The sequence below is a fragment of the Mya arenaria genome, chromosome 17 (genome assembly GCF_026914265.1).
Source record: "Mya arenaria isolate MELC-2E11 chromosome 17, ASM2691426v1".
NCBI lineage: Eukaryota > Metazoa > Mollusca > Bivalvia > Myida > Myidae > Mya > Mya arenaria.
Genome location: NC_069138.1, coordinates 55,458,994 through 55,531,082, shown reverse-complemented (window position 1 = coordinate 55,531,082; position 72,089 = coordinate 55,458,994). Strand labels below are relative to the sequence as shown.

Below are 72,089 nucleotides of genomic sequence, written 5' to 3'. Positions count from 1 at the left end.
TTGATTAAAAATAGCATATAATGACGTTGCTGATCTGAATTGTATAACTATATTTTAGCTTGTGCCTAAAGGAATCATTGGAAACACGACACTACTTACCAAAAATAACGGGACTTTTTCTCGTCAGCCCGGTATAATACGTTAATAACGGTTATGCTTTCAGAACTGTACGTTGAAAATCAGTGTGTGTATTATTGATAAACTTTGTTACATTTTAATGCTTTTATATTGCGAGGAAATTGGTATTTGCACGAGGGCCTAGCCAAAAAGTAAAGATATCAATGCATCAATTAAACAACATTATAATATTATATCAAAGAACAAAAGAAGACTTAAATCGCTGATTGATAATAGTATTGCTCATGCCTATTTTTATGGTGATGTTTTAAAATTTCTTGGATTTTCTTTAAACCGTGGATATAACGGCAAAGTACTTACCTTCTTGTTTTTGATGATGAATTCCTCATAAAAAAATAAACGGTTGAATATGGCGTCCTTCCATAACTAGACTGCATCGTATCTTTGAAAAGTTTTTGCATTAGGTGCTCTAACCGGCTAAAACATCTACATTTACACTTACCCTACCCAAAAACGCTGAAAAATGTGCAGCATTTGATGACAGTTGATCCCATTTTTAAGGTGATTGATATCATCTCACATACAACAGAAATAAGGTATTTATTTTCTAGCGCGTTCTGAACATAACACATTTGATCCTTTCAAATTACATCCATTGTATGGCGATTTTTTTAACACATTCGTGATCTTGAACCATAACCCGCGACTTGCGGAACAGAAACATGATAAGATGTTTTTGGCGACTGTTCCACGTATATGTACTTTAAAAAGATTTTATGTTTTGAACTAGTATTGAATTTTTGAAATGTATTGAATAAATTCAAACATTTTGAGATATAATTTTGTCAAACTTCGGCTCAACCGATATATTCCTCTGCCTGCCAAATAAACCTTCTCCATTAATGGCACTAACCTAGTATTCTGTATTTACATGGCACTCATAATCATTTTGCATTGCCTTGTGTGTTGTTATATTTATTTCTGGCAATATTTTTTCGAGATTAATTTTCGATTTATACATGTATCGAGCTACTTCTATGAAATGAGTCGGTTGCCAAAAGATAGATATGTATTTGGTTTTCTAAGAAGTCCTGCGCTATAGCAAATCCATGCTGTTTCAATGCAATGGTTAAATATTATATTTATATAATAATATGGTCAAATTATATTGATATTTCATTGTCATGCGTCAATTTAATGTCCAAGTTCATGGTTTATTCATTCGGAAACTCCCATAGTAATGCGACTAACCGTCTGCTAAGCTATACCGTGATCCTCAAGTGTTTCTAATGCACTATAGGGTTTCAAGGTATCTCCCTAAACCGGATCTATCGGAGTTTAAGCTTTGTTGTGACATACTTACTTTTTTTTCTTAAATGTTGTTGTCCGAGCGGTCTATAAAAAGCCGACCCTTTGATTACATTAGGCTCTCTATGATAGTTTTGAAATAGAAGTAGTTTTCTTTGATATCATAAAAGCATTTTGTAAAATGTTTCCTCACAAAATCAAACAAGCGTGCTAGTCATGTCCTCTGCTGTCATGGTTTTCCAGCCACTGGAATAACAGTCGTAAACATGTGTTAGTTCCTCTATTTCTGTGACACCAGGTGCCGTTCCGAAGGGATCCATTCTGGTCAACTTCTTATTGGTTGTGTGCATTGATGAATGTCATTTAAATATAGACGTATTTTATAATGATACAATTAGCTTTATCATAGTCGTTTTTCCCCTGACTGCAGCTTTAAAACTACAAAGTGGTATTAATTGTCCCTCTTGGAAGAAAAATGGCTTATTAAATTTGATTATTGTAAGTCGGCGTTCGTCAGCAGTATGAAAGAAGTAACTAACACAAATCAAGTGTATATATACTTTATGTGATTATAATTATAAATCGTAACGACAGACAACAACCCGAGTTAATGGTATTTAACACGACCACTTCAGTGCAAATGTATAACTTAAATCACAGTGATGCAAACGACGTTACGGATTTGCATCGTGTTCTGAATTTCACCTCGTTATTTAGATATAACACTTACGATCTGTTTATTTCTGAGAAATTATATTTGTCATCAAATTCGAAGTCAAACAATGTCAAAAATATAGAATCTCTGCGCAAAACTAATTTTAAGACAAACGATATACAATGGTGTGATTTGGGGATGATTGGTCAACCATTTTGTTTCTCTGTTTTTTGGAAAGAGTTGTATGTCTAGAAATATAGTACAATAAACATTACATACAAGCATTGTCTTACCTTGAATATTCAATTTCACTTCTAATTTTAGTTGACATGAAGAGTAAAAACAAAAATAAAAATATTGTTATTTAAGTGTTGTTGTTGTTTTCTGTCACTTACTTAATATATCAATAATCAGTCATCCATACCCTTTCAAAGCATACAAAAGTTTATGGGTTTACCTGGTACCATTATTTAACATTACTGCTCATTGCTTAATAAAAGTTCATTTGTACAGACGATACCTTTACTGACTTTATCTGATCTTGCGCATACACTACATTTATGGACATATCGTCGGGTACTATAAAAAGTCCCCGTAGTTTTACAATAACTGGCTGTAAGACAAGTGACACAAAAATCCAATTATTTTCGGTAAATGTAAATGCCTCTACCAATTAAGGAATAAACTAGGTTCCGAGTTGGTTTAGTTTTTCCATAGTTTTTTTTAGTAGAGGTCAATCCCAGAACGAGGCTGTTTGTCCTACGGAAAGACCCTCCATTAGCGTATAACGCCATTTGACCAGAAATCATAAAGTTCATAATGTATTACTTTTTTGTCTTTCTGAAATGAGAAATGAGGAATTTCAGAGGCTCATTTGGTGAAATTCAGTTTCCGCCGTGCGTAGTGGTTACGACAAAGAAGAACTTAAATGTCTCGGCTATTACTTTAGTGAATATTATAATAGTTTACTACAACTTTCAAAAGATGTAGTTTGGTAATCGAATATTCGAATATTCGTTCGAAAGAATTACCGAATATTCGAATATCAATTTTGCCATTCGTTTGCATCTCTAGTAAATACTGACTCATTTGCAGGTAAACTGACATATAAATAACATAAAGTTTGTATGTTTGTACTATTCTGTTTCATTTTATTGTACTTGTAAGCACAAACTAAATGAATAGCTTATTTCATTGTTATTAACTCGAGACAAATATATAATTATGTATTGGAATACGTGAAATGATGAAAATAAATGCTTATTTCACAAGAGGCCGTTTGTAAAAAAATAAATGAACATACATCAAACAAAACAGTGTATGATTTAGGAATAATAACGTTGTTTTTAATAATTTGTTTAATTTTCTATAAATAACATACACACACGTACGCGCACAGGCACGCACGCACGCACACACGCACACACACACACACACACTATATGAGTGTGTCCGTGTCAGTGTGATTCCAAGTCAAATGCATGACTCTTCTAACTCTTGATTAAATTATATGGACGTTGGCTAGACCTCTTATTTATATCGCTATCGTAGCACCATGAAAGAACATAAGTAAGACGTGGGATTTTTGTCGCCGACGTCATGACGAGATTTCAACGTCATTTTAACGTCACATTGACTTGGTCTATTCCGATGAAAGTGGTTTATTAAAAAGAATTGCAATTCTACCTTGGCTTCTTAGTTTTCTCCAAACTGTTTTCAGTAATCCACTTTAACCCCTTTGATCATAGTTATTTGATAGCATTTGCTATCTCACAACATATAACTTATATCGCAAGATGCTTTTATTGTGAGTCTTTTCTCTTTTTATTTATATTGCCTTCACCGCTGACAAGCAAATTACGTTTTATATTCCGCGTTCTAGCGCTTAATGCATGTAACGCCACTTTACGTAAAGCGACTAATAACAACGCTACAATTGATTAGTGAACCACATTCTTCGAACGGGTAATTAAAATTTATGTTATTGCATACGTCACCATTTTGTACCGTCTTTGTATTTATTTTCTATATCAAGAAAAGAATACATGTATGAAATATCGTGTGCCACTCATACCTAGTTATCCATTGCCCTTCTTGACAATTTCCTAATTTGAGGTCTTAAATAGTCTGCACTTACTGGCACAGCGCAAACTATGAGCAATTGCGGTATCCAGATTTTAATCATTCCTGTCACAGTTGTTTTCATTGCATTTCTGATTATAACAGACATCGTTAGCTTGCTTGAGGAATAAGGTTTATATTTTAGAAATGTAGTTCGATTAAATGAAACTTTAGATGTATAAACGAGGTCATTATAAATATAACAAACAGTGACACCACACGGCTCATAACACAGTGTTTATGTTTTGGTTTATACTCCTCAATGAACTTTTCAATGAATCGCACACAAATGAATTCCCGTCGTTGAATACATTCAAAAATGGAGTTTTCCTATATATCACACATTTGATGTATATTTTTTAAAGCACCATATTCCGTATGTCATAGTCCTTTTAAAACCATTATCTGGATTTCAATTGCTTTGGGATTAAATTGAAGGAGTTTTGCTTGTGCAATGTTTTAAAGCAAATGAAATTGATCAATCAAAGAATCACTTAGTCAAGTCAAATCAAACTGTGTTTATTCACTTATAATTTTACGTCAAATGAGGCTATTTGTATAATACATACGTATACTACATTGCGGTAGTTTTCAAAAAAATGCTGTGTGTGTGTGTGCGTGTGTGTGTGTGTGTGTGTGTGCGTGCGTGTGTTTACATGCGTGCGTGCGTGCGTGCGTGCCTATGCGCGTGCGTGTGTGCGTATGCATGTGTGTTTGTGTTCGTGCGTGCGTGCGGTGTGTGTGTGTGTGTGTGTGTGTTTGTTTATGTTACGCTACTCAGTAGAGAACCAGTGAGACATTCATTTGAAAAAGTAGTCTCCTTGTATACATTGCAAACCGACGTTATTATTTTAAATAAAATCAACTTCTTGTACTAAGTACTAACTATTGTTCATACGATACAGCAGATTGAGAGCGAAAGAAAAGCAATATAAATGTAAGTAGTTGAAATGCTTAAAATATGGTTATTTGTGCGTATTTGATCGATTTCATTAATATATGCTTTCACGCGGTTCAATTGAATATGTTTAACTGCTTTTTGCAACTCTCACTTCCAAATAAAATGTCATCGCACATAGGGCTGAGACATAATTTCAACAATGTCATTTTTGAAAATGTACATAATTTGTCGCCCTCTTTGGAACTTTTCCCTGGAATTTGCTGTTTTAATACAATTTTCATGGATATTTTTATTTAAAAAAAAAAAATGTTTGTTTCATTCTTATGAATTTCAGTTTGTAAACACTTTCAGAAACTGTTTCACTAATAGCATAGCTTTAAGAAATCACTCGATAAAAAAACGTTTTTAAATTAATTACAATATTTATCCGAAAAGCTGCTCTTACCAAGACAAAAAAATAAAAAAAGTTGATAATACGGTATAACTGTGAGAGTGCAGTTTTAAAACGTTATTTGCAGCAGGCTGTATTTGTTCTTTATTTTCCTTTCCCGAGTTGGGTTGGAGTGGCTGAGGGTAAAAAATAGCGAACAAAGTTACATGGCTATTTGATGTCATGGCAACAGCACAACAAATCACGATGATATATCGTGTTACCTATTAAGATATAATCATTTTTATATAAGATTAACGCGCCATGCCGCTAATTATCTGGGAAAGTGAAGCTTTAAAAGGAAAGATGGAGTTTACTTCGTTGCACTATCATAAACTATTACTAACTTCACTATATGCTTTGTAACTGTTAACAGGTAAAGAACGATAGTACAAACAGGAAATATGGAATCTATTTCGTTACATTAAGTAAGAATATGGTTCGCACCAGTATACTTTATTGAACTATGTCCAAAGGCAGTATCTATTAATATAAACAGTGTTGTACCTGCTAGCTCTATTTATAAATAGTCTCATTCCAAAACAAAACAACAGTTAAGAACAACCCGCGTGATTGAAGACTGTTCATTATAACTGGTTGTATTGTGTGAAGTATCAATCGACTAAACATCAGCATGTATCTTAACCTATAATATATATCATGTCGTACTAACTAAGGAAAAGACGACGGCAATAATACACATATCAATATTTTTGACAAAAAATAAATTTGGAAAATGTTGTTGTCGATGTAACCAAGTTGGATGTAACTATATATGGACTACATAATAGGCTTGTGTTATATATGAGTGTATTCGCGTTGTCAGAAAAAACAATATATCTCAACGTATGACATATGTTTGTAAGACAACTGTTTTAAATCATTACAATTATACTACAAATCATTTATTATACATTATTTTAATACGTTAACCTTTTGCTGGATATAAAATAGACACGGTGCTTTAAATGGAAATTATGATTTTTATGAAAAATAATTAAATTCAATAAACTGTTGTTACCTTTAACCGCAGCAGAAACTATTTCTTGTTACCAAAGCAACCATATTACAATACTGTGATATGACAGTGAGAAGTTTCCTGATACATTTACAGCACATACGGGAGAAACACCTTCATTTTCAGAATGCTATAAATGCATATTAAAATATCAACACGAAGGTGTGATTGATGGATAATTGCATCGGCAGATATATTGAGTCACTCAGTCGTTGCTTAAGAGTCATCTACGGACACAAAGTGTATATAAACAATTCATAAGAAGTTTATACAATTCAAGATGGATAGATGTTCTTCGGACACCTTCCCTGAATGCCATGCGAGATATTGGCTGTGGAAAACTGTACCAGTTTTACTTCTTATCACTGGGACTTGTGGAAATATCGTCAACATTATGGTCCTTAAAAGGCCCAAAATCCGTAAGTTTTCGACTAGCATCTATTTAATCTGTCTTTCGTTTTCTGACCTAACTTTTTTGTGGTCGTCTGTTTTTACCAACATGATCGACTACACAACTACAATCCGAGTGAAAAACCTGCATACGGTGTTTTGCAAGACAGTGCCATGGATAACCTACGTGACTGCAGGCTATTCTGTCTGGTTACTGGTCTTGTTAACGACGGAAAGACTGTTGATGGTCAGATGCCCAGTGTTCGCTAAAACGAAACTCACACAAAAGAATGCCGTGATTGCATCGATGACTTTGCTGATGTTATGCTTCTTGTTCCCTGCCTGGTACACTGTTGGTTATGAACTAAAGACTACAGTAGTTGATAATATCACTGTCCTGAATTGTTCGTTCGCCTCTGAAGGATTTGAAGAATTTTATTTGGTACAATGGCGAGCACTGATACTGATGGTTCTAACCGTTATACCGATGTTGTTAATTATTTGCGGAAATGTGACTATTATTGTTTCATTATTTGTTCGAAGAAGGAAACTACGTCGGACGTATCCTCAGAATGCCAGCTCAATACCGAATGAGAATGAACAATCATCACGACGTAGGATGAAATCCTTGACTAAGTTACTTCTCTTCGTAAGCGGATTTTTCGTCTTAACTACCCTACCATTCACTGTATACGGTGTGCTAAGAAATCGCTTGGATACTTCATCACCAAGAGCAATTGCAAGTAAGGACCTATAGACTTCAGTGTTAGTGATGCTAGTGAACTGTAACTTCACTTTTAACTTTATATTCTATTGTATCAGCAGTTAAATGTTTAAGCAAGATTGGAACGCTATGGTGAGGGAGATAATCCAATGTGTGCATGACTTTTTGACCACAATAAACGACAGGACCAGAGCTGAGGGGATAGCACGATCGCTGAACGCGTTGCCAACTAACACACAGGGCAGTTCACGTGACCAACATGACACATTGTTTTGAACACGTTTCAACGTATCGGGCCATTATAATTACAACGCATTGAACCTGGCGCCAAAATGACATTCTTTAAAACGAAGGCGCTAGTGAGTGCGCAATGTTCATATTACTATATAGAGTACGTTAAGTTCGGATAGATATTTTTATGTTCAACACTAGTCTTTTAGTCACCATTACCTTAACATTTTCTTTTGATTTGCATAAATGTGTTTCTTGTCATATTATAACGTCTGGTAACATGTTTGATTGGTTCAATATATTTTTGTTATCATTATCAATCTGCATAGTTTAATTTCGGCTTAAACAAACAAAGTGTTATTAAAATCTTATTGATTCTTATGTAACATTTCTAGTGTTGAATGACGATCATAAAACATTCCACGATTTATGGTTAATTTCATTTCTTGTTTTATTAAACAGGTTTCGATTTTACTTATATCCTGCTTAACTACGATTAAGATGCATGTGAAAAAAATATAGTAGCAAAGTTTATGAGAACATTAGAATTAAACTCTTTTGGTCCATCAACAATTCTTAAAATGTAGTTAATGACTTTGAAGGTAGACGATATAAGGTCTCAATGTTAAAAAAATATAGTAGCAAAGTTTATGAGAACATTAGAATTAAACTCTTTTGGTCCATCAACAATTCTTAAAATGTAGTTAATGACTTTGAAGGTAGACGATATAAGGTCTCAATGTTTAATACTATTGACTTTTCATCGCTTTATACATCTATTTCGCAGTATTAAGCTACACACAAATTGACTCCTCTTATTGAAAATCTTTTTCTAGGGAAAAACTACTTATATGGCAGTTATTGATAAAAAAAGCTTGGTTGACCAATGATCGCTCAAATAAATATATCAACTGGACATGCACAAATGTCATTGCAGTATTAACTCTTGTACTGAAGAATTATTTTCTTAAATTCGGTAATTGTTTATATCAGCAAATAATAGGCATTCCAATGGGTGCTAACTATGCACCTTTACTTGCAGACCTATTTTTATACTGCTATGAGTGAATATATGTTGAAAATATCTAAGTCTGGAGATCTTGCCCTTTGATAAATTCAATAACAGATATATTGACGATATTCTAAGTTTTGATAATCCGGTATTTATAGATAATACAAAAGCACTATACCCTTCACAATTCCAACATAATGAATCTAATACATTCATTTTTAAAGCATCCTATTTAGATCTGCAACTCGTAGTCAGGGGAGATAAATTGAATGTCAATTTTTATGATAAACGTGATGATTTTAATTTTATAATAATTAAATACCCTTTTTGAAATGGAGAGGTTACTATGCACATTTGATAAAATTCGCTAGTATATATGCAGATATCAAAACTTTTAGCTCTCGCAGTACACTTATGGCAGTAGAACTTTAAAACAGGGTTTCAGATATCATAAATGAAGAAAACATTTTTATGTTTTAATGGTCGTTATAAGATTATATCAAAGAACAAAAGAAGTCTTAAATCGCTGATTGCTAATAGTATTGCTCATGCCTATTTCTATGGTGATGTTTAAAAAATTATTGGATTTTCTTTAAACCGTGGATATAACGGCAAAGTACTTGCCTTCTTGTTTTTGATGATGAATTCCTCATAAAAAAATAAAAGGTTGAATATGGCGTCCTTCCATAACTAGACTGCATCGTATCTTTGAAAAGTTTTTGCATTAGGTGCTCTAACCGGCTAAAACATCTACATTTACACTTACCCTACCCAAAAACGCTGAAAAGTGTGCAGCATTTGATGACAGTTGATTCCATTTTTAAGGTGATTGATATCATCTCACATACAACAGAAATAAGATATTTATTTTCTAGCGCGTTCTGAATATAACACATTTGATCCTTTCAAATTACATCCATTGTATGGCGATTTTTTTAACACATTCGTGATCTTGAACCATAACCCGCGACTTGCGGAACAGAAACATGATAAGATGTTTTTGGCGACTGTTCCACGTATATGTACTTTAAAACGATTTTATGTTTTGAACTGGTATTGAATTTTTTAAATGTATTGAATAAATTCAAACATTTTGGGATATAATTTTGTCTAACTTCGGCTCAACCGATATATTCCTCTGCCTGCCAAATAAACTTTCTCCATTAATGGCACTAACCTAGTATTCTGTATTAACATGGCACTCATAATCATTTTGCATTGCTTTGTGTGTTGTTATATTTATTTCTGGCAATATTTTTTCGAGATTAATTTTCGATTTATACATGTATCGAGCTACTTCTATGAAATGAGTCGGTTGCCAAAAGATATATATTTATTTGCTTTTCTAAGAAGTCCTGCGCTATAGCAAATCCATGCTGTTTCAATGCAATGGTTAAATATTATATTTATATAATAATATGGTCAAATTATATTGATATTTCATTGTCATGCGTCAATTTAATGTCCCAGTTCATGGTTTATTCATTCGGAAACTCACAGAGTGATGCGACTAACCGTCTGCTAAGTTATACCATGATCCTCAAGTGTTTCTAATGCACTATAGGGTTTCAAGGTATCTCCCTAAACCGGATCTATCGGAGTTTAAGCTTTGTTGTGACATACTTACTTTTTTTTTATCTTAAATGTTGTTGTCCGAGCGGTCTATAAAAAGCCGACCCTTTGATTACATTAGGCTCTCTATGATAGTTTTGAAATAGAAGTAGTTTTCTTTGATATCATAAAAGCATTTTGTAAAATGTTTCCTCACAAAATCAAACAAGCGTGCTAGTCATGTCCTCTGCTGTCATGGTTTTCCAGCTACTGGAATAACAGTCGTAAACATGTGTTAGTTTTGGGGTCAACTTCCTCTATTTCTGTGACACCAGGTGCCGTTCCGAAGGGATCCATTCTGGTCAGTCTTTATTGGTTGTGTGCATTGATGAATGCCATTAAAATATAAACATATTTTATAATGATACAATTAGTTTTATCATAGTCGTTTTTCCCCTGACTGCAGCTTTAAAACTACAAAGTGGTATTAATTGTCCTTCTTGGAAGAAAAATGGCTTATTAAATTTGATTATTGTAAGTCGGCGTTCGTCAGCAGTATGAAAGAAGTAACTAACATAAATCAAGTGTATATATACTTTATGTGATTATAATTAAAAATCGTAACGACAGACAACAACCCGAGTTAATGGTATTTAACACGACCACTTCAGTGCAAATGTATAACTTAAATCACAGTGATGCAAACGACGTTACGGATTTGCATCATGTTCTGAATTTCACCTCCTTATTTAGATATAACACTTACGATCTGTTTATTTCTGAGAAATTATATTTGTCATCAAATTCGAAGTTAAACAATGTCAAAAATATAGAATCTTTGCGCAAAACTAATTTTAAGACAAACGATATACAATGGTGTGATTTTGGGATGATTGGTCAACCATTTTGTTTCTCTGTTTTTTGGAAAGAGTTGTATGTCTAGAAATATAGTACAGTAAACATTACATACAAGCATTGTCTTACCTTGAATATTCAATTTCACTTCTAATTTTAGTTGACATGAAGAGTAAAAACAAAAATAAAGATATTGTTATTTAAGTGTTGTTGTTGTTTTCTGTCACTTACTTTATATATCAATAATCAGTCATCCATACCCTTTCAAAGCATACAAAAGTTTATGGGTTTACCTGGTACCATTATTTAACATTACTGCTCATTGCTTAATAAAAGTTCATTTGTACAGACGATACCTTTACTGACTTTATCTGATCTTGTGCATACATTACATTTATGGACATATCGTCGGGTACTATAAAAAGTCCCCGTAGTTTTACAATAACTGGCTGTAAGACAAGTGACACAAAAATCCAATTATTTTCGGTAAATGTAAATGCCTCTACCAATTAAGGAATAAACTAGTTTCCGAGTTGGTTTTTCCATAGTTTTTTTTAGTAGAGGTCAATCCCAGAACGAGGCTGTTTGTCCTACGGAAAGACCCTCCATTAGCGTATAACGCCATTTGACCAGAAATCAATTTAATTTCATAATGTATTACTTTTTTGTTTTTCTGAAATGAGGAATTTCAGAGGCTCATTTGGTGAAATTCAGGTTCCGCCGTGCGTAGTGGTTACGACAAAGAAAAACTAAAATGTCCCGGCTATTACTTTAGCGAATATTATAATAGTTTACTACAACTTTCAAAAGATGTAGTTTGGTAATCGAATATTCGAATATTCGTTCGAAAGAATTACCGAATATTCGAATATCAATTTTGCCATTCGTTTGCATCCCTAGTAAATACTGACTCAGGTAAACTGACATATAAATAACATAAAGTTTGTATGTTTGTACTATTCTGTTTCATTTTATTGTACTTGTAAGCACAAACTAAATGAATAGCTTATTTCATTGTTATTAACTCGAGACAAATATATAATTATGTATTGGAATACGTGAAATGATGAAAATAAATGCTTATTTCACAAGAGGCCGTTTGTAAAAAAATAAATGAACATACATCAAACAAAACAGTGTATGATTTAGGAATAATAACGTTGTTTTTAATAATTTGTTTAATTTTCTATAAATAACATACACACACACACGCACGCACGCACGCACGCACGCACGCACGCACACACGTGCACACACACAAACACACACACACTATATGAGTGTGTCCGTGTCCGAGTGCTTTTAACTTAGATTCCAAGTCAAATGCATGACTGTTCTAACTCTTAATTAAATGATATGGACGTTGGCTAGACATCTGATTTATATCGCTATCGCACCATGAAAGAACATAAGTAAGACGTGGGATTTTTGTCGCCGACGTCATGACGAGATTTCAACGTCATTTTAACGTCACATTGACTTGGTCTATTCCGATGGCGAATATTTCTGAAAGCGGTTTATTAAAAGGAATTGCAATTCTACCTTGGCTTCTTAGTTTTCTCCAAACTGTTTTCAGTAATCCACTTTAGCCCCTTTGATCATAGTTATTTGATAGCATTTGCTATCTCACAACATATAACTTATATCGCAAGATGCTTCTATAGCGAGTCTTTTCTCTTTTTATTAATATTGCCTTCACCGCTGACAAGTAAATTACGTTTTATATTCCGCGTTCTAGCGCCTAATGCATGTAACGCCACTTTACGTAAAGCGACTAATAACAACGCTACAATTGATTAATGAACCACATTCTTCGAACGGGTAATTAAAATTTATGTTATTGCATACGTCACCATTTTGTACCGTCTTTGTATTTCATTCTCTATATCAAGAAAAGAATACATGTATGAAATATCGTGTGCCACTCATACCTATTTATCAGTTGCCCTTCTTGACAATTTCCTAATTTGAGGTCTTGAATAGCCTGCACTTACTTGCACAGCGCAAACTATGAGCAATTGCGGTATCCAGATTTTAATCATTCCTGTCACAGTAGTTTTCATTGCATTTCTGATAATAACAGACATCGTTAGCTTGCTTGAGGAATAAGGTTTATAGTTTAGAAATGTAGTTCGATTAAATGAAACTTTAGATGTATAAACGAGGTCATTATAAGTATAACAAACAGTAACACCACACGGCTCATAACACAGTGTTTATGTTTTGGTTTATAATCCTCAATGAACTTTTCAATGAATCGCACACAAATGAATTCCCGTCGTTGAATACATTCAAAAATGTAGTTTCCCTATATATCACACAGTTGATGTTTATATTTTTAAACCACCATATTCCGTATGTCATAGTCCTTTTAAAACTTTTATTTGGATTTCAATTGCTTTGGGATTAAATTGAAGGAGTTTTGCTTGGGCAATGTTTTAAAGCAAATGAAATTGATCAATCAAAGAATCACTTAGTCAAGTCAAATCAAACTGTTTATTCACTTATAATTTTACGTCAAATGAGGCTATTTGTATAATACATACGTATACTACATTGCGGTAGTTTTCAAAAAATGCTGTGTGTGTGTGTGTGTGTGCGTGTGTTTACATGCGTGCGTGCGTGCCTGTGCGCGTACGTGTGTGCCTATGCGTGCGTGTTTGTGTTCGTGCGTGCGTGCCGTGTGTGTGCGTGCGGTGTGTGTGCGTGCGTGTGTGCGTGTGTGTGTGTGTGGTCGCTACTCAGTAGAGAACCGGTGAGACATTCATTTGAAAAAGTAGTCTCCTTGTATACATTGCAAACCGACGTTATTATTCTACATAAAATCAACTTCTTGAACTAAGTACTAACTATTGTTCATACGATACAGCAGATTGAGAGCGAAAGAAAAGCAATATAAATGTAAGTAGTTGAAATGCTTAAAATATGGTTATTTGTGCGTATTTGTACGATTTCATTAATATATGCTTTCACGCGGTTCAATTGAATATGTTTAACTGCTTTTTGCAACTCTCACTTCCAAATAAAATGTCATCGCACATAGGGCTGGGACATAATTTCAACAATGTCATTTTTGAAAATATACATAATTTGTCGCCCTCTTTGAAACTATTCCCTGCAATTTGCTGTTTTAATACAATTTTCATGGATATTTTTATATAAAAAAAATGTTTGTTTCATTCTTATGAATTTCAGTTTGTAAACACTTTTAGAAACCGTTTCACTAATAGCATAGCTTTTAGAAATCACTCGATAAAATAACGTTCTTAAATTAATTACAATATTTTTGCGAAAAGCTACAGAAACAAGCTCAGTAGCAAAATATTTAAACATAAACCCGGTTTAATGGCACTGGGTAAACGCCAAAGACATCGAACATAAAATCACAAACAAGAAACATGGAAGAACAGCACAAAACTCCACAAACAACACAGTGCAAACATACTATATATAAAAAAAACTAGGTATGTTTATCAAGAATTGTTAGGTACCGACTTGGAAGGGTCAGTAAAATGTAAATTTACTGGGGGGTTAAACCAGTTTATGTGCACAAACCTCACTCATATCCCAACAATCCTTAATAAAGATAAAACGCAAAAGGTAAATCTTATCAAAGTATGCATTAACTTGAATGAATACTTCTTTCTTGACGAAATTATCTCGGTAATTGTGACTTTGTCACTTTATTGCGCGACAGAATTGCTCGTGCTGTGCGGGGAACCCGAAAATACGGGGCAAAAACACTCGGCTTGGTGACAACTTACCCAGCTCACACGTACACAGAGAATCGAACACGGGTCGCCTTGGTGAGAAGCGACTGCGGGTTCGATTCCCGCCCTTGCCAAACTAGGTATGGCACCTAATGAGTTTAACAAGATTCACACTGGTGCCCCCTTATTCCAAAATTAGAGCACAACAATTGTAGGCTTAGCATAAGCGAGAACGGCATGTTTTTCACTGTTATCCCCTAAAACAAATATATCAGCAAATGTGTCCTGGATTAAGGTGTCTATTCAATGACGAGCCAGCTTCAACGTCCAATTTGACCAACTGTATGTGCAATTCTAACGGGATGTATGACCTCCCGCAAAGCACAACGTCATTTATGCAGAAAAATACATGTTAATTATATCACTATATCGAATTTTAGCTTAATAGATATATCATGGAAATGCAACTGCTATTTCGGTAATACTATTTGAATAACAGTATATTAATTCACAATTTCATTTTAAACTTATGTCTATATATTAAGGATTTGACTGCAATATATACTTTATATTTTATCGAAAAGTATGAAATAAGTATAATAATGTATATTAAGCTATACGCCCTGTTAAACTAACTAAACGTACCGATATTGCATTCCGCCTCTTGGCCATAAAACAGTTATACCTATCAATACTGGCTTCTCCTACCTACTACTTTTAATATTTATATATTCTGCATGTTTTGAACTGTAAATTAAATTAACAGTTTAAACTGTTCCTCTCACGAACATCTCCAGCGGACCCTTATTATAGATATATGATCATTCTTACCCGAGTGTACTATACACTGCTTTATTATACAATGTAATGCCATTCAGGACAACTTCCCCTTTCTGCCCCAAGTTGAACATCACTCCTCTGCTAAACGCCGCCTTTAACGCCCGACATAGCAGTCCGCCTCCAGAGTCGCCATTCAAGCGTCCTGAAAACGTACCGCCTTTTATCGAGTTTCCCGGGGACGGGTGGTTCGCCTGCAAATAAGGAAGACAAACGTTTATTTGATTAAATGGATATAATCACTTAATAGTACAAGTACAAATACACTTTACTATAAATTGGACAAGAAAATTAATTGCAAGATAATATGGCACATCTTTTTTAATTCAAGCATACTTCAGAGTTTTGTTCTAATTGTTTGCTTTTTGGCACTTTATAATCCTTATTCTGGTCAACAAAGGCGGGTGGATAAAGGGATAATATGAATGGTTTAATAAAAATGACCTTACAATCAAAAGCATTTGCAATGAAATAGGTTTCTTGTACATTTGTATTTGGAATAAATTGCGATATTAACGGATTCAATTATTTTAAGAAAAAATGTATTACGTATCTGCATAGAGAATACATAGTTCTTATTAAATTATCGTATACAAAGCTAATGGAAGTATGCATCATACAGCTTTATATTGAAAGCGTATTTTTTTTTAATATGGATTTATTCAACAATATGCATTTTACATAACAAAGTATGACATTACACAATACCAATTTACAAGCATGTTATAAGAATGCAGTTATGTTATTTACGAATAATAATTGAGATACTATGAATGTAAAACCAATCTAAACCAAAAAAAAAGACTGGGGAAACAATGAAGAAAAAGAAAAAAAATCACAAAATATGCATGTTAATGATCTAATTGTTCATTTCGATACATTGTTTTATTCATTTGTACAAACAACTTTTGAAAAAGTGTAGTTACAAAAACAAATTTCTTACAATTGCCCAATTACTTTTAAATTTATCTGAGATATTTGTATTTTTATAAATTTTCCATGCTAACTGAAGGCTATTTCTGAAACCAATTACTGTTGAAACACACCTTTTTCTTTTACATAAAAAACTAAGTTTCTTATATTCTAATAAAAGTATATCAAATTTAAAGTTATTATTCCAAGAACCTAACAATACAAACATACTGTTTATGACAATACTTGAGTCATTTGTATTCAACTTTTGTAGCATATCCTGCAATACCGGTTGTATTGTATTGCAATCCCAAAATAGATGTAAAAAAGTTTCTTTACAGCATTCACAAAAGGAGCAATTATCATTTTCAACTAGCTTCATTTTATATAATAATGAGTTTGTTGGTAATATTCTATGAAGAACTCTTAATTGTAACCATTGAATATAAGAATCCTTTGTGCACTTAAATACACAGCAATAGACATTTTTCCAATAAATACAGACCTTTTCATATTGTAACAGCCATTTGTGTTGAATTTCATTATTATCAATAAAGATTTTGTAAAGAAATCTGTTAACATTTTCTTTTGTCAAAATTGGTTTAATAAAAGTGTTCATACATTGGTTACTACATTCTAAAAAGTTAAAGACATTGAACACAAGATTACAATGCCTTATATAGGCCTCAATTGCAGAAGTCAATCAATTATAGTGTAAAAAGTTGATTTTCTTATCAATTATTGCTTCAATTTCCATAGCATAGGCTATACAGATTTCCATTGGCATCAAAAACATCTTTCACACAACGAAATCCCTTATTATATAGGGTATGAATAAATACAAAGTTTCCATTAACAAAATTGTGTTTATAAAATAATGGCATATGCATAAATTGATTAACAACATGATTTGTCTATGCAAAACCTATTTATTACATCTTTTTAGAATGTGTTTGACATCTTTTGACAAATAATTTCACAAAATTTCTTACCACAATTCCACATTTTATTTACATAAAATAATACAGACATTAATTTGAAACATTTACTACTACCATTCAATATACAATTTCTTATCCATTTTAATTTTAAGCTATAAATATAACTTGTAATATCAATCATATTAATACCACCTTCTGGAAAATCTTCTTTGAAAATGTTACTCTTAATTTTTGCTTCTCCATTCCACACAATCTCAAAAAATAAATCGTTTAGCTCTTTAACAAAATCATTTGTTGGATTAGGTAAACTAATGAAAAGGTGTGTGAATAATGGTAGTAAAAGTGACTTAACTACCGTTAGCCTGCCAATTGGTGTAAGTTTCCTCTTTTTCCAATATGAGATACTGTTTTCAACATTTAACATTTTTTCATCAAAATTTATCTGACCCATTTGATTTAAATCTACATCAAAATGTAACCCAAGCAATTTGAATCTAGTATCGCCCCATGATAATTTAAATTTTGTTTTTACGGACCGTGATGAGTATTTCAGTGGTCCTATCCAAACTAATTTGGTCTTATCATAATTAACTTTGAGCCCTGATAATTGTGAAAATTGATACAACAAATCTACAACCTTTTTCACTGTATCCTCAGTACCATCTAACAGAAGAGATGTATCATCAGCAAATTGTGAGATCCTATACTCCTCACCATAAATTACAATACTCCTTACAGTTTGATTGTTTCTTATCATAATTGCCAGAATTTTTGAACATAAAATAAACAAATATGGAGAAATAGGGTCCCCTTGTCTACATCCTCTTCCTATCTTAAAAAACTCAGAAAGGTGTCCATTTAATTGGATCGCCACTTCAGTATTATACATAAACATTCTTATCCATTTTTTAAACATATCACCAAATTTGAACAGAGACAAAGTTTTTTCAATGAAATTTAAAGATATGGAATCAAACGCCTTTTCAAAATCAATCAGCATCACTAGGCCAGGAATTTTCTTATCATCACATGTTTTCATAATATCATACAACAATGTTTGATCTTTTGAAACTAAGGTATGTAAAAAACATTTTTCAATCTGTTGGCTATACTTCCTGAAGCTATTTTGTAAATAACATTTAAAAGAGTAATAGGTCTCCAATTCTTCAAAAAACTGTTTAGGCTTACCGTCTTTTGGTATACATACAATTGTTCCCAATTTGATATTTCTAGAAAATGAATTAGACAAAAAGGCATGATTAATTGCTCTTAAAATAAATTTTCCAATATCTTGCCAAAACATTTTATAAAAGTTTACTGTAAATCCATCACAGCCTGGACTTTTATCATTTTTCATTTGTTTGACAGTATCTGCAACCTCTTCATATGTTAAAAGACCCTCTAGAGAGTTTGACTGCTGATTGTTAAGTACATTATAGTTGCAATTATTAAGTTCAGTTTGTAAATCAAAGTCACATGACAAGTTTTCCTTACATAGATTATTATAAAAATTATAGAATTCTTTCAAAATTTCCTCTTGTTCCAAAATATGAGAACCATCATCTTTTTCAATAAATGGTATATGCTTATCAGCAATAGTTATTTTTTCTAAATTGCAAAAAAAAGTAGTAGCCTTTTCTCCATTTTCTACCCAATTTGCCCTAGACCTTATTACATATTCCTTCAGTTTATTGTTTCTTAATTCACTAAGCTCTGTCTCTAAAATAAGTAGTTGATCTTTATTAGTTTCTGAAAGATTTTTTTGTAATTCTAAAATATCATGTAGCAACTTTTCCTCTAGCCTATTCCTCTATTCCTCTCCTTTGATTTATAACTATTATATGATATCGTTTTACCTCTAATTTCCATTAACATAGTTTCTAGAAATAATTCATCATTTATTACAAATTGAATTTCTGATCTGTCCATTTCTAATACAGCATTACAATCATATACTGGAACACAATATTGTAAAATAATCTCATCAATTTTTTTTAACACCTTCTAAATAATCAATTTGAGATAAAAGTGAGTTATTAAATTTCCAAAGGCCCTTGCCATGTTTAGCTTTTGAAAAACATAATTCTATAACAACAATTGAATGATCAGATTTGTAGCAAATATCTGTATCACACTTTCTAACATAATTCATCATATTATTTGTAATAAAAAAATCAAGCCTTCACGTGTTTAATCTTCTCCATGTAAACTATATGTTTTTGTCTCCCAGTGTAATTCTCTATAAGGATCTAACAAGCCTCTATCAGCGATAATGTTTAACAAGGTTTTTCGAGCTTTAGTATTGTTGTTTACCGATCTATGATTTTTGTAGTCTAATTCTGGATTAAGCACAAGATTATAATGTCCACAAATCATATACTTATCAATGTTATTAAATGTAGGACAGTCTTTATTTGGTGCATATATATTGGCTAACAGGAAGGGCACGTCATTGTACAATAATTCAAGGAGAAGAAAGTTTCCACAATTATCTTTCAATACATTTATTATTTTTACATAAAAGTAATTCTTGATAAAAATAGCTACTCCTCTAGCGTTAGATTTACCATTACTAAAAAAACAATCTTCGTTCCATTCTGAATATATCATTGTCTCAAGTTCATTTGTAAAATATGTTTCCTGAATACAGGCAATATCAACTTGTTTCTTGTTTGTAAAAAATATCAAGGCGTTTTTAGTATTGTTTAGCCCACGGCAGTTGTAGGAACACAATGATAAATTAGACATAAGTAAAGGTTGTGTCAGCTAATCAGAAATCTATAATAGTTGTAACTACACTTATATAATAATATAATCTTGACAAACATTATTACGTACAAAACACTAACTATACAATGCATGTTTAAATATTCAATCAAAGGAAGCATAAAGCCAAAACAAAAAAAGCAAAAATGAAAAACTAGTTTTCACTTTATACATGGAAAGTACAAATTCATGGTTACTCTAATTTCTACAATATTCAAAACTATCTATTTACATAAAGTAGTAACACTTCAATTTATATGGTTGGAATATATGACAAATATTCTCTCAATAACAGTAAAAGAGGATCAACTATTTGATCTATCTAGTAACCTAGTGTATAATAAGGGTCGATTATTTGACTATAATATGGCTGTCACAGACGGATAACATTGTCTTTACCTGTTGGGGTTGAGTTATATTAAGTTATTATTATTTTTTATCAAGAAAATAAAGAGAAAAAAAGAAGAAAAAAAAAGAAATAAGTATATATATATATAAATAACAACATGCTATGAAAAAATCTGGAATTGATGTTATTTTTACCATTGGTCTAACATATGTGACAAGTTAGTGCAAAATCAAGCGACACAGAGAACTTCTTACATAAGAGCAACCCCAACTGTCCTATAATAACAACTATGACATTTAAAGATCATTGTTTTCATTGTTGATTAACATAACACTTATATAGATCAAGAAGACTACACCAGAATAAAATATAAGTATTATAGGTTTAATAGGTGGGTCCTTTATCGATCCATATAATTTTATATGTTTTTAGAGATGAAAAGATCTGAATGAAATCAAGACAATATGGCTTCGAAATCAAATAACAAATATAAGTTGTGCAACATAGAAATAATATGAAGCAATAATTATATATAGCACACACTACTTCTGGTTTCGTCTCAGTCTGTAGTCTGCAATGTTCTCACTGATGGCATCATAAATTTTAAATTTCACTCGTTCTTTCTCGTGTGTCTGTCCAAAAACTGATCCATTAAAGAACCAATAGCAGTCTCTATCTGGTCGTTAAGATACAGTCTATTAATAAGGGCCGTGTTGAGGCGTGTGACATCGTCTGTAACCCGGTGCCCGGAGGTCATCAGCTCCTTCCGCTTTCTCATAACACGGGTCTTGACACTATTGTTAATGAAAGCGTATTATTTTTATGATAGACTCTTATCATAATTTCACTCAGTCTGTATTTAACTAAAGAGAAATGTGATTTTTTTTAAACCCGGTTATCTAAAATACTTCAACCAAAGCTACAAAATCTAACTACAGTCATTCAATACGATTGCTTCTGTGTAACTTCCTTTTGACTAAAACAGAAAATATAGCGAACACTATCTATAGAAATAGGGATTGTACTGTTCTACATTAACATGAATTGAATAAGAAAGTGATTATATGTGTTTTGTTATAGTCAAGCCTACGTACACGAACATGTATTTTGGTACATAAAACTGCAAACGAATATAGTCAAGACATCCGTTGTCAGTTTAATCTGATTTCAAATGCAACAAAGGAATTTACATTGATTGGTTGAAATAACTCATGTGTTCCTGTTTTAATCTTTATAAAGTTAGCATTTCAAAGATCTTGAAATATCAAATTTGTTATTCTTGCCTTGTGAATTTTTATGAATACACGCAAACATGCAATGTGTACGTATTATGACAAAATGTCTCAACTTATATGCAAGTAAAATAAATAGGTGAACACTTTTTGGAAACAAAAACATAAGCATGCATTGTATAAAGATTCATTTTTCTCCCACCTCAGATAAGTAGATCCAAAAATTTAACAATGCTAGAAATTCTTATCTTGCCAACGGGCAAAGATAAAACAAGGACCCATATGTGTGGCGGTGTTTTTATTTTAGCCACATTAGAGTTTTGGTCTTAACTTTATGAAAGACCACAAACACAATTTTTCACTGTGTCTTTCTTTATTTATACAGTTTTAACAATTTTAATTCCAATAACAATTCACAGTAAATGTCCTAAATAGTGAATAGTAAGTAATGAATTTATTTCCAGATGTTAACACTTTCTAACTATTATAATCCAACAATTTGTCATATATCCAATTTATAATTGATAGTCCGATGTTATAAACCTTTATAAATTCTTTTTATTTAACTCCTTTTAAATCACTTGTAACTCTTTTTAATTATAATTCCTTTTAATTCACTTTTTAACTCTTTTTTATTCTAACTTTTTTCAACTCTCTTCTAAACGCCCAACAAAGGCCTTTTATACTATTATTTACCGCCAAAACAAACATGAAGTGCACGAGTATTGTGAGTAGCACGAATTCCTGTGATATTCGTGCGACTCCGCCGGAGCAATGACACCGTTGAATAACACCGGTAGACTCATAGCGATTAGTTACAAGGTCAACGGTGCAAATGAAAAAATGTTATACTTAAACGATTAAACTGTAATATTGTAAAAAAAGCTTAAGGTAATACAAATTAAAGTTTAAACAAATGATAACCATATAACATCTGTTTAACATAAGAATCAATCTCAAAAGTATTGTATATTTAACTAACTCATATTAGAATAAAAGTATGTTATTTCGCGATGTTCGCGACAATATGGGACTCCTTTTTAATTGTCATCACATTGTAATTACCTCCCTTGTTAAAGACTGTCGTCTGTAGTATCATAGAAACCTTGTCTTGTGGCAATATTTAGAATACTAATTAATTATTTCCCGCTTCAAATGTCACCATTATAAAGTTTTCACGCACCTTTCAAGAAATAATGCTTCACTCTCCTCAGAACTATTTTAAAAACCGATTTGACTATTTACATAATCTGAATCACTGCGCACATATCCATGACAACCACGAATTATCAAATGTCCCTACGCATTTTTTTCACTACGCACAAAAGGGTTCCAGCAAAAATACCTTTTTACTTAATTTTGTTAACTGAGGTGGGAGAAAAAGCATCTACCATAGCCGCTGGTGTAAGATAGGTTCTCGGTAAACCACGTTTCCGCAAAACACCCTACGCTCGGGTCGGGATGTACCTATCTTACACTCTCGGCCATGGAAGATACTTATAATCTACGCCTTTATGTAAATGTTTAACTGCCTGACTTTTCCCCAAAAACATTTCTTGTTAATCAATCAATCAAAACAGTTCACTATCAAAGCTTAACTCCCACAGATTTAACGTTTTGACAATGATTTTATTTTTTGTCTTGGAACGAGTCAATTATGGCGAAAATCCACGGAAACCAGTTATATAAGACTGCTGACAAAAAATGAAATCAATTTTTTATCTATAAGTTTAAAAATTGATGTTTTATGCATTTTTCTTAAACCGTTAGTAACGGTTTAAGCCATAAAACATTAATTTTCGAACGGAAATATGAAAATCTGCGATCTGAATTTTTGTCAGCAATCGTTTATTATTGGTTGGCAAATAATTATGCAAAGAATTGCTCTTTCCTAGACAAAAATTAAAAAAGTTGTAACAATGATATATCTGTGAGAGTGCAGCTTTTTAAAACCCGTTCTTATATCAAGTTTATATAACACTGAAAGAAAGTTCACACATTTCAAAATTGAATTCAAGAGCTCTTACGTATGTTTTGTATATACTTAATTTTGAGAATATTTTAGATTTAGTTTTAGTCTATAGTTTATGTATGATTTTTGTAAAGTTTTTATTAGATATGTATTGCTGAAATGACTGCAGACTGTTGGTGTTACAGTTGCACTATTTACAAATATTCTCAAAAATAAAGCAAAGCATACAAAATTCTTAATGTTACATCTTACACAACACTTTTTTGGAAAAAAATATGTATGATTTAAATTGTTTAAACAATAAAAATTACATGTTTTGGCAAATTGAATAATATGAATTGCATTTTCTTACTGATATATTATTAAATCTAAGTATTTTTTGTATTTTATAAAAAATTGTTTCTATATATAAGAACAGCTAAAGCATTTAATATCGTGCTAGGTTTCAGGTATTCTTTATTACCGCCTTATACGTAGATCTAAAACAACGCGGCACTCAAGCCGCCGCAGTCGCAGCAGGTCAGACGAAACGCGGCCCTTTTTAGACCAGTGCATTTCAGACAGCGCTGTTTCAGGAGGTCATAGCCGACGCGGCATTCCAGCAACCGCTGTCATAGCATGTCTAACGCGACGCGGCACTCCACTTAACGGTGTATAAGTAATACTTATGAAAAACTGCAGAAACAAGCTCAGTAGCTAAAAGTTTTAACATAAACCCCAACATAAATCTCACGCGACTAGCTATACCAATAGCCGCAGTCCCAACAGGTGTAAAACAACACGGCACTCCACCAACAGCTGTCTCTGCAAGTCTAACGTGACGCGGCACTTAAGCCAGCCAACGCTGTCCAAGCAGATATAACGTAAAAAGGTCACTTATGTACAACTGTCAGATAATGTCTAAAGGAATGACCGCTGTATTAGCAGGTCAAACGAGATGCAGCATTCTAGCAAACACTGCTTCAGCAGGTCTAAAACCAGTTTGCACACCAATCATCGCTGTCTAGCAGGTCTAAACCCAGTTGGCACACCAATCATCGTTGTCTAAGCAGGTCTAAAACCAGTTGGCACACCAATCATCGCTGTCTAAGCAGGTCTAAAACCAGTTGGCACACCAATCATCGCTGTCTAAGCAGGTCTAAAACGACACGGCACTCTAACCACTGACCGCTGACTTTTGTCACTTCTAAGTTTATGCAATAATTGCCTTATGTTATGAGGCTACAAGCATATCATACCAAATTCCATACATTCACTGGTAGCTATCAAACGACACATTACTAGCATATTATTCCACATCCCATACATGCACTTTCAGCTATCAACTTACTAGCATATTATACCACATCCCATGCATGCACTGGCAGCTTTCAACAGACGTGTTCCTAGCATACCATACCAAATTCCATACATGCACTGGTAGCTATCAAAAGACGCGTTACTAGCATATTATTCCACATCCCATACATGCACTTTCAGCTATCAACTTACTAGCATATTATACCACATCCCATGCATGCACTGGCAGCTTTCAACATATGTGTTTCTAGCATATCATACCACACCCCATACATGCACTGGTAGCTATTAACAGACGCGTTACTAGCATATTATACAACATCCCATGCATGCACTTGCAGCTATCAACATATGTGTTACTAGCATATTATACAACATCCTCTATATGCACTTGCAGCTATCAACAGACGTGTTACTAGCCTATTATACAACATCCCATTCATGCAATGGTAGCTATCAATAGACGTGTTACTAGCATATTATACAATATTCCCTGTATGCACAGGCAGCTATCAACAGACGTGTTACTAGCATATTATACAACATCCCCTTTATACACTAGTAGCTAGCAACAGACGTGTTACTAGCATATTATACAACATCCCTTGCATGCACTGGTAGCTATCAATAGACATGTTACTAGCCTATTATACCACATCCTTTAAATGCACCGGTAACTATCAACCGACGTGTTACTAGCATTTCATACCACATCCTATAAATGCACCGGTTACTATCAACCGACGTGTTACTAGCATTTCATACCACATCCTATAAATGCACTGGTAGCTATCAACAGACGTGTTACTAGCATACCATACCACATCCTATACATGCACTGGTAGCTATCAACAGACGTGCTACTAGCATACCATACCACATCCTATACATGCACCGGTAACTATCAACATACGTGTTACTAGCATATCATACCACATCCTAAACATGCACTCGTAGCTATCAACAGACGTTTTACTAGCAAATTATACAACATTCCATACACTCACTGGTAGCTATCAACATACGTTTTACTATATAACTTACCACATCCCATACACGTACTGATAGCTATCAAAAAATGTGGTACTAGTATATTAAACCAGAACAAACACTTGCAAATATATGAATAGAAGAACCGAGCTAACATTAATGAGGTTTTTATCCCTAACCCTACCATTTTGTTCTATGTTTAGAGAATCAATCTCTAGCAGCTATATCACAACGTGGGCTGGAAAGAAAACAGTTGAAATTGGTCCATGTAACTGATGTAGTAACGTGCGTGTCGTTTTTGCAAGATATGAAATAAGCTAGGTTCGGAAATTAGGACAACTTAATCAGTAACTTAAACTTCTAGAGTTAAATGTTCTAAAGTTTGTATTGTCCTGCATGAGTGTATACTGTTATCAGTTAACAACCTAATATACTCAGGGAAGCTTTGATAACAAATGCATACACACAGTAATAGCACTGATATTATCACTTTAACAATTTACTGACAATCTTATTCATAGTGTTTAACCTGCATACGACTAAAGGACTATGTTTTACGTTTTATCAACACATTTCAATTGGTGATTTTTTATTACATAAAGTGACTTGCTCTGCGTAAATTATTTGTATTCACGCGCTTGTGTTCAATTGCAACATACGAAAATGCAAAATTATCTGCATTGAAACATACAATTCTTATTAAAGGCAGAGGTTGTTGTGTTTGAGGATAAACCATGTCCAGTGATACTACATTCAACGTACCTGTGGTCAACCTCGGCCGCTTCCAAGTTGACCGGATGAGAAAATATGGAGATCTTGTGGCACTGGTATGCATGTTTTCTTAAAATATCAGTAATCATCTGGGCTTTCATATAAAATCAATGCAAACTCCAAGCTAATTATTCAGCAAATAATGGAAAACAGAATTTGTTCATTATTTGCGTCAGAATATCTGGACCTATAAAATAGGATACAATTATATCAACATATTGTGTGGGTTTTTTTTCCTTTCAAAATGTGCAGGTTAATCCTGAAACAGAGCGTTATATTACATACAGCCAGTGCGCTGACCGTATTGAACAAATAGCGAGCGGTTTGTTCGATCTCGGATTAAGGCAGAGAGACGTTTTATGTGCACTAACATTCAATACGATAGAGTATCCGTTGGTTTGGTATGCTGTCAACTTAATTGGTGGAACGTTTCTTACTGCGTCACCGTTATACCCAGATGGTATTTTTTTAATTTTATTTAGATGATAGTGTTCTTGTTTTCAACAGCTATTAGTACGGCAATTTAATTTTAATCATATATAAAGTACGCATTATGTTGTTGTTAATTTTAGTCGTTAATTAAGTACGATATTGCAGCGGCCTTTTACACAAACTTTCAGCTATTAGATTGCATTACTTTGCTATTGAAATTACATTAAAAACTTGTAAATACAGTGTTTGTTAATAACAAAAATAATCAATCAGCTTTATACAAACGTACGCATGAGAATAACACTCTTAATACGTGACGCGCTATCGCAAGTTGCTTTATTCTAATTATTTTCAACTGTGTTCTAGTGGTAAAAGTGTCCGCCTCTCACCAAAGAGGTATCAGGCTCGAGCCCTACCAGGGGTCATACTTATTTGCCTCTTAAACGAACACTTAAGCACTGGTTTCTACCAATTAAACGGACTTGGTGTAATATTTTATATCAGATGACGTTTGTCTTCACAATTTAGCTCTCATAAAAAGTCAGAAATGACTAAACTCTTAAATTGGAAACACAGATATAATTTGGATCAATTCACATTAAACGATTACTGTAGCTTATTCATTACGTGTTTATGTTTTTCTATTTAAGATGAACTAGAAAGACGATTCAGTAAATGCTATGTTAAGTTTCTTCTGACGATCCCGGAACTTACAACACGCATCAGCTCTATGGTTCATCGGATGGTATGATCTTACCTTTGTTCAATAATGATCCTGAGTTAAAGTGTTAGCATATATGCATAAATATCTAATGTGTTCGTTTAAAATGTGTTGTGTAACATGTATTGAATTGAATGTTTTTAAATATTAACGTTTCAACAGATGAGGAGTACAAGTCTTTCAAAAAGTTTGAGCTAATAGTTTGTTCTTTAGAGCGAATCTCACATTATATTTATCAAACTTTATATTTAATGAATGAATTTAATATATTTATTTGAACTTTTCTTTCATATTTATATTTAATTTTAGAAACTTGCGACCGTGTCTTTGGCAAGACCAAAACTTCTGAACAAACTCATAGTGATTGGTGAGGACTGTGATGGTTTCATACCTTTTCGAAGTCTCCTCACTTCCGGTCAGCTTCGATACAAACCGGAAGAAGTCCACGGCTCTTCTTCTCTCCTCTAGCGGAACTACCGGGTTGCCGAAATTCGTGAAACTGACGCATGTCAACATAATTGCAAATATGATGCAGATACAGTATGTATGTTTGATCGAAAATATTAGCATTTTAACACGAAACTAACCAAAACTGCTAGAGCCGCAAGAGGTATCCGCGAAAATGACTATAAATCATTTATTTGTACACTGGCACTGGATCAAACTGTGGGGTTTTGACGGGCTTAAATATCGTCATTGTAGTGGAAGTTTTGTTGTGTTTTACTATCCGGAGTTGGACAGTTTTTTTTTTCAGCGTGTTTGAGGCTAAAACGGTACCCGGTACATGTAAACGGTATACATGTGTACATTCAAATCGCGACATTATGAGTGAAATTACACGTTCAAAGGATATTTTTGAAGGAGGAAAATTCCCTGAATGCGCTGTTTTCTCCCTTAAAAAGACACGGCAATGTATTTCCCTAACATTTATGAAAAGAAGTATATGCTTGATGCAACCTTAATGATGTTAATGTGTTAGGTGCAGTCAACCTTGAGTGCAGTTTCCTTTAGAAAGCAAGTCATTTCAATGCAAACTATTCCATCTCAGGTACAATAAACAGCACCAGCCCGGAGAAGTGTCGGTATTGGCCCTGCCGGTTTATCACCATTATGGACTTCACTCAGTACTGGGAACCAGCCTTTATAATGGCCTTAAAGTTGTTCTCATGGATAGGTGGAGTACGGAAAAGTTCTTGCGAATATCGAAAAGTACAAGGTGAGTATGGTTGTAAATCTTAAAAGGTAATAGTTTAAGTTAATAAACAAAGAAATCTTTCAACCATTTTAGAAATATTATTCAATTTACCAATGCTCTGACCTAAAATGATTTCTGTTTTCCTTATTTAGTAACTTATAACTAACCAAAATAATGATATAATATAATTTTATGTTATGACCTTTTTGAAACAGGCGAATTTAATCCAAGTGGTTCCAGCTATGGCCGCTTCGTTAATCAAATTCCCGGAACGTCACACTTATGACGTCAGCAGCGTTTGTTTTGTGATGTCAGCAGCGGCGCCAATGGGGGTTGGTGTAGAGGAGCATTTACGGCAGCTTTTTAATGTTCCATTCATATCGCAGTGTAAGTTGACTTTACGCGTTTTTAAGTTTGTAATGCTTGAAAAAAATATATGTTAAAGTGACCAATTTGAGAATATTTTAAAACACTCGATTTAGTTTTACTGAATGCATTATAAATTTAAAAATAATTCTATGTTTAACAATAACATATTCAGCATTGATCTCTGAAAGATATAAAAAATCATGACATTATAAAGTCAGTAAAATCTAGTATAAATTAGGAAACCACAAGGATACGTTTCGAACATGTTTTACAGACATTGAGGCATTTGCGATCATCATAAACAAAGCTTTACATCTCAGTATGGCTTTTCAATATAACGTTCTCATTGCTAAGACAACAGACACTCTTAACATGCTAACAAATTCATGTTCTTGTAGCTGATGGATTAACAGAAACTGGTGTTGTTCTTATAGCTTATGGACTAACAGAAACGGGGTACAACTCTGGAAACACAACTGATCGCCATCGTCTTGGTTCCAACGGTGTTCCTCCGATAGGCACAAATCTCAAGGTTGTTCTTGTCTACACACACACACACACTCAATAAGTCCTCCTTATTTCCCATCTGCTGTCACCAACATATTTACTTTTCGTACACGTTATTCAGCACATACTTTTTAAATCATGTTTGCGTTGCAGACAGCTTTGAAACTAGGATGTGACACATATTAAAATGAATAAATCATGCATATGTCTACATGTATACAATTTAGTAAGGCATAACATTTGGAACAATTCGATTTTTATTCGTTGACACTTTCTGCCTCCGCTTTCCAAAGGAAATACTTCTACATTAACCTTATAGATGAGCTAACACATTACCATTATCTAAATGATAACTGATAAAGATTGATTGCTCGTTTTAACGTTATTATAAAAACTTCTTTTTTGTTTTGAATATGATTGACTATCCAGATTGTTTTTGTTTCGTTTTAGATATTCGATCCCGAAACTGATGAGGAGTTACCAAGGAACAAAACAGGAGAAATCCGAGTGAAAGGTGAAATGGTGACGCCTGGTTACCTTAACGACGACGTAGCTACAAGACTGACATTTGACCAAAACCGCTTTTTTAAAACCGGTAAAATAATGATACACACAATATTAATAACTATCTTCTATGGTTGAGTGTGTTAGATTAGTAGAATGTGTTTTGAAACGAGGTATATCAAAGTTCCGCAGAAGAAAAGCCTTCACGCGGGTTGGGATGAACCTGACATTAATCTCACACAAGCGGCCAAGGTAGAAGAACTTTCTCCCCAAACAAAAACTAAAACGTAGTTCAACACGGGTACTTTTTGATCAGTGGCCTTGGGCAAGATAAGGGGTTCAAGCAAGGCTATTTTGATATATTATTAGGGTGGGAATTTTTTAATTATAGGTCAATATGTTTTCAGAGGTGTTTAATATTCAAAAATTATCCATTTTACTATAACTGTTCAAACACCGTTTTGCGACGATTCTTATCGTAAGGCTTTAAATGTTAACACCATTTATAGCAACCATGAATTACTAATTACATTGTTGTGAAAAGTACCAATGGTCAATAGAGAGGTTTTGAATAATTTTATTCGAAAAAAAATCGATTAAACTATTACTATCGTATCAGTTTGATCGTAGTATTAATGCATGGTAGATATATTTTTGTTGCGTAGGCCTATAGCAAAAATAAGGTTTTAAGTACTTTCCTTAAATTGTTATAATTGGGACATAATTGTATACATGTCTGGTTGCTGAACTTTTCCCTGTAATTTGCATTGCATTGTAATTGACGTTCATCCTCGTTGTTTTAGGATATATAACGAAAGCGTCTCGCTGAATCATCTGTTTTTTGTATTCTTCAGGAGACATCGGGTATTTAGATTCGGATGGGTTTCTCTTCATAGTAGATCGTTTAAAGGAACTGATCAAATATAAAGGTCTTCAGGTAAAAACATTTCTCGTGAATAATCTCAATATATACATTTGCCAAAGATTATACAGTTTTTAAATTTTGAATTAAACTCACAATGATAACGGTTTCTCTCCTTGTACAAAAATTGGATTTCATGACATTATTGAATGATATTTCAACATATTGAACAATAACCGTAGTGGATACTGATAGTTGTAAACATATCATTAATAAATGCAATAAATGTAAAATCGATACATATTGAGGTCTGAGATGAGCTTACGTGTATACTCTTTGAAACATAAAAATAAATTTTCCTTTGAATTGATGTGACTAAAAGACTTAATAAAATGAATATTATATGATTTAAATGTTCTACTGACCAGGTGGCACCTGCGTACCTCGAAGATATCATAGTGAAGCACCCAGGCGTCGCAGACGCCGCCGTGATTGGAATCCCCGACCCCGATGCGGGGGAATTACCCAGAGCGTATGTTGTAAGACAGACTGGGAGTCACATCACAGCCAAGGATATTGTCCAATACGTGCATGGTACGAAATGGTTAAACATGGTAGTGCATAAATAGTGTCCCAAACGGTACGGTGTTGTCCAAAAATGCATGATTGGAGCTTGTTCAATATATGCAGGGTAGAGGTTTTGTTCAATACATGCATGGTAGAGGTTTTGTTCAATACATGCATGGTAGAGGTTTTGTTCAATACATGCATGGTAGAGGTTTTGTTCAATACATGCATGGTAGAGGTTTTGTTGAATATATGCATGGAAGAGGTTTTGTTCAATACATGCATGGTTGGGGTCTGTTCAATACATGCATGGTAGAGGTTTTGTTCAATACATGCATGGTAGAGGTTTTGTTGAATATATGCATGGTAGAGGTTTTGTTCAATACATGCATGGTTGGGGTCTGTTCAATACATGCATGGTAGAGGTTTTGTTCAATACATGCATGGTAGAGGTTTTGTTGAATATATGCATGGTAGAGGTTTTTTTCAATACATGCATGGTAGAGGTTTTGTTGAATATATGCATGGTAGAGGTTTTGTTCAATACATGCATGGTTGGGGTCTGTTCAATACATGCATGGTAGAGGTTTTGTTCAATACATGCATGGTAGAGGTTTTGTTCGATACATGCATGGTAGAATCTGGTTTTATACGGACAAGGGAGGCATTGTTTTTCAATATGTGCATGGAAGGGTTTTGTCAAATACGTGCACGGAATGAATTTATCAATACGTGTTTGGTTGGATTACCAAACCTTACGTGCATTGAAGACATTGTTAAGCATGCGTGGTAAGATATCGTAGAATATGGTACTGCAGGGTTTTTCCCAATTTGTGCATGTTGGCGTTTTGTCCCATATATCACACATGGTATAATCTGGTCGTAAAACGTCAGTAGTTGGATATTGATTAGCACATTGATGGTAGGGTATTGTCACTAAATGTTGTGATGATCTTGTCGTAAATATGATGGCATAAGTAGTTTTATGCTAATTGTTCGCTACTTAAAGCAATACAAAACCTGCACGTGAGACACAAGAGGGATTGCAGAACTAACTATTATTGTAAAACCTGTGATTCCTTAGCATTTACGTAATATTATTGCAATTGTGTGCATGAGTTTACCTACTATAAGTTAATATTTCACTAAAGGTTTGTTTGTAATATGCAATGTGTTTAAAGCAAATACGACTGACACTGGGTCAAACTTTATGTTTAGGTCTTTGAAGTGCGTTCTTAGAATACGCATGGGTCTAATTACCATAAGCAAAAAGGTATAGCATTGTACGAAACATGGTTGGTGACATATTGTAAAATTAAATTTGTTGTCCCTGTAACTTTTATAACTTTGCTTCACATTAAGATAATACATAAGATATACAGTGAAATGTTTATATTTTGCAGATCATGTGGCTCCCCATATGCGCCTGCGCGGTGGGGTTGAATTCATACCGGAAGTACCAAGAACGCCGTCTGGAAAAATCATGCGCAGACATTTGAAGCCAAAGAAACAAACAACCTCAAGACTATAATATTAAAATACGTGTTTATAATGTACTGATTATTTGGTTGCATACACACTAGCAACTGTAATGCTCTGATTTAAGCTGAATTATAAACATAAAGCATTGGATAGCAACCATATGTATTTAATATTTAGTTATTTACTTCAAACTTCATCTTTCGAATATTTGTAAATATTATCTTTAGATTCACACTTAATTTCTAAAACAAACATTAATACAATTTAATTGTTCATTATGCAATTGATTCCAAATTAATACAACTTCTATATGTGTACTATATATACAACTGATACACATGTTTAAAACAAATATCATGAAAATAAATATATCAAAATTGTATAGGCAGTTTCCAGTTTTCTGCTCTAAAATTAAATTCGTTAACAACCGATACATATTGGATTATATATTTACTTTATTTCACTCGATAAGTGATATATACTCTGCTTTTCCAAAACATGATTTCACCATTTTGGCTCTACTGTGTTTAGTACGCATGACTTGGGTACAGAGGAGTAAAATGAACTTCCCCGACCTCTGATCATAAGATGTTTTGCATTTCATAACGAACATGGTTTTATGCGCATGATAATAACCTGATAAGTTACATATGTATATTACGATTACAATGATGAGTAATCATTATTAAGTCCAAATAATAATTACGTTCTTTTGGCCTAACAGCGTTTTATGTTACGTCGCTTAATTTGAATGTGGAATGAAATGAGTAAATAATGAGATGATATCAAGTAAGAAAGACATCATTAACACTTTAATGAAATTGGTTTCTTTGAATTGGTGACGTCAAAAACCCGGTTAAATATTTACAGTTCAAATACAGAAAGGGACGTTGTTTTATGAAATCAAGAGAAAATATCACGTTTAACTGTTACGATTATGAACAACGCTAGCTCTAAAGGTATTTATTACAAAAAACGATATAATATATAAACGTATTTCTCGCTGTAATATTACTAATTACGCATTTTTTATTTCTAATAAGATTGTTTTCAAACATTCGGAGTTATATCATATTTTACAATTGCAACAACTTCATTCATTCCATATCATCGACAGGTCAGACTATTTTATGAAGGTGAAGAATTCAAAGAACACTTTCTTACATGAAAATTACAAAAATACATTAAGACATCCAACTACAATAAAATATTGCGTATGACAGAAGGGAAGTTAAAATTGTACTATATACAATTCAAACAATTAGAGTTTATATTCAGGAGTTGCATCCCTTCCACGTGAGTATGGCCAAAATCGGGGTGATGTATATACGTTGGTTATGTTCGTTTAGTGGATATAGTCATGAAACAATAGGGATAAATCGTACAGAATGCATTGATATTTGTTTGGAACCTGTATACCAACTTAGATGACACTGCCACACGTTTGTACAACATATTTTAACGAAAAGTTAACTATTAAGATAAATTGAAATATTGCCATGCCTTCAAAACATTTTGGTCGCGGATCACGTTTCTATAGGAATATAGAAATATAAAATCTATTCACTTTTAAAGGCTTTGCAATACAACCTACATTTTCAGCCAATGGAATTTTAGATAGGCAATCATTAAGTGGTAGAATTAATCATTAAGAACTTTCGCGCGTGTTTAAATGTCTGCCTACTGCCAATCATCCAATACACTCTCCCGTCGTCAGATTTTGCGTTGCTAATGTGTCAGCCAATGAAGTTGTATTGTAAGCCAAAAAATAACATGAAGTACATTTATAATGCTTAAGAAGGACTGGTTGGCTACGCTCGATCCGCCAATTCATAATCAGTAAGATTTCACTTCGTGTCATGTAACTATCAAGTAGAATAACATTTCTGTCAAGAGTGTTCTAAAATTAGTCATGACTCATGACAAATACCAATGACGTCAGCACAACGTCATACTACTTCCGTTGTAGGCAAACATGTCTATTTTATACAGTTGTTGTATGGTCATTTGTGTAACAGTCAAAACTGTTGTCCCGAGGTAGAGGGGATGACATCTGAAACGTTGTCCCGAGACCGAAGGCCTATGGCAACAGTTTAGAATGTCATCCCCGACACCAGGATCAATCTCGGAAACATCTTCAAATCTCGGCCTTGTTTGTTTACGTCTGATATTGATTTGTTTATATCTGGTAATGATCTTGATCGGTATCTCTTGAGCCAATTAAAATTACAAAACCAATACCGGATATTAACGAGTTTAGACGATATGAAGTTTATTTAGAATATCGGTAAAACCCATGACGTCCCTATGACGTAGCCTCACGCTACAAAATTACAGTTCATACTGTTTGCCGGTCAACAGTTCAAAACATTGTAATGTTGATTACCATTTGTAAAACAGTTGGAAATAGTTGTTGTTATGAAATTATATTTGATAAATTACATTTTTGGGGATATTAAAGCGTTGACCTTTTCGAGGTCATTTCGGATAGGGTTTCAAATAAATATGAAATATTGAGAGTATTCTCGGGAATAACATAACTACCTTTTTATTGATTATACATGTTTGTATTCGTTTAAGGACATCGTAACGGCAACGTTTTGTCTATCTAAATATCTGTCATGTTTTTGTTTCCTGTTGCTTTTTCAAATTGAATTTTAAATTGTTGAACTAAACCATCACTGAAATTGAGCTTTATCGAACTTTTTAAATATTTTAATGCATTTTTATTTCTACCAGACCAGTTTTTTAATAATTTCTTTTTTTAAACTTACAATCATAATACGGTAACACGTTTATTTAATATAGAGATGGCCAACCAGATGACACGATGTAACTTGTCTTTAAACCGATTTTGGAAATCATGTACAGGCATTTCAGAAAGAAAGGAAAAACAGTCAAGCTATGAATCTGATAATCAAACATTTTATTTACTAAACTACATATGGTACATTTATCGATGACAATGACTTAACGCCGTACAACATTATTCCGAATTTGATTGAAGTCTTTATTTTTAAAATAAAGCAACGAATTATGCCTCCTGTGCTTGGAATTGGTATCATTCATAGGTTAAATGGTAGTGTAAATTTATTTCTGACCTCCTTGTTGTAAATAAACTATTCAACGACAAGTTTTTGCAACACTGTTTTCTGGTATATGTTCTGATCGCATATGTATAACATTGTTCAGTTTAGTTTCTGCCTTTTTTCAACAGGTTCCACGGTTCCTACTTTCTGGGAAGTTTCGTCTCCATCCGGAGCATCTGGAGCAAGCGGTTCACGTGAATATAATATCTTGGAATGAGTTCTTTCTGCCCTAGTCTCGCCAACAACTGGTTCACGTAAAGACAATATTTTTAACTCATTAACAACTTCCCTGGTCCGGGTTTGGTGTTGAATAAAGTGTACCTGCACACTTGGTAAGCGATATATCATTTCTTTGGCAGCTTTTGTGGTTTCGTTTTCTGTAGCAGGCATCAGCACAGTGAACTTAGAACAACCGATTTCTTCCAAGTGAGCATCCATCGCGTTGAAAACCTTTTCTACAAACTCGTTAGATGAGCTATGTCCAATAAAAAAGAAGACGTGACTTATAACCATCATGTTGTCACGAAAGTGTTCAATAAAGGGGCTGAATAGCACATCTTTGTCATTGACTTCAATGCAGATGAAGTGATACTGTTCCAAGAAGTTTTGCAATTCGGGAGAACAGCTCTCAGCAGCGTAAACAAACCATGTCGTAACAGAGCGATCTGTAAAAGAGATCAACATGCAACAACTTAATTCTTGTAAAAACAACTGTCAAATTACGGTCAACACAACACAACTCATCATTGCTGCTTTAACATAAATGTTTACATCTAGTCATGATTTAACTTTATCACGCACTATTCATAACATATAGTAAATATCAATTTGTCCAAGTTCTCCAGACACTAAAAAGACACTATGTAAGTTAAGGACTGAGCAGAAAACTGACAATTTTGAAAATATATCAAGGTAGAAGTTTAACTTGAATTTGTCGCCTGTCAGGAGCATCCGTCATTGTTAAACCTAGTTCAATACATTTTAAAGGGGATCCCAACGACTTGGACCGTTTATCTGACCTCACAATCAGTAGTGGTCATCTTCTTTTCATGTTTTCATACTTAGTTTGAAGAGCGTTAAGTCGAGAGAGAGAGAGAGAGAGAGAGAGAGAGAGAGAGAGAGAGAGGTATTGTAAAATATGACACTTTGTACTTGATACTTTCAAAGTGTTCATCTACATAACCAATATTTCTTACAATTGTTCCTACTAAGTGTATAGACAATAGCATCAAAATTCAGAAAACGTTTTTAGACTAAAGGACACTGCGAACTTTACCCCGACCCCCATCACAAAACATATGGAACGATGATGGTTATGCCTACATGTCTGCCATGGTTCAAAAATGACGTAAAATATATAAAAAGCAATAGAAAGACATCAAGGAATATAACACAAAAAATAATCCGATTCCTCTACGTCTGCAGTGCGGAGTCAAACGTGTCCATGTGGCTTAAGGTCACCTTTTAACAAATTGTATTACAGCAGCGGAGTTGGACACGTAAGTAAAGTAAACATTTGAATGAATATGCTAATTGTTACAGCTGATAAAAATCTATTTTTTTGGCATTCTTATTATAAGGCCGTAGGTTAATCAGCAACAATAAAAAGGTCTCATTTAACCAATACGTAATGGGTGCACTCGTTAACTTTTACACATGCACAAGTTAGAGTCAGGCTATAAGTGCGATTACTGAGACTATTTGCAATTAAACAATTTAGTAATGAAAAAATAAACACCACTTTGTGCTATTTGTTCCTGAAAAGGGTCGGAGTTTGTCGAAAAATCGTGATTAATGACTAAATAATCTATGTCAGTCTATTCCCTTTACTATCACTTGAAAATCAAATAGAACATGCCCTTGGTCAATTTCGAACAAACGAAATTTTAGCGCAATGGCTAGCGCTTTCGCCTCTAAGTGCATGGTATAATCCCGGGAGTTTTGTTGGTTGTCAATTAGCCGAACAGGTTGAGTTTTTTTGTGGGAACTCCGGTTACCTCAACGAAACATCGCTCTAACGAATGACTTAGCATATGCTAATATAAATTTCTTCACATTCATTGTTAAACAAATAATGTTTAAACCATTGAACTCTTGGATATGCACCAAACACAAACAGATACTATTTTTCTTATTTAATGCTTTCTACAAATATTCACTTAATGCAAACTTAATATTATCATAATTATGTTTCAGCGTGATAGTGATTATTATTTGTTTCCCTAGATAATTAAGTTCATCGAGAAAATCGAGAATAACCCATGTGTTTGACATTAAATTAATTTTATTTTTTTCACGAAGCTTTTCTTATTACGAACTCAAGTTACGGTACAAAGGTTACCTGTAATCCAATCTCTTCTGTTTGGTTCTGCTCTTGAAAACGCATCTTGGTATTCTTTATAATCATCGATAAGGTGATTCGAACGAATGCGCTCAATCCATGCTGTGTCAGCTGTTCGAAAGGGTCGGTCATATGAAACAGTTTAGAATTATTTGGACACATTCTTACAGTTTATTTGAAACAGGTATCATTATGTGTAAACTTTTGGCTACTGAGCTTGTTTCTGTACTTTTCCATATAAATCTCACCTGTCCCTTTTTTAGTATTTAAGTATATATATAATAGATTTGTTCTTCAAGTCCTACTTAAACACTTACGCACGCACGCACGCACGTGCGCGCACACACACACACACACACACACACACACACACACACACTTGTGTTTTGAATTTTAATTATAACATAATTATTTAAAAAAAAACATGTAAAAGTTGTGCATTGAGTAATGACATGAACTGACCCTCTGGGACTTGCAGACTCCACGTATTTAGTTCATCTCTCATCTCAAATAGATCATAGTCATATGGTGAATGTTGGTATCCAAATCTGCAAATCTTTACGTCTACTTGTCTTTGAAATACCTCTCCGCCAGCTAATCCTGCCACTGACAATACAGCGGCCTTAAAATGTCGCCATTCAACTCTAAACCTCTCATCTGTGATTGGTATATCCCTTTTGTCATCATAATATTCCAAACACCTTTGGATCAATTTCAAATCTGATTCCTTTTCTTGAATTTGCGGGTAAAAAAGACCCCGTACGATCTTCACCAGAAGTTTACCTTCTAAATAATCAAACTTGTACTCAAAATTATGATAGATCCGTTTAATTTCATCAGGTGTAATGGTATTTAGGGCCTCAAGTAAGTGTTTGTTGGCTGTCATAAATTGAAAACGACTGCAGCCCCCTTCCGTGGCGTATAATACAAACAGTTTCATCAACACATCTCTTGCTATATTTTTTAATATTTTCAAAACACTCGCCCTCCCCATGATCTTATGAAAAAAAACAAGATCAGTTGGTTGAGATTCGTATACACTTCAGTATCCAAAGGCAACCCTCAAATACGCACAACCTCTGTACAACAGTTCTGGAATCTATAAAAGAGAACATTGAAATATCGATTAACGTGATAAATTGGTCATAAATGTGATTGTACTTCATAAGTCTTCAAAGACGTTTATTGATCAAGATTATTCGTTGCTGTAATGTCATTAATGTCATAAACAAGATTAAATTATGCACACTTTTTTTGTTCGGTATTGAGTGAGTGAAATTTTCTTTTTATAAAGAGTTGTGTATGGAATCCTGTTAGTACCATCGCGTCTTCGTCCGTAGACCCTTAAAAGTGGCAAAGAAAAAAAAACACGAAGTTTCAATGTATATTCTCGCATCTTCCTTTCGATCATTTTATGCAGAAAATCACATGCGTTCACACAAAGCCGCCTTGTTTCAGAGATTTAATTTATGATGGAGGGTTAATGTCACTTCAATGAACGGCATCAAGATAATTGTAAGACATTGCTTTAGACTTTAACGTTGTATTGTATGACAAACAAAAAATGCAAGTCAATGGAGGACCATAATTTGTATTTTATTGTCATACAGGTTGTTTAAATTAACTTGCGTGATGGGCCTGAACAACTTTGTGAAGTATAAAGTTACACTATGAACGCTATTGGAGATCTGAGATAAAAACCAAAGATGCCCTAAAACGTTAACCAAGTTTTCTAGTTAGTTGCTCGAGAGCCATAATCTGTATTTGGAGTTATCAGACCTAATTGTCTGATTGTTCTAAACAACTGTAGGTTTAGGAAGTGAATTGAATGAAAGGTTTTTGTTTTATAAGTGAAAATGCCAACTTGTCCTAAAACTTGAACTGGACGCCGAAGCCGGGGCGAGTAGTATACTAATAGTATTTAAGATGGCATTCAGTTATTAAATCATATTATGGCCAGTGAGGTACTTAACGTAGGAAAACGATTCAAGTTTGAAAATATTTTTATTTGTTCAATCATACGGATAAAAGTTATTATGAATGTAGCTAAATACTAAGCCAAATTATTGCAAAACAGGTTTGTTTAAGTGTCATAGTTCATTCAACAAAATTACTTCCTTAAACTTGATTTTATGAACCGAAACGCTGTTTATCATGATGAGTTAAAAGGTCTGAAAACTACGGAATCCTGTTGGAGGCATTGCGACTTCTGCCTCGAGAAAACAAAACAAAACGCGAGGCTTGTTTGTTTTTCCGCGCATCTTTGGTCGATCAAAGTATGCAACAAAAATCATATAAGTTCACTCCTAAAATTGCACGAAAAAGAAGCGAGATTCCATTTTAAGTTCCGTGCATCGTTTTGGTTTCTGGTTTTTGTTTTATTATCATATTGCATAGCGAGGTTTGATTTTACATCGTCGCTTATGGTGTTCATCGCCAACGGATTTCGAGAGCGTGTATTTTTCACCATTACAGAGGATTACCGGGTGAATTATCCAGTTCTGCAAGTTCCACCATGTGTAAGTGTATAAACTTCCTCGTATTTTGTATCTGAAATTTGGGAGGCGAGGATGTTAGAATCAAACCTCGCGTTTTTGTTTTTTTTGCGATGGAAAGAAACACACCAGTGTAAAGAAAAGATGCGCGGGACTAGAAATAAATCTCGCGTATTCTTATTCGAAGAATAATATTTTATTTCACATACAAACATTTAAGTTAAAATACTTTTCTTTAAATATAGACTATGAGAATTTAAGAAAATCGACTTAAACTTAGAAGTGACTTAAGGTGTTTTATGAATACCATCCTACTCATATTACGGATACAATTGCTGTTGAAACTATTTACAAAGCTTGATAAATATCACAAAAAAAAAGTTTATGCAACGAAATCAAACACAAAAAATAACTAAAATCAGCAGTTTATAAGTTTGATGATGATACTTTTAGCACCCATTAGTTAGTTGATGATGAATGATTTTAGCTCGAGTATGTCGAAAGCTGATCAGAATTACTCTTGAATCCGTTTCCTGGGTACAAACCAGTACTGGTATCCAGGAAATATGTTAGCAAGCGAACCGGAAAACTGGTGCAGCATGTGATGAATCAAAAGAGATTTGGCAGTAATCAGTTCCCCACATAGAACACTGTATAATGGGTACTTGAACTATATGGTGTCAGAAACATGTATTAATAGTCTTAGACATCATGCAACACAATGCGACCGCTATTATTATCAATGCATACACATATTAAAAACGCTTTGACAAATGTACTTCAGATATTGTATAAAATCTGTAAATGGTCATTTAATGGGCGCACCTTTTTTACGACAAGTAAAAGTAAATGAACCTCGATTTAAATTAGACATATGCGCCTACCCAGGCCACCTATTTAAGGACACACCGATGACACTGTTTCAAACGGTAATGCATTTTTAATAACCATTTTAAAATGAGTACTTGGATTATTACAGAAAGCGAGGAACACTTTAATGTTACACACTTATTCAAAATCAATACATAGTCATGTTTAACAAACATACATTTTAAGTGATTGACCTTTAACTTCTTACTGAATAATGCATTTATGGAAAATATTTATTACTGAAAACAAAATTGTACTGTGTATTTAAGAGTGAGAACAATGATCAACTAAGGTAGAAATACCGTGTTTTCTGAACCTTTATTTCAAATTAAACATGGTATCCTTCATAAGAACCATTGTTTTTAATATCTTATATCCCTTTTCTGTATATTAAGACAAACGTATTAAATTTGGTACATCTTATTTTGGAGTAAGAGTGCATCTTTAGACATTCAAATTAAAAAGATACATCCTTATTTAAAGCAAATCTTTATTACCTGAGTTTTGCACTCCGTTTTTTTCCGAGTGTCTGGTTTTGAGTGACAATGCTTTTCTAGATGGCTTGTTATCTCACTGAAATAAGAGAGATAAATCAGATAAAAGAAAGTGAATGGAAGATCCATTAATAAATGACAAAACTTACCATTCAGGAATTAACAGACTACTAAGAGGTAAATTACTTTTATATCCAAACATTGACATCCATTCACATTATTTGAGGAATTCTAATTCGTTTGGAAAAAAACAACTAAAAAGTAGATTTAGTTGTATTAATTGAAGTCGTGAAGTTTTCAACCGATTTAAGCTAGCTCTGCAATATGACAAAAAATAGTCAGTCTAAAAATATATCACAATAATTCGTTACTTCTATTTTTCTTAACCCTTCCAAATAAAAGTCTAAAAAATTAGAAAGGTCTTTTTAAATTTAAACAAAACTGCAAACCTTAAAAAATATCCTTGAGAAATCTCTATGTTTTGAGCTGCCCTAATCAAGCCACTAGTATATTAAACGCTTTTTAAAGGCAAATAAACGTTTGTCTTTTTGTTTTATTGATTTGAAACGCTGTTTTGGCTCGATATTTATAAATGTATTGTGGTTTAATATAAATGAGTGAGATATTTATCCTAGCGCATAACAATCATAACCTTCATTATGTTACTATTTACTATGTTTTGAACTAAACACTCTATATATCAATATTATTGGTAAAGTGAACAAATGTAATATCCTTTACCTTTTAATTGGTTTAAACTTCAATATTCCATATCAGATTTATCCTTACCATGTGTTATTATCTTTTTTCTTGTAGTTAAGTGTATTGTTCTGTCACAAGAAACTACGTAGTTTACCTGAATAAATTGTCAACTTTGGAGCTCTTCAGTCCAACGGCGATCTCTATCGATTTTTCCTCTTAGTGCAATAGAAGCGATACAATAGGCTAGTTTAGCAATGAACACAGGGCTAGATTAAGGCAGATAATAAATACAGCATTAATGAGGGTCATATAGTTGAACCCTCTTTATATCATACGTTTTTAGTTTTAGGCGATTTTAGTATTAGCCATAATTGGGTAGTGCTGTTCTTCAGAGGAAATGTTAGTAGGCTTGACTTGACTTTGACTTGATAAAGTACTGAAATCTTAAGGTAGCACACCCCTAATGGGCACCATTTCAAACTATGCTCAGCTTGATCATTTCTTAATGTGTATCATTTTCTTGATTCAACAACAAAATTAAAAATAAATTTAGCGTCAAATAACATTTTTTTTTTCAAATTTGATTTACCCCACCCCCATTTCAGAATTGTCGATAAAAACGACATCATCCGAGAGACAAGAAAAATCTTTTATTTAATTTATTTTTTAACATTTTGGTAATAATTAGGTATCAGAGTAACGAGAAATATATTTAGTTTCAGAAATAATACATTATTGATCACATCACCAACAATTATAATCATACTGTACTAAAATAGCCATATAGTGTTTCAATTTTAACATACTGTTTTGACCGCGTAAAACTGGAACATCGAAGTTTAAAAGCAAAAACAACAAGTTCTAGAAATTCTCATGACCTGTTCTTTATTAATAATTATCTTTAATCTTTAAAGAACATTATGCCAAAAAAATCAAAATGTTTTACCGTCTCATTTTCACAAAAACAAGTTTGTTATTCCCAACCACCTATTTCAGCCGTGCCTGCTAGTTATAAAATCTTCACAGAAGCTAATATTTATGTGTAGAAATGTAGTTAATTACTTTTTAATAAAAATACAATATTAACTTCTGTAAGAAATGTTAGCTAATGAAAACAAAGAAGAAAAAAGTAAAATAAATATTTGTGATTCTGGCTGGATTCGAACCACTACCTTGAAACCATCATAAGATTTATAGTCCTGTGCTTAACAACATAGGCTAAAGCATTAAAATTGGAGAGTTTCAAGTGTAGGTTTTCATTAGGGGTGTGCTATCTTAAATTATCTCTGACTAACTTACTAGTTTTATAACTTATAACCCGTGTGTCTTTGAAGTCCATAATTGATTGTTTACAAAGGTATTTTATTAAGGTCATTTTATTCACACCATTAATATAACATATTACATAATATACTGTGGGTGTGGAGGGTATGCCGATTGTGAGGGGTTGGTAAGGGGATTGGGAAGCCGAAGGGGTGTGTTATATAAAGGTATTCTTATTCTAAAGCATTGTAATAAAAACTGTATTATTATTGTAAAAAGTGAACAAACAAACATGATAAGATAGCATGTATTGTTCATTTTGTCTAACAAAACCTCCAGAACTGTACCGGAAAACACCGTTCTGCATAGCAGAACATTCATATCTAAGATCTGATAAGACTGCAGCCGGCAATAAAGAATAAGATCAATTCACAAAAGTTGTGTACTTTATACAGATTTGTGTTATTATGTTTTTGGGACTAGTTGTGTATTTGGAACTGATACATTGGTATCAAGCGGAAGCTGATGTATGATCTTTCGTGTTTAAGTCCGCGAAACGAACTGTGTGTCTTTACGGTTTGTAAAATCGTTCAGTCAATCGGTCGTTCATTTTTTGTTGAAGATCATTTATTTATGAAGATGAAGACCTGCTATGTTTTAATAGTGTGATGTAAGAAACGGAAATTATACAATTTCATTATTTTAATGCAGGTAAGTGAACTAATTACGAACAATCAACATCTGTTAAACATCTTCATAAATTATGAGGTTTAGAAAATTATACATATTGTACGTACTCAATAACAATAATCAAAAAGCATGTACTTTTAAATGTACATTATAATTGTCTTAGTAACGATATTGTCATCACAGCCTTGTTAAGGTGAGATATTGGTCTCTGTCTGTTACCTATCAATATTGACATTCCGCTGCGCTTCTTTGCAGGGCCCATGCTGTGGCCGATGGTGACTGAGTTCCACTAGCGCTTTGGGCTTTGGTTATAAGAGGTTCTAATATATTTTATATTTTTTGCATTGTCTTTTAGTAAACATACAGCAGATGCATTATGTAATGAGAGTAGTCGTAGTAGCGTTTAAGGTAATTACGTGTGGGATAGTAGTAAAAATGATGCTTTTATGCAAAATTTATTATGCCAAGATACACTTGATGATTTACAATCTTGTAAATCTAGGATGAATAAGATTTGGACTCTTGTATTTCCGAGTTGTTTGCTATTAAACATAATTCGGCACAACCATTTATGCATAGATGTTTTATTCAGTCAGACACAGAACGTTTTGAATATAGCTCTAGCAATGACCAGCCTTGGTTCGATGAAGATTGCTATGAGAATAGGAGACTATTTTATAGCACATAAAATACTTTTAAGACTTGACAACTCCGAAGAAAATAGATTAAAAATGGTAAATGCAAGATTTCGATATAATGTGCATTCGTAGAAGTAAGCTTTCTTATGATAAATTGCAAACAAAAAAAATAAATGAATCACGGTTTAAAAATGCAAAGTTATTTTGGAATATTTTAAAAGGCTGTGCTAATATAAACGCCATCAATATATCACGTTTGAACGGTATTTTAAAACGGTATACAACCCCAATGACCCTTTTTTTTCTCTGGGTGAAACTAATGCATAGTAATGAAAGTAAATATTATAAAAAGGTTTATAATATGCTGAAAACAGAAATGAAACAGCATCCTAACAAACTGGTGTTCACTTACAAAAGACCTACTTTGTAGTTTAGGTTTATATGATGCCTGGTTTTATCAAGAAATTAGAAATGTTAAGATAGTTTTGTGTCTTGTTAAACAAAGGTTAAAAGATTTACATATTCATGCTTCTAAACGATGTCTAAAATATTGGTTTAAAATTTTAAAACTTCCTCATGATATATATGTTAAGTTATGTTATAATATGTTCAAATTGTATGATATAGGTTATGAAAATTGGGTTAATATTTTACGCATGAATTTGTATAAAAATGGTTTTGGTTATATTCTGGAAGACCAGTATGTTGAAAACAAATGTGTTTTTCTTAATGAGTTTGTTACTAGAATAAGGGATCAGAATCTTCAAACATGGAATCATAAGTGTGCAGAAAACATGAAACTTAACAAAGTGTATGTGCATGTAAAATCGTGCTTAAGTGTAAATAAATATGTGAACTGTATTACTGTGAACAAGTTTCGAAAATGTATGGCTAATTTTAGATGCTCTTCGCACCACCTGGCTATTGAAACAGGCAGACATTCTGGAATTGCTAGAGATTTAAGATTGTGTTTATTTTGTAAAAATCTTGTAGCGGATGAATACCATTTTGTAATCAAATGCCCATTGTATAAGGACATACGGGACGTTTATATACCTCCGAAATATTATACTAGTCCTAGTTTGCTAATTGCATCTGAAAATGAAACAATTATTAAGAAATTGTCCATGTACTTGTTTTATTCTGATAAAGTAAGACAAACCTTTGTGAATAGCAACTAACAAGTATTGATGTATATCGTAGTACTACTTCAATGCAAATTTGGTATTTGTCTGATACATCTCATATTTGCCTTATGTGTCAACACTCTCGTTGTTTATAATTGATTGTATGCATATGTGTATATGGGCTGGAGGCCTTCATGCAATAAATATTTGAATTTGAATTTAAAGTTTTATTCAAGGTTGGAAAAGTAGATTAGAAATGTCTAGAAAGGCTAGGTTCTCCAAAAATGTGTCAGGATTAAGATTTCAACATAATAAATATTACTCAATTTAGAATGTCGGTGTCAAAATCTTCACATAGATTAGGCATTAAAACGGGACGATGGAATAGTCCGCAACCAACGCCCCTAAATGATCGTAAATGCACTGTTTGTTCCTTATTAGAAGATGAATACCATTTTTTTTTCTCGAATGCACATTATTTAATGAACTAAGAATGAGATTTATACCTAGGTATTATAGACAACATCCTAGTATGTATAAATTAATTGCGTTGATCAATACAGAAAATGAACCTATTTTTAAAAATCTGAGTATGTGTATATAACAGGCTTTCGAACTTAAATAATGTTTATGTATATGTATATGCATACACAATATAATCACCTATATACCATTCATTGTATTGTTAAACAAAATGATGATTGTAAGTTTTGGTATGTTATATGTTGTCTGTAGTGCACTAAAGTGCATATATTTATGTATAAATATTTACACATGTTTTGTACTTGTCGCCATTTTTGTATGATATTCGGCCACAATGGTCTATGATCTTCTGGTAAATAAATGATCTGTTCTGTTCTATATTAAATTATGAGCCCCAGCCAGCACAAACAAACACACTCACACTCACACCTCCTTCCTCCGCACACAATACTGTATTTGATAGGGAAAATTTAAGTGATTTCCGGTGATTAGCGATTTGTGATTTGAGACCGTTTTTATTGCCCCGCCCCCCACCCCCTCCGGCTTTCCCGTCCCCTAACCGACCCCTTCACAAACGGTTTACCCTCCACAACCACACTATAGTAGGAGCCACTGCCCTCTTCCCCCTTTACTTGATTAGAGTATTTGAGACCTTTTATAGCCCCCTCCGGTTCCCCCTACCTCTCCATTCACCCGAACACCCGATATAGATCGCTCCCACACTATGGTATGAACCCCAACCTAACACTCCCCCGCACATTCTTTTGAATAAACTTATGGAAATGGAAGGGTTTTCCGGGTTTTCGTATTTTCCGTTTCCGGTAATTCCGCAATCCGCTGATGAAATCTGATATAATTTTTAAACACTTTTTTATCGTTGCATCATTTATGAGACACCCAATTGATATAATTATTGTAGCCCGCATGCATAAACAGTGTGTTTATAAATATACTACGCTTTGTATAGCTACTGAATGAAATGGGCTGTTTTACTGTGTCGATAAAATATTGAATATTAAGAAAACAAATGATATTTTTCTGCGATCTTTCGGTTTGAATATGTAAATCAAAATATATTTCCCCCTGCTTTTGTTTTTGCTCAAATACATGCAAAAAACATATACTATTTCGGAAAAGTTATACCAAGCAAGCTGTAGTTGTCAAAATATCCATGTAGGTCATTGCGTATCAAACAAATATTAATGAATTGTCCTTCACACATGTGTTCGTAGTTCTTTATTGTTTAAACTCTTTTATGGACATAACATTTGTAAACACAATTTCGTAAAGATAAACACAAGAGTCAAATTTAATCAATGACAAGTATTTCCAAACCAGTGTATGGTAGTAAGTCCAGAAATACCACAGTCACTCCGTTGGGTAGACATGTAAAACTAGGACATCGGTGTCAACTTAGAAATAATGGGAATATTTACTTTCGGTTTTATCGCCCTCACAAAGTTATCTATAAGTTGATATTTAGTCACGAAATATTCGACAAAAATCACTTTAAAATATATTTGTGTTTACAAAATCGATTGAATCTGCTGACACTTTCATATCTTATTTATAAACAACTTTGTTTTCATGCCATAAACATTAGCTGTCACGCGACTGTTACATCTGTCAACGTGTATTTCTATTGATATCTTTACAACTCATATATATCTTAAAGAACTATTTCTCGCAGAGAATGATATGACCTGTTATGTTTAGCAATGGTCAAAAACCTACCGCAGTTCATTCAATTTTTTATAAACTTTTGATTTAATTGTTGCGCGTTTAACATCTCCTCAAATCATATGTCAATATTTTGGCATAATGGCTGTAAACCAGTTAGATTTTTTTCGCTGGGTTAGAGGCAGACTCGGAAGATCTTGTAGCCCAGGATTTACTGGTAAAATGAAATTAAAAATGATAACGTACATGCTGCTATAATGCATTTATATGGAAAGTATAGTCAGTGTGCCTTATTACATGTATCAACAGTGACTTTTTATTTTATTATACATGTTTATATATTTACATCTATGCAATAGGGTTTCCAATGTGTGTTGTATCTATTTGAAAAGTCCTTTTTTGCCCTGTTGTTTTGCTACTTAAATGGGTGCATATGATTTTTAACACCAGGATAATGGACTCAATCAGGACCCATTTCAGAACTGGGCAGAGGCGGATCGGGATACCCAGCCAGATTTGCCATTTGCTGGTACCCATGTCTCAAAGATGAGCTTAAGGATAACCCAACCCCAATACAGTTCCTCCAGGCACTGCTGCCTGGGAAAACAGTGGACAGGATGGTGGAGGAGACCAACCGCAATGTGGATCAGCAGATACAGGAAAGGCAGGGACAACTAGGGAGATTATTGAGGTATCAATGTGAAGCAAAGTAATGTATGTATACAATTATCAGAAAAAAACTTGGGTGTTGGATTGTTTGCTTTCTATGATAATAATTTAATAAACAATTATCAGGTTGAACAGTATAAAACATCTCATAAATGAAAAGGTCAAGTTACACTGGTAGAAGGCAGACACGGATGCTGTTCCAGTGTTTTGTAATTTTCCTTCAGTATTTGCATTTCAGTAATCGTTAAACACAGACATGTACAATGACGTTATATGTTTTACAGAAACCTGGGGTGCGAAGCATATCGATTAAAGTATAACCGGGTTTAAACATTTCATATTAAATAAAACGAAGAAACTATTAGGGACCGGTGTTATTGTACATGTTAGAGAGGAACTGGCGCGTGACAACATGCTTTAACATGCTTTTCTTAAAGCATACAGATTCTCACATTTAGATTAAGCTTTATGGTGATCATTTCAAATCGGACACCGACCTTATTCTTTGTCTTTGTTACATTGTGCCTAGTAGTTCTAGTAGGCAGGCTCTTACCGAGTAGAATGCATATGAAAAGATTTTAGAAGGCATTATACACATAAAAGATATAAATAACGGTACGCAGTGCTCATTTATGTTACTGGGTTACTTAAATTCGAGAAAAGGAGCACTGCCTGACTATGTGGCTAATGATACTGACTCACTGGTTTTCCTCGATTTATTACCTGAGGATTATAATGCGATAAATGAACTCCCCCGAATATCGTCGGATAAATGGACAACTTCAAACGGTTCGCTGCTGTTAGATTTTTTCAAACAGACAGGTCTTAGAGTTGCTAATGGAAGAGTGTGTAATGATACCGTTGCAAGTTCTTAATTAAATATATTCTTTATTAAAAATAATTGTACGAGCTTAGTAGACTATTGTATTGTTAGTCAAAATATTTTAACTCATTTTCCTTCATTTCTTACGCCTAATCTAATTTCTGAATACTTTGTGTTAGAATTTTCAGTATTTGGGGAAAATGGTACTTATAAAACTGATAATGGAAGTACAAGCGAAAATAATTACTCAAAGAATACTTCGGACAGTTTTTACCATAAATGGAACGATCAGAAAAGGGGCAATTACGCCGCAGGTTTATATGATAGCAATTTACAGAACAGACTTGCTAAACTTACTAGCAGAAATAAAATTGCCACTACAGGTGTATATATAGATCAACTCTTTGAAAATATTTGCCAGGAAAACAGAAAAACTTTTTATAATAAATTAAACCCTTTCAGAAAAGAAAAACCCGACATGAATAGACAGCTAATGATTGAGGCTCGCAGCATATATAATAAAAGTGTCAGATCATTTAATTATGAAAAGAAAAATTACAAACTTGAAAATTATTAAATACCCGATCTAAAAATGCTAAACTATACTGGAAGTTGTTAAAGGATGGTACAAATGCTAAACAGCCTCGGGATACTGCATTAGATTCTTTTACTAACTATTTTGAAGCAATTATTAACTCAGATATTTTTTTCCGATGATTATGTTTTGAACTTTTATGATACTATCCTGAATAATGAAATGAAAATAATGTTTCACGCACTAGATTTGCCTTTTAGTATAGATGATATTTAAAAAAACATACAAGATTTGAATATGGGCTGCGTTCTCAGGATCAGATAAAATCATAAATGAATTTATTTTTTATGGTAAAGATGTATTAGGTCAGGTACTCCTGACCCTTTTTTTAATAAAATTATCAAATGGGATATTTTTATGACAAATGGATTGAAGGATATATTTTTCCAATCCACAAGAAAGGTTCTTTAGAGAATGCTAAATTTTATAATCTTACTAAGTGTTGTTGGTAAATTATTTACAAAATGTATTAATGAACGCCTTAATAAATGGGCTGAAAGTAATTATATTTACGTTGAAGCTCAAGCTGGGTTTCGTGCCAAAATGGGCACAACAGACAACACTTTTGTAATAAATAGCTTGATAAGCCATGTGTTCAATAATAAGCAGCAGTTATTTTGCTTATTTGTCGACTTTTCTAAAGCGTTCGATTATTTATTTAGAGAAAACATATGGTACAAGTTGTATAAATTAGGACTTAGAGGAAAGCTGAATGTCTCAGTCCTTTCTAGTTTTCATAATACTTTAATGGTCTGGAAGATAAATTGTTTCTAAAGGGAGCAATAGGCATTGATGTTTCTTTGATAAAATTCTTTATGTTACTGTATGCAGATGAAATTGTTATTTTTGCTCAAACTAGCGAACATAATTAAAATATTTTGTATGAATATTGCTCGAAGTGGAAGTTTACTGTCAATAAAGATAAAACAAAACTAGTTATATTTAGAAAAGTGGGTGTGGGGGAGGAGATAACCTGACAATATACATTTTACTATGGTGACTCTGAAATTGAGATTATCTCAAGATATTGCTTTCTTGGAGTTGTTTTGACGTCTAGTGGATCATGTGTAGAATGTCAAAAACTTCTTTCTGGTCAAGCTCAAAAACCAATTTTCAAGTTAAGAGAGTTTTGTTTAAATTTACTGATTTATCAGTTGAACATGTTTTTGATTTATTTGATAATTTACTTAAACCTATTCTGTTTTACAGCTGTGAAGTTTGGGGTTTCTAACAAGCCAGCATCATATAAAGAATTCATACAATGTTTTGTAAAAGTATCTTGGGTGTTAAAGTGCCTACTCAGAACGATTTTGTATATGGGGAGTTAAGTAGACTTGATATGTACACGCAAAGATTGACGTATATAGTTAAGTACTGGCTTATGATCTCAATTTGTAAAGATAGAAAGTATATTAAAGTTATGTATAATGTACTACTTCATGATTTTGACAATAATCCTAGAATTACTAATTGGGTATCTATGTTAAGAAATATGCTATGTAATTTCGGTTTTCATGAGGTATGCCTTGCACAAGGGGTTGGCAATATAAATGTTTTTTTATCAATATATTCAAAGAACGTGTCAAGGACACTTTTATTCAAAATTGGTATGGTAGAATAGAAGAGCATCTTTCTACAAGGTTTTTACAATTTTCAAATTAACGGATTATTTTAATCATGTTAACATTAAAACGTATCGCATAGCTCTGACAAGATTGTTAGTGTCATCACATAGATTAAATATTGAAACAGGTAGTTGAACTAATATACCAAGAAACGATGTATGTAATTCATGTAACAAATAAGAGGACGAGTATCACTTCCTATTTGAATGCAAATTATTTGATGAAATTCGAAAACAATACCTCAAGAAATTTTATACAACAAGACCAATTATGTTTAAGTGTATTGTAATGTTAAAGTCCAATAATGTTCATTTTATGAGAAACATTGCTGTTTATGTATATAAAGCTTTTGAAAAAAAGATGGTTGACTACAATAGTATAATTAGTTTTATCAATAAGTATAACCTTTACTAGACAGAGGACTCTGGTTATAAATTGGTCACACTGAAATAAAACAATACTCCACAAAGTATCTAGGTCATGTATTATGCAATTTAAAGTTCAATTTATTTTGTGAAATAAGTCAACAAATACACAATCATTCATAAATAGTTATATAACTATTAATTGCAATCTTAATCTGGTTGGTATCATTTAACAGTTTATGATTATAGGATTGAAATATTATTCACTTATCTGAGTTTTCATCAGTGTGCACTGTCATATCATGAGTCGTATCTCTTTAAATTTGACTTATGTTTAAGATTTCACTGAAATGTCCAATACTTGTCAATGCACATATATATACGGTAACTGAATTTATTTTATATATCCGATATATATTAATGTATTTTGCTCACTGTTAACATTGTCTTTTTTGGGTTTTTCAATCCACATGTTTTGTTTAAAAACAAGGAAGTAAACAATATCATGTGACCAAAAGAAAAGGTAAACCAAACGGAGCATTAGGTCAACATCAACTATTATTTATTTTTGTGATATTTTTACTAGTAACTTAGTTATTACACATGTGTTAGGCAATTAAACCATAATGTGATACTTAGTCAAGCCATATTGTAAATGCAATGTACATGTATATGTATTTTCTTCGTTGTGTTATTGCCTTATATTTTGTTGAAATTTTGGAGCTAGGGTCATATTGACCTATTCAAACACATCGTTTGTATATACTATTTCGATGGATAAACGTTTTTCGTCTTCTTTTCTTTCTGTACCGTATTGTGTTTAAGTTTAATTTCTGTCAATAAATAATAGTTATGTGACTGAAAAATGTATTGAATTATACTAATGTCTTTGATTAGAATGTGTTATTCAGTTCATGTAGATGTCTAAAAGCCTTGAAATCTTCAATCAAAAGTATTGAATACTGCAGATTTCAAAAGTGGTATCCCACCAACAGAGGGGAAAAGTTTCTGGCCATAGTGATAGCCATGTGCCTCTATACCGGTAACAGACAGGTCAGTCCTTTCGGTAGCTGTAATACCATCACGAACGGAAATTGTGACCCCGCCTCCAGGCCTACCTACTCTGTCACAACAGAATGGATGGTTTAAATTGTCATTTTTTATAATTTCGCTGGAAATGTCAGGGGAAAGCCAGGTTACAGAAAGAATATCATAGTTTTGAAGTTCGACCTCTGAGTTTAAGTTTTGATCGTAGACTCTGACTATTGAGATGCACAACACTGAGCCCACTGTTGATTAAGTCGCTGAAAAAAGATGAAAGAAATTAAGTATATAGGTCGTCCGAAGTGGAAGCTGGTCCTGGATTCGGATGAACATCTCCGGATATAGAGAGTAAACGAGTAGATAGAAACAAAGCTGTTGGGCGGTTAACAGGTGACCTACAACGCAAAACGGAAACAATACGAGACGTCATTACGGAGGATAGAATGTGTTACTTGAGACTGAATCGGGTGTTGTCGGGAGCAGACAACAAAACATGCAAACAACCCTATAACGAACCTGTGCGACAAAAATCGTTAAAGTATTTTTAGACAAGTTGAACAGCATTCTGATAAGATTATTAAAATCGAAAGATGTGGTAAAAAGTAGATATCTTTTTAGCATTCTAAAGTGTGAATATGAGCGAATAAGAGTTAGTTGTAGTAAGACATGAGTAATATGTAGTATTTATGTAGACTGAGGTTTAGAATGTTTCCGAATGTGTACGCATGCATACATTTGAGATGGTATGAAAAAAAATAAAGAGGAGCAATAAATACTGCCTAACTTTAACAACACATAAGTAATGTCATATCTAAAGATTGTACATGCATTTTTCTTTTAAACAATATAATATTAGTGTAATATAAGTTGAATCAAATATGGAAATTTTATGCATAATATTATTTTAATATGATCCGCTACAATTGTTTGTTTTGCACTTTACACTCAGTTGACACTTAATACAAACAAACAAACAATAAGGTATTCTCATATATAAGTGTACTTTCAATTGGAATTAATAAAGACCTTAACGATATATTTGATTAAATGAACATCCTAATTAATTCTTGTTAATATTATTGTGGTGTACATGAATAAGTAAAGTCTTAAAAACATATACATACAATAATTCTTATGTAATGACCTTCACAATCAATTAATGCCAATACATTGTAGACCAATACTAATGTGAACAAATCAAACATTATAGAATTATCCCACAAGGTAAATTGTATCGTATTTAGGAACATACTGAAAATCATTTTAAACCAGCAATTTTTAAGTAGTATATCAATTTTAAGGCATTGTTAACAATATAAAATATGACGATAAACAAGATCTTAAAATGTATAAATAGCTATATTAAACATCTTATTTCATCGTACATCAGATACAATATACAAGAAGTACAAACTTATGTAGTTATATGTCAATATTCAGCAAAACATCAAAGCACTGATGTTCCGCGTAGTGACCACATACTTAGGCGAACATTCATTGATTCACGCTATGCATGGGTTTACTATACTATTATAAGTGGTTTAGATAATTGATATAAAATGTCGAAATAAAGTCACGCGACATTGTTTGTTGGAGGTTTGCACTTGTCGAGATCTCCGTGGGTCTCGATTCGGACAACTCGCCCTGTTGAAGTCTTGATTTTGATAGTGACGTCATATTTCCAAGCGCTGTCAATTGCCCTTTTCTTGGCCAGTTGCCTAGCTTGGTAGAAAAGTTCGCTTCGTAAAGGAGTAAGGTGTTCATTAATGAACACACATTAGGAGTTCGAATCCTTGAGCTTAGATTTTGACCTCATGAAGTTGGAGCGCGCGCGATATGAAACGAGCTTCACTACAACATCACGGGGCTTGTTAGAAGAAGATTGTGTTGCGCCCGTCTTGGGTTTGCCCAGTCGATGAGAACTATCTTTATCTACCAGAGAGATAGCACAGCCTACTTTCTTAGCGACATTAAGAATTTTATCATCTGTCGACTCCAGTAGACTCAGGTAGGCCGGAGTATCGCACGCAGTTTCGACGACTGTTCTGATTTGTATACTCTAAGTCAGCAAGCTAGCTTTGATTGAAGAGAATCGACCTTTGTTCGAAGCATTTTTTCGAACGTATCGACCTTTGTGGTTAAGAACGCCGTCGACAACATTTGATACAATAGTATTTAGTTTTGATTCGAAATGAGGAGGCCAGAAGTGCACTAATTTGTTGAACGTCCTCGTCTATTAAGGGCAATTTAGGCGAATGGTAAGATATGTCTTCCATTTTGGGATTATCAGACATATTGAACGACGATGACAGTGCTCTCTGTTTCTTAAAGTCGTCCCTGTCAAATGGTGAGGACAAAACCCGTTTGCTTTTTTCCGAAGTAACTAGGTTTTGTTGACCATGAGATGGTTCACTTATGTCACGTATTTTTTTACGCTGGCTATACCTTTGATATTTTTTTGGCATAAGTGGTTGGTCTCGTGATTTATTGTCAATGGAACAGGTCACGTATTATTGTTTATGGTCAGCGTCAGCTGAGCGTAACGCAAGAAGAGAAGTTACGCAAATTGATGAAAAAAAAATAAAATCAGCTTAAATATTAGCGTCTTGATCATAGACAACAATTCATTGACCTTAATGTATCCATTTACACTTTTTTAGTTATTACAACATCGAAAGTTACAAGTTATTTAGCTTTTTAACACACATTCGTTATAGCTACACTGCCATGTCACAACCGGAAATGTCTTGAAATAAACGCGTTTGCATATCTGACTTAAAAAGTACGTCTGTAAATTACGTGTTATTAATTGTGTCCTCACTATTAAAGTGTGGTCAGACACGTTTAATTTGTTCGACTGAGTTAAATCTACCTAGAGATAAAAAACATAATTCTGTAGTTTTTCACATAAGTATTGGCCATTGTCAACGACGACGAATGATCTTTCTGATAAAACATGGGATCTATGCTCTGTTATATGCACAAATAAAAACAATGGAATTTTCAGGGATACACCTGAATGTTTTAGATTTCAATCAATTCTATCATATATAAGTTTATCAATCTGTCTGATGGAACCTTTCGATATTTGTGGCTTAAGTGTACAACAAAGCGACCCTTCCATCAGCTAAGGTGGTATTATTTGGTCAGAGTGTGAGTGTGGTCAGAGTGTGAGAGTGGTCAAAATTTAATATTTAATCCAAAACGTAGTGGGTAGGTGTCCCACGAGTGGTATTTTCTCATGGCCTCATGGCCTCACAAACAGTATAAAGTTCTCGTTTCTGCCCAGGAAACAGACACGTGACTGTCATCATCATTGTCGTCGTCACCATCATCTTCAACATCATCAACATCATTATCATCATCATCATCATCATCATCATCAGTAGTATCACTACCACCACCGAACTATCGAAATGATTGATTTGATAGCATTATTGTATTTGATGTATTTCGTGTTTTATCTGTTCCTACATCGAGAATAAGAATGTCTGAAAATTGTATCCGAACCTGCAGCTGCTTGTTGTCAATATTGGCACAACGTCGGTCTATATGTAAGTATATGTATGGATGCTCCAATACATGATTATCAAGAAATATGTTTTTCTTTGTTTGCACTTTATATTAACTTGGTCGGTGCTTTTACATCAAAATATATACCTCTCTTTGTGGTCAATATTATTGTCAGCATATTTAACAAGGATATATAAATGGAAACTATTGAATATTTTTATATTAAAGTGACACTCTTATTCAAAATCAATGCATACACATTTATACCAAACATTAATTTTGAGTGATAAATCATTAACTACTTACTAAATAATGCACTTATGGAAAATGTTTATAACTGCTCAGACGATTGTAACTGTGTATTTAATAGCTGAAAACGCAAAAATATTAAATGATTGGTATAAAACAGATGCAGTTTGAACAAATTAGTCGCTAATCTAATAAAACAAACTGTGAAACTGCAGGGACAAACCCAAAAGTCGAAGACTGAAACATAAACTCTGTTTAGGGGCACCAGTCTAGAGTCCACATGTCATTGAACTGGAGACATAATCATATTTACATCACAAACACAAAACGACACGCAGAACAAACTTTCAACATTAACTCAAATACACACACCACGAGCAAACTACATTCTCATCAATTTTTTTTAAATGATGTGATTACCGGTTTGACACGATCAGTGAGACAGATGTCTAAAGTGTCTACAGATGAATTAAACTGGTAAACATGGCCATAGTCTCACACAGTTTTTATGCTAATTTTCGGAGTTTCAATAGTTTTTTTAATTTATTTTCTTAATTACCACCTTTTTTAAAAGGTTTGTTTTTACGCCGCTACCCGTGTGGCGCCCTTCACGCAAATTTTTTTTGAAAATAGCGTATGACGTAGCTGTCAATTTTCTATATCCTGTTAGATGACAAAAAGTTCGCTGAAATTCTTTTTCTTATAACTAATTTTTCGCTCGTTTTTAGTGCAAAGATTTTATGAACAGTAATCAATGAAGTTTTATTAGTGCATCTATGTTCCAAAAATAACGTAAACACTTTTATTAAAAGTGGGACAGGGATACATAACCAAATTACTACGCCGCCATTTAGTGAATGAACATTTGAAAGGTCGAATGTTCGAGCAAAACAATTGCGAATAATCACAAAACAGTTTTCTAAGTTTTAGAATGTGTTTCTTGATATATGGATATTCAGTCATTTTACTATCAGAGACCAGTCTGTTTTGCTTGAAGACAGGTCGAATTCCAGGTCGTAATGAGGACCACGCTAGTTTGTTGACACGTTTTGAGCCGTGGGTGGGGTACACATATAATCAGTAAATCTGTAAATTGTTGTGTGAATTTTTCAGGAAGTTCGTATTACGTATTACAACGACAAACGTTTTCAAATGCATATGAACGATGAGATACAATTTTATTTACGTTCGAGCAGTTGTATTCGTCTGTTATGTTTTTGGTATGAAAGCAAATGTTCGAACATTCAGCTTCCAGATTAAGAAAACGTTTGAAAAACGGAATAACCATTTTTGTTATAAAGGGTAAGTAGTTAATTCCAAATATATCTTTATTTATTACTTATGTTACATTTCTTTCAATTTTAAATATTTTATTTGCCAACATTTTCTGGTTCAAAGTGAAGTTTTATGTGGGAAGTAATTATAATGGATTTTAAAAGTAGTTCTGAAAGTTGATATTTTCACTCCATATTTTGCAGTCAAAATATCAAATATCAAATTGATATTTTCACTGTTGTTATTTCACTGATAAAACTCCATATTTCATCGAAAAGCATGAAAGAAAGGTTACTATTGATTCAAATGGGAAGAATGCCGAAAATACATTGAATGTGAATATATTATAGCTCATGTTGGCAGCAAGGAAATAAGTTTATAATAGTTATAAGAAATATCATGAAATATAAGTGACTTTGTATACGTAATAGTAGTTGGTGACTAAGGTGAGAAGATCATTAAGAATGACGTCATGAACCAACATAGAAGGCCAATTACAGGAAATCATGTATATATATTACAGTCGCTTTGTATATTTATATCTTATCAAGACATTTATTTTATCTTATTATTATAAATTCTTATAAGTATGTGTTTTCTTTCAGTTACAATTACTCGCAAATAAGATGTTAGAGGAGGAGATTAAATTGCAACAACAAAATGTAAAAACTGATGTAGCTTGTCGGATTATGTGGATTGAATAAGCAAATATACAATGACTAAAGTCAATAGTTTTTAATATTGGAAGAATCGTGTTTGTACGCATATTTCCATAACGCATTTCATATGATGACGAAGCTAATGTGAATTAAAGAAGTTAAACTTATACTTTTATTTTACTAGGCATACACAATTCGTTGTTTTGAGTTTATATTTAAAAGGATATATATGTATATTTTCTTTAAAACAAAAATACACCCAAAACACTGTGCTTCTCAATAACAGTTACAGGACTACTTCTTGGCATCTAAGTACCTGGACACATTTATAAAGGTCATGCCTCTAGAAAAGCTCGTTATTGTGTCCTTTCAGGAGTAATTAAAGAGTTTGATTGGCAGATGGATTGCTTAGGAACTAATTGAACATTTACATGCTTCGCCATCAGAATTCACCCCTGTAATAGCTGACAAGTATACTTGATGTTCAATATTTACGGATTTGATTCTCCTAGAATCTTGGAGAAATATAGATAAAACCTGATCTTTATTGATGAACTCGCCATTAGTATCAGTTTGTGTCAAGACAATATGATTATGTCAATTTAGAAATAGAACATATCATACCCGTTTGTGCTGGGGAGTGTTCTTGTTCTCTTTCAGTGATGAAAGCAAGCATATTCTTTACCTCAAACATTCAATTTCCTACCAATTACTTCATAATGACCTTTCAAAATGGTCGCTGGTTTCTACACAGGAAAGTAAGATTATTCTATTAACTTTCCAAACTGAAATTAGTATGACCAAATCACCTTATGTCATAACATCGGCACGAAACTTAGTGATTTATTGTGTATTTTTCGTTTTGTCTAGTTTAAGGTGTGGAAACTAATCACGCATTTTTTCCAACAAAATATGAGTTGAAAAGTTTAACAAGAAAGTCACATTATAAAGTTTAAAAGACACATTGCGTGATTGTCTGAGGGTAAATTATAACTGCCGCTGTTACTGTTACTGCAGCGATTATTCTACGTGCCAGGAAACAGTTAGTTTACCTGAAGTAATAAGTTGGAACGCAGGTTTTACTAAGCTTACCTTTATTGCAAAGATGATTAAGAACGCCTTCGGATGAATATCGCAAGCGGAGAGACAAATGATTATTAATTGTCCTTCCAACAACAGAACCTATTGAAACAAGGTATTCATCTTATCTGGAACGTGATACCGCATGTTAACCAAAGCAAATGTATGAACACGTTAAACTAGAAAGAAATGCATTAACTTATATTTTAATAAAAAATGTGTCGTTTTCTCAAAATGATAATTTGACGAAAATAGACCGATCGCGTTATTTTTGTTACCTTCGAGTTTAGATGAGCTACAATTGTTATTCGAAATGTTTTATTCCGTAATATCTTCACATACTGGAGCCCATTTTTTTCTACTTTATGTTTAAGCAGTAGGCTGTTTACGTCCTTCACTTTCTGCCTTAAATGTTATTTAAAGTTGCCGACGAAATGATGTTAGCAAACGTGGATGAATGCTAATGTATTTCGCGACATCAGCAGAACATTACAAGATGATATATCGTGAAACTTGTTGCAAAAGATTTGATTTTATATAAGAATGAAGCGCCATGCCGATGATGTGCTGAAAAAGGAAAGCTTAACCGGATGGAACTGCACATTTTTTAACTATTACATACTTCACTTCATCCTTTTAATTTTAGGACAGAAAGACCAGTTTAAATATAAAATAAGTACCTATTTCGCTACATTATGTAAGAATATCGTTTGCACCAATATACATTTTTCAAATTGATATTTGTCTAATTCAAGCTAGCAAGAAATGTGGACATTGTTGTACATGTTATAGTGTTGAGGTGAGGTGATTTCATACTTGGCCGAGGGCAAATAACTCGGCCAATACGAACTAATGAATATTTTATTTATTAACAATTTCGTATGCTACGATATTTTGATAAAAACATTCAAATACCAAACTATATTATTGAAGCTTATCTCCAATTTTATTCATTTATATTGCTTTTCTAAACTGGATCTTGCTGATTTTGTCATGCATCCTTAAAAGTGATATTTCACATACTTTTTTTAAGCCGAAAGCACTGTTCTTATAAGAAAGCATATCTTTTCATGATGATTTCGTTAATTATTTGCCATGTTTAAAATGAATTTCAACATCGTCGTCCATTTTGTCGGTTTCAAAAAATAAAAATAAATAAAATTTACTTAAAGGTTAAAATCATCTGTTCAAAAAAAAACGTAGAAAAATGTAACAGGCTAGGGATTTTCAATATGTTTTGAACATGGCACGCACTTTTTAAACAGTCGGTTAAACGAAAAACAATATTGCTGCTGAAATTAATGATTTACAGCATCATCATATTAGGGTGACAGCCAATGAAAATGGTCGTCAATTCCCCATATCTTTTATTTGAGTTCAGTAGCCAATCAAAACTGCAGAAACTAGTATTAGCCAACTTATGTCTGTATTTTGAGCAATTTTTGCATATATTGTCGTCATTATAAAGTATTAGTAATATGATTGTTCCAGTTTCGAGTCAAATACGTAAAAGTTAAATAATAAATTAATTTATGAAACGGTCTCAACTAAACTGATACAGTTGCGTTAAGCCTGAATCCATTGTGTACTTCAATCGATTACAATAATGTATTTATTTTAACCTATTATAAATAGAAACAGTGCGTTAAATGGATTTTATTCATGAACAAAGTCAAAATAGAATGGGTCAATTCACCACCCGTAGGTCTTGCTAAAGTTAGATTGCTTTTCATTGCAAAAAATGTTATTAACTTTTTGTTTCCAGGGAAACCAAATTGAATTACCGTGATATTAAGCAGATAAGTTCCTGAAACATATAACGCACATAATTGGATACATGCGCTCCTATAAAGGATACGATTGATATATATTAAACTGTTCAAAACGAGATTTTATTGATACTAAAAGATTATTGGCAAAGGTAGAAAAAGATAATCTCACAATAATTGCTTAAGAGATAACAAGGAAAACAAATTATATGTAATAGTTCAACAAGCATATTACACAATTTAAGTTGAATGTCATGTAGTCAAGATATTTGCGTAAGTTCCAGTGAATAAAGTTTAACCAGGACAGTCTTCAACAGCCTTAAACGACCAAGAATCAGTTAGTTTTCAAGTAGCATTTATTAATATTTCTGACCTTATATTTCTATGGTCGTTGTTTTAACCAACATGATCGACTACACCACTAAAATCCGAGTGAAACATCTGCATAAATTGTCTAGTAAGACAGTACCGTGTATTACCTACATGTCTGCAGGCTATTCCGTCTGGTACTGGTCTTGTTAACGACAGAAAGACGTTTAATGGTCAGATACCCAGATTTTGTTGAAATGAAAATCATACAAAAGAATGCCGTGATTGCATTGATGATTTTTCTGGTGTTATGTTACATGTTTCCTGAATGATCGCTGTTGGTTATGAGCTAATACCTTAGTAAGTGATAAAGTCACTGTCCTGAACTGTCCGTTCGCTTTTTACACTTCGAAAGGATTCGGTGAATTGTATTTGGTAAAATGGGGAGCACTTATACCGATGGTTCTTACGGTTATTCAAATGTTGTTAATATCTTGTAGTCTCTTGTTGACTCTAACTTATTATTACACTATTTATTTGGAAAAGAAAGTTACGCCGAACTCATCCCTAAATACCAAACGCAATGAGAATCAACAAACATCTTGATAGATGATAAAATCTTTGGCTAAGTTATAACTCCTTGTAAGTGGAATGTTCTTGTTAATTACCCCCACCATTCACCATATACGATTAGATACGTCTTCACCACGTGCAAATGCATATATGGACCTTTCCAACTTTGGCTAGGGTACAGGGCACATCAAACAAAAAGTGCCAAGAAGTGACAAGAAATTAATAGCCCATTGTCAATTTTCTTGTGTATTCCTTACGTTTTCCTAGTAACATACTATAATCTTTCGATGTTATTATTGATATACTTGATTGTCTGAACACTCTTACAGAAACATCAGCGCATAATAAAACACATTTTCAAATTAGTTTGGATTAGATGCATTTTGGCAAAACACGTTGTAAAGAAGTCATGGTCGGTTACTGACCTCTTTTGATTTCTAAATCCTAACGCTGTTATTCATAATGGTCTTTTGGGGCCTGTTTGAGCATGAACCTCTCATGCCATGCTCTTTGATTGGCAGTTCTCAACTATCTGATCTGTCTTCAAACCGGCGACCCTTTATATTGTATCGTAATAATAATAATAATAATAATAATAATAATAATAATAATAATAATAACTTTATTTCATGAAGATAACCCATTAAGTAACATAAGTATCTTCTTTACAATGTGGTCTTCAATGGATTATATAACGCATGTTAAATCAAAGCTTCTAAGTAGTTTTCTCTCTCACAAGGTTAGTTTATAAGCTGAATTTCGCTTTCAATCATATCCTCATTGTTTTAATATTCTTTTTATTATGACCAAAGTAATTACTATCAGTAATATTCATTGTGGCAGTATTCGTTTATTGCAACTTCATTCAGCTATAAATAATGAATTGTACCAGAAGCATGTTCTTTATTATTAATGAATAGTCGCTAATACATTGAGTTGTTGCGTAAGCATTTTATATAACATATAACTTTTTTTCGTTATCCTTTTATTCTTAAAGGATGAAATATTCGAGTATTTCGAAAAAATAACACGGGTTCTTCGCCGTATCTACTACATTTAAATAAATAATGTTCTACATCTTCTGTGCCTTGTCCACAGTCACAAATAGGATTATCACGAAGAAAGTTTATGTGGAGATGTGCATTAAGGTTGCTACAAGCATTTTTGATTCTTGTATGGTGGATATTTGAAAGTCTGTCCCCGACAAGATAATATTTCGGAACAATTGAGCCTTTGTATGTATCTTTTAAACGTGCCTTAAATTCGTTAAGCGTGTTGCTGTTACTAAGGTGAACATCATGCTAACTATGCACCTTTACTTGCAGACCTCTTTTTATACTGCTATGAGTGAATATATGTTGAAAATATCTAAGTCTGGAGATCTTGCCCTTTTATAAATTCCATTACAGATATATTGACGATATTCTAAGTTTTGATAATCCGGTATTTATAGATAATACAAAAGCACTATACCCTTCACAATTCCAACATAATGAATCTAATACATTCATTTTTAAAGCATCTTATTTGGATCTGCAACTCGTAGTCAGGGGAGATAAATTGAATGTCATTTTTTATGATAAAAGTGATGATTTTAATTTTAGAATAATAATTACCCTTCTTGAAATGGAGATGTTACTAGTTCACCATCATATGGTGTTTTATTGCACATTTGATAAGATTCGCTAGAATATGTGCAGATATCAAAACTTTCAGCTCTCGCAGTACACTTATGGCGGTAGAACTTTAAAACAGGGTTACAGATATCATAAATGAAGGAAAACTTTTTTTTATTTTTTAATGGTCGTTATAATATTATATCAAAGATGAAAAGAAGTCTTAAATCGCTGATTGATAATAGTATTGCTGATGCCTATTTTTATGGTGATGTTTTAAAATTTCTTGGATTTTCTATAAACCGTGGCTATAACGGCAAAGTACTTGCCTTCTTGTTTCTGATGATGAATTCCTCATAAAAAATAAAGGTTTGAATATGGCGTCCTTACATAACTAGACTGCATCGTATCTTTGAAATGTTTTTGCATTAGGTGCTCTAACCGGCTAAAACATCTACATTTACACTTACCCTACCCAAAAACGCTGAAAAATGTGCAGCATTTGATGACAGTTGATTCCATTTTTATGGTGATTGATATCATCTCACATACAACAGAAATAAGGTATTTATTTCCTAGCGCGTTCTGAACATAACACATTTGATCCTTTCAAATTACATCCATTGTATGGCGATTTTTTTAACACATTCGAGATCTTGAACCATAACCCGCGACTTGTGGAACAGAATAATGATAAGATGTTTTTGGCGACTGTTCCACGTATATGTACATTAAAAAGATTTTATTGGGATATAATTTTGTCAAACTTCGGCTCAACCGATATATTCCTCTGCCTGCCAAATAAACCTTCTCCATTAATGGCACTAACCTAGTATTCTGTATTTACATGGCACTCATAATCATTTTGCATTGCTTTGTGTGTTGTTATATTTATTTCTGGCAATATTTTTTCGAGATTAATTTTCGATTTATACATGTATCGAGCTACTTCTATGAAATTAGTCGGTTGCCAAAATAGATAGATATTTATTCCCTTTTCTAAGAAGTCCTGCGCTATAGCAAATCCATGCTGTTTCAATGTAATGGTTAAATATTATATTTATATAATAATATGGTTAAATTATATTAATATTTCATTGTCATGTGTCAATTTAATGTCCCAGTTCATGGTTTATTCATTCGGAAACTCACATAGTGATGCGACTAACCGTCTACTAAGTTAAACCGTGATCCTCAAGTGTTTCTAATGCATTATAGGGTTTCAAGGTATCTCCCTAAACCGGATCTATCGGAGTTTAAGCTTTGTTGTGACATACTTACTTTTTTTTATTAAATGTTGTTGTCCGAGCGGTCTATAAAAAGCCGATCCTTTGATTACATTAGGCTCTCTATGATAGTTTTGAAAGGGAAGTAGTTTTCTTTGATATCGTAAAAGCATTTTATTAAATGTTTCATCACAAAATCAAACAAGCGTGCTAGTCATGTCCTCTGCTGTCATAATTTTCCAGCTACTGGAATAACAGTCGTAAACATGTGTTAGTTTGGGGGTCAACTTCCTCTATTTCTGTGACACCAGGTGCCGTTCCGAAGGGATCCATTCTGGTCAACTTCTTATTGGTTGTGTGCATTGAAGAATGCCATTTAAATATAAACATATTTTATAATGATACAATTAGTTGTATCATAGTCGTTTTCCCCTGACTGCAGCTTTAAAACTACAAAGTGGTTTTAATTGTCCTTGGAAGAAAAATGGCTTATTCAATTTGAGTATTGTAAGTCGGCGTTCGTCAGCAGTATGAAAGAAGTAACTAACATAAATCAAGTGTATATATACTTTATGTGATTATAATTAAAAATCGTAACGACAGACAACAACCCGAGTTAATGGTATTTAACACGACCACTTCAGTGCAAATGTATAACTTAAATCACAGTGATGCAAACGACGTTACGGATTTGCATCATGTTCTGAATTTCACCTCCTTATTTAGATATAACACTTACGATCTGTTTATTTCTGAGAAATTATATTTGTCATCAAATTCGAAGTTAAACAATGTCAAAACTATAGAATCTCTGCGCAAAACTAATTTTAAGACAAACGATATACAATGGTGTGATTTTGGGATGATTGGTCAACCATTTTGTTTCTCTTTTTTTGGAAAGAGTTGTATGTCTAGAAATATAGTACAATAAACATTACATACAAGCATTGTCTTACCTTGAATATTCAATTTCACTTCTAATTTTAGTTGACATGAAGAGTAAAAACAAAAATAAAGATATTGTTATTTAAATGTTGTTGTTGTTTTCTGTCACTTACTTAATATATCAATAATCGGTCATCCATACCCTTTCAAAGCATACAAAAGTTTATGGGTTTACCTGGTACCATTATTTAACATTACTGCTCATTGCTTAATAAAAGTTCATTTGTACAGCCGATACCTTTACTGACTTTATCTGATCTTGTGCATACACTACATTTATGGACATATCGTCGGGTACTATAAAAAGTCCCCGTAGTTTTACAATAACTGGCTGTAAGACAAGTGACACAAAAATCCAATTATTTTCGGTAAATGTAAATGCCTCTACCAATTAAGGAATAAACTAGTTTCCGAGTTGGTTTAGTTTTTCCATAGTTTTTTTTTTAGTAGAGGTCAATCCCAGAACGAGGCTGTTTGTCCTACGGAAAGACCCTCCATTAGCGTATAACGCCATTTGACCAGAAATCAATTTAAGTTCATAATGTATTACTTTTTTGTTTTTCTGAAATGAGGAATTTCAGAGGCTCATTTGGTGAAATTCAGGTTCCGCCGTGCGTAGTGGTTACGACAAAGAAAAACTAAAATGTCCCGGCTATTACTTTAGCGAATATTATAATAGTTTACTACAACTTTCAAAAGATGTAGTTTGGTAATCGAATATTCGAATATTCCGAACGAATTACCGAATATTCGAATATCAATTTTGCCATTCGTTTGCATCCCTAGAGTAAATACTGACTCAGGTAAACTGACATATAAATAACATAAAGTTTGTATGTTTGTACTATTCTGTTTCATTTTATTGTACTTATAAGCACAAACTAAATGAATAGCTTATTTCATTGTTATTAACTCGAGACAAATATATAATTATGTATTGGAATACGTGAAATGATGAAAATAAATGCTTATTTCACAAGAGGCCGTTTGTAAAAAAATAAATGAACATAATCAAACAATACAGTGTATGATTTAGGAATAATAACGTTGTTTTTAATAATTTGTTTAATTTTCTATAAATAACATACATACACACACGCACGCACGCACGCACGCACGCACGCACTCACGTGCACACACACAAACACACACACACTATATGAGTGTGTCCGTGTCCGAGTGCTTTTAACTTAGATTCCAAGTCAAATGCATGACTGTTCTAACTCTTAATTAAATGATATGGACGTTGGCTAGACATCTGATTTATATCGCTATCGCACCATGAAAGAACATAAGTAAGACGTGGGATTTTTGTCGCCGACGTCATGACGAGATTTCAACGTCATTTTAACGTCACATTGACTTGGTCTATTCCGATGGCGAATATATTTGAAAGCGGTTTATTAAAAGGAATTGCAATTCTACCTTGGCTTCTTAGTTTTCTCGAAACTGTTTATTTATCAGTAATCCACTTTAGCCCCTTTGATCATAGTTATTTGATAGCATTTGCTATCTCACAACATATAACTTATATCGCAAGATGCTTTTATTGCGAGTCTTTTCTCTTTTTATTAATATTGCCTTCACCGCTGACAAGTAAATTACGTTTTATATTCCGCGTTCTAGCGCCTAATGCATGTAACGCCACTTTACGTAAAGCGACTAATAACTACGCTACAATTGATTAATGAACCACATTCTTCGAACGGGTAATTAAAATTTATGTTATTGCATACGTCACCATTTTGTACCGTCTTTGTATTTCATTCTCTATATCAAGAAAAGAATACATGTATGAAATATCGTGTGCCACTCATACCTATTTATCAGTTGCCCTTCTTGACAATTTCCTAATTTGAGGTCTTGAATAGCCTGCACTTACTTGCACAGCGCAAACTATGAGCAATTGCGGTATCCAGATTTTAATCATTCCTGTCACAGTAGTTTTCATTGCATTTCTGATAATAACAGACATCGTTAGCTTGCTTGAGGAATAAGGTTTATAGTTTAGAAATGTAGTTCGATTAAATGAAACTTTAGATGTATAAACGAGGTCATTATAAGTATAACAAACAGTAACACCACACGGCTCATAACACAGTGTTTATGTTTTGGTTTATAATCCTCAATGAACTTTTCAATGAATCGCACACAAATGAATTCCCGTCGTTGAATACATTCAAAAATGTAGTTTCCCTATATATCACACAGTTGATGTTTATATTTTTAAACCACCATATTCCGTATGTCATAGTCCTTTTAAAACTTTTATTTGGATTTCAATTGCTTTGGGATTAAATTGAAGGAGTTTTGCTTGGGCAATGTTTTAAAGCAAATGAAATTGATCAATCAAAGAATCACTTAGTCAAGTCAAATCAAACTGTTTATTCACTTATAATTTTACGTCAAATGAGGCTATTTGTATAATACATACGTATACTACATTGCAGTTGTTTTCAAAAAATGCTGTGTGTGTGTGTGTGTGCGTGTGTTTACATGCGTGCGTGCGTGCCTGTGCGCGTACGTGTGTGCCTATGCGTGCGTGTTTGTGTTCGTGCGTGCGTGCCGTGTGTGTGCGTGCGGTGTGTGTGCGTGCGTGCGTGTGTGTGTGTGTGTGGTCGCTACTCAGTAGAGAACCGGTGAGACCTTCATTTGAAAAAGTAGTCTCCTTGTATACATTGCAAACCGACGTTATTATTCTACATAAAATCAACTTCTTGAACTAAGTACTAACTATTGTTCATACGATACAGCAGATTGAGAGCGAAAGAAAAGCAATATAAATGTAAGTAGTTGGAATGCTTAAAATAGGGTTATTTGTGCGTATTTGATCGATTTCATTAATATATGCTTTCACGCGGTTCAATTGAATATGTTTAACTGCTTTTTGCAACTCTCACTTCCAAATAAAATGTCATCGCACATAGGGCTTGGACATAATTTCAACAATGTCATTTTTGAAAATATACATAATTTGTCGCCCTCTTTGAAACTATTCCCTGCAATTTGCTGTTTTAATACAATTTTCATGGATATTTTTATTTAAAAAAATGTTTGTTTCATTCTTATGAATTTCAGTTTGTAAACACTTTTAGAAACCGTTTCACTAATAGCATAGCTTTTAGAAATCACTCGATAAAATAACGTTCTTAAATTAATTACAATATTTATGCAAAAAGCTACAGAAATAAGCTCAGTAGCAAAATATTTAAACATAAACCCGGTTTAATGGCACTGGGTAAACGCCAAAGACATAGAACATAAAATCACAAACAAGAAACATGGAAGAACAGCACAAAACTCTACAAACAACACAGTGCAAACATACTATATATAAAAAAATGTTTATCAAGAATTGTTAGGTACCGCCTTGGAACGGTCAGTAAAATGTAAATTTACTGGGGGTTTAAACCAGTTTATGTGCACAAACCTCACTCATATCCCAACAATCCTTAATAAAGATAAAACGCAAAAGGTAAATCTTATCAAAGTATGCATTAACTTGAATGAATACTTCTTTCTTGACGAAATTATCTCGGTAATTGTGACTTTGTCACTTTATTGCGCGAAAGAATTGCTCATGCTGTGCGGGGAACCCGAAAATACGGGGCAAAAACACTCGGCTTGGTGACAACTTACCCAGCTCACACGTACACAGAGAATCGAACACGGGTCGCCTTGGTGAGAAGCGACTGCGGGTTCGATTCCCGCCCTTGCCAAACTAGGTATGGCACCTAATGAGTTTAACAAGACTCACAATGGTGCCCTCTTATTCCAAAATTAGAGCACAACAATTGTAGGCTTAGCATAAGCGAGAACGGCATGTTTTTCACTGTTATCCCCTAAAACATATATATCAGCAAATGTGTCCTGGATTAAGGTGTGCCTATTCAATGACGAGCCAGCTTCAACGTCCATTTTGACCAACTGTATGTGCAATTCTAACGGGATGTATGACCTCCCGCAAAGCACAACGTCATTTATGCAGAACAATACAAGTTAATTATATCACTTTATCGAATTTTAGCTTAATAGATATATCATGGAAATGCAACTGCTATTTAGGTAATACTATTTGAATAACAGTATATTAATTCACAATTTCATTTTAAACTAATGTCTAGATATTAAGGATTTGACTGCTATCGAAAAGTATGAAATAAGTATAATAATGTATATAAAGCTATACG

General features: G+C 33.2%; 2 protein-coding genes and 1 long non-coding RNA gene across 5 annotated transcripts; 2 read left to right on the top strand and 1 right to left on the bottom strand.

Annotated features, from left to right (window-relative positions):
* Positions 1–28,654: 28,654 nt before the first annotated feature.
* Positions 28,655–30,532, top strand: LOC128222782 (uncharacterized). Its single transcript, XR_008259226.1, has 4 exons — positions 28,655–28,746; positions 29,255–29,422; positions 29,617–29,788; positions 30,205–30,532. It is a non-coding gene; the product is annotated as an uncharacterized LOC128222782 (long non-coding RNA).
* Positions 30,533–30,784: 252 nt separating this feature from the next.
* On the top strand, positions 30,785–33,990 carry LOC128222781 (uncharacterized). The gene is made up of 4 exons (XM_052931895.1): positions 30,785–30,872; positions 31,636–31,718; positions 32,072–32,237; positions 33,614–33,990. Exons 1-4 carry the CDS (start codon positions 30,797–30,799, stop codon positions 33,739–33,741), a joined length of 453 nt encoding a protein of 150 aa, XP_052787855.1. The 5' UTR covers positions 30,785–30,796; the 3' UTR covers positions 33,742–33,990.
* Positions 33,991–36,625: 2,635 nt separating this feature from the next.
* On the bottom strand, positions 36,626–43,857 carry LOC128224868 (uncharacterized). 3 transcript variants are annotated; one of them, XM_052934959.1, is made up of 5 exons: positions 43,771–43,857; positions 42,985–43,060; positions 39,585–40,221; positions 39,123–39,233; positions 36,626–37,446 (listed from the first exon to the last, which is right to left on the bottom strand). In XM_052934959.1, the coding sequence occupies exons 3-5, from the start codon at positions 40,114–40,116 to the stop codon at positions 36,881–36,883; spliced, it is 1,209 nt and encodes a 402-aa protein (XP_052790919.1). In that variant the 5' UTR covers positions 40,117–40,221; positions 42,985–43,060; positions 43,771–43,857; the 3' UTR covers positions 36,626–36,880. The 3 variants fall into 3 exon arrangements, with proteins under 3 accessions (XP_052790919.1, XP_052790918.1, XP_052790917.1); XM_052934958.1 differs by having other exon boundaries at positions 43,723–43,825; XM_052934957.1 differs by lacking the exon at positions 43,771–43,857 and adding an exon at positions 43,431–43,610.
* Between the last annotated feature and the right edge of the window lie 28,232 nt (positions 43,858–72,089).

Coding starts and splice junctions, on each gene's coding strand:
- LOC128222781 (XM_052931895.1), top strand. CDS start 30,797: ATGGTGACGCCTGGTTACCTTAACGACGACGTAGCTACAAGACTGACA. Junction 30,873..31,635: donor AAACCGCTTTTTTAAAACCG/GTAAAATAATGA, acceptor TGTATTCTTCAG/GAGACATCGGGTATTTAGAT. Junction 32,238..33,613: donor TATTGTCCAATACGTGCATG/GTACGAAATGGT, acceptor TATATTTTGCAG/ATCATGTGGCTCCCCATATG.
- LOC128224868 (XM_052934959.1), bottom strand. CDS start 40,116: ATGGGGAGGGCGAGTGTTTTGAAAATATTAAAAAATATAGCAAGAGAT. Junction 39,234..39,584: donor GAGTCTGCAAGTCCCAGAGG/GTCAGTTCATGT, acceptor CCTTTCGAACAG/CTGACACAGCATGGATTGAG. Junction 37,447..39,122: donor CAGAAGAGATTGGATTACAG/GTAACCTTTGTA, acceptor TCTCTTTTACAG/ATCGCTCTGTTACGACATGG.